The following is a 72,089-nucleotide window of genomic DNA, read 5'->3' on the forward strand; positions in this document are numbered from 1 at the left end:
GCCTCAAATTCAAAAAGGTTAAAATTAAATCGTTTTTGTTCATCATCATACAAGAAATACTCAAACTCTTACGACTCAGAGCGTCCACAACTACGTTCACCTTTTCTGGATGATAACTCAGCTTGAAATTGTAATTCTTCAGAAATTTCATCCATCGCCACTATCTCATTCCTCCATCCTTCTTCTTTACTAGTAATACTGGGGCTCTCCAAAATGACACACTCAGACAAAAAAATGATTCTCTAATAGTTCTTCCAACTGCTTCTTCAGTTCTGCTAGTTCCAATGGAGACATATGGTAGGGTGCTACCGAAATCGGTCCATCGCCAGGTACCAAGTCGATGTCAAACTCAATCTCTCTTCGAGAAGGAATATCAGGTATGTCTTCCGAAAATACGTCGGAAAAATCTTGCACCACTCAAATTTGCTCCAGGTTTACTTTGCTGATACTCGAGCTAGCTGCTAATAAAATCACATTCACTCACGTTATAGATAACTCTCACAAAATCTAAGTATAAAGCATGAGAAACTACTGATCCAGTACGCATATTATTAAAAGAAAAGATAACAGTTTTATAAAAACAGTCAAGAAGAATGTGATTCTTAGATAACCAATCAAGCCCTAAGATAATGTCTAAACTAATCAAAGGTAAATAGATTAGGTCATGCAAGAAAGATGTACCTTTAATACTGAAGGCTACCCATCGACAAACAAGGTTGGTCAATGCTTTATGTGAGGTGGGTGTATTGACAACTAGGTCAAAATTCAATTTAGAGAAAACTAATCCCAACTCATGCGCAATAGTTAACGAAATAAAAGAATACGACGCGCCAGAATCATACAGTACAGTTAAGGAACGAGTCTTGACATAACACTAACCTTGGAGCAAGGGGTCAGAACCAGTAGGATTATCGGCCGACATAGCAAACACTCGCCCTTGTTGTAATGCTCTAGCAAGATCTCGATTAGGCTTCTTTGGACAATCTTTCGCAATGTGCCCTGTTTCTCTGCAAACAAAAAAAGTGTATGCTCTGAACTGGCACAGCCTGCCGAGGTGAACCGTTCCACACTGCCTACATAATTGATCCATGCGGCTTTGCTAGGGTTGCTTGCCATGATTCTACCTCGGTCGGCCTCCGTTTCCAAAAGCAGATCTACCAGAGGCATTCCCAACTCGTTAATTACCGCGTTGGGGTGCTCTAGGATCGTTGAAAGGCACCCTCTATTGAAATGCAGGTTAGTGAAAGTTGCTAGCATTCCTTTGTCGTAAGTTTTGATGACCCATCTTCGTTGCCGCTATCTTTTTCTCACAGTCTTCCATAAACTGACTCTAATTGACGAGTTCTGCGAAATTCTGAAGCTTCAAAGGCTTTAAAGAGTGCATTAGCTCATCGTGAAGTCCTCCTTCATATTGCAGACATTTCCATTCTTCAAAACTATAAGATCTCCTTGGCAAATCTTTAAAAAACGACACAAATTTTCGAACTTTCTAGTATACTCAGCTACTGATATATTTTTCACCATATTTCTGTTTTAGTATCTATGTCTATCTAACTAAATGCAGCCTAAAAATTTTTTAAATTCTCATATTATTCCTCCTATATAGACAAATAATCTAATGCAAAAATTGATTTGTCAAACAAATTTAATTTGGTGATTTAAATTTATTGAGAACTAATGTATTCGACTAAAAATTTTTTAAGATCTAATTTGAGTTTTTATTGTATTAGACAAATTTAACAAATTTTATTATAAAACAAATTGATCCTTAAAAAATATAATATAAATTTGTCTGAAGAAATAATTCTGAAAGATTTTAAAAAATAAAAATTTGTTGAAATATAATATAAATTTTTAAAAAAATTAATTTGAGTGTTTATTCTTAACAATATTAAGCACGCTAAATTACACGTGTTGACAAATTCGAGCCGAAAGAGAAAGTCTTTCCGTATGCCCTTCAACAAACAAACAAAATACCAGCAAAATTGAAGGGTAATTGCCTAATTGGTGAAGACTTGAAATGGAAGCGTCCAGTGTAGATTTGTCATCATAAAAAAAATATTTGTTTAATAAAAAATTAAATTATAAATTTCTTAACATTATAATTTATAAATTATAAATAGTTACCTATGTTTTTGTTTCCCGTTGTCATCAGTCAAAAAATAGTTTTTTGAAATAATTTCTAATATTATTTTTGTTAACGTAGAAAATATTCGATGAGCTCTTTGGTAATTAAAACTATTGAAGAAAATATCGATCTTGTGTTTCAAAAATAAAAGTATGAAAAAATAATTTTAATTTGTGATTAGTGATTTATAGTTGAATATAAATAATAAATCATAAAAAATTTGATATTTTTACCAGAACAAAAAATAATTAGTAAACATATAAATTAATATTATCTTCATAAAAATACAATTACAAAAGTATCTTTTTTAATTTATAAAACAAGTGTAATTACCTGTGTTATACACGTAATAAGATTGAAATTATAATTTTAAATTATTTTTTAAAATTAATTTAAATTATAATAATTTGATTAATAAAAAATTAATATGTTATGCATTGTTTGTTTTTTTTTTTAATTTAGTATTAATTGGATTAACTCTAAAATAGTTATTAATCGATTTTAATAATCTACTTTCTTTAATAAATCGACATATATACTGAATGTGATCATAAATAATATAGTAATAGTTAAATCTACCCATAAATATATTGGCTATTATCACAATCTAAAACAAATTAAATATAAAGGCTATTAGCACGCACTTATAAATCTATAAAATCGCACTGTCTTTAATTCGTGCAAGGGTTTATTTATCAAATAAACTTAAAATATAAACAAAAAATATTTATAAAATGGACCTAGCATCAGTTGAAAGAATCATGGAAAATAATCAACTTACCTTATCATCCATAAGAACCATTTCTATGTAAGTCGTGTTGTTCTTGTCAAATTTGGATGAAACTTTTCATAACCTTATAATTCTTGTCTTTATTTTTCAAACTTTTTCATTACATAATCTATCATAGGTAATACTATTGATAGAATCGTAGTTAGCATCCTTTAGGTATAAAAAATAATAAATAGAAGTCTATGTTTGAGGTACGAATTTTCTAGATGATAAATAATTGTAACAATTTATTATTAATCCTTATATATATATATATATATACACACACTAATTATACACGGTAATAGTTAACAAATATTTTCAATGGAGATACTTACTCAATATATATGTTATCGACATTAATTATATGCCAATATTTTTAGGAAAGAGCTAAAAGAGGAGATATATAAATATATATATATATATATATATATATATATATATATATATATATATATAATATTATTGCTATATAGGAAGCATATATAAATTGCTACATTTTTTATTATGTTATACAACTTAAAATTATACTATCATGTTATTATTAATCCTAGATACTTGCTATAATTATATCAAATTTAATTATGAATCTAAATAAATAAAATAGATAACATTCAATATTATTTTTTTTACATTCAATATTACTGTAAATATAAAAAATAAAATAATTAGTGAAAAAATATGAGCAGAAAATAAAACATATTAATTAAAATTCAATTTGTTATCTAATTAATCTTGTGTCCATACGATATAACTTTACAAAAATGTTATGAATTACAACCTTTTTTATTCTACAAAAAAGAAAAACATTATATGTAGCCTTTAGTAGTACAAAAAATAATTATAAAAATTAATTATTGATATTGATATTAATCATAATTGATTATTAATACTCTAATTTTTTAAAATATATTTTACCTTTTTAAAATATAATGCATGTAACGTATAGATTTTATTATTATTATTATTATTATTATTATTATTATTATTATTATTATTATTATTATTATTATCATTATTATTATTATTATTATTATTATTATTATTATTATTATTATTATTATTATCCACTAATTATATCAAATTAAATGAGTCACTATTAATGTGTGCATCAATTATCTCCTAATAAAATTATTGCACTTAAATGAGAATTAGAACTATATCAATTGATAAAATTAGAATGATTAAAAATATTGACGATTTATAAGTAGTTTAATAACGCATTAAACATTAATTTGATATAATTATAATGAAAATATTTTCTTAAATTAATATAATCATGCATTATTCATGAGCTAATTGTAATATAACTAAAATAAATTTATTTGAGAAAAAAATTCATGTATAATTTTCAGAAATTATAATAATTTTTTTATTTATATATACGTATATATTAATTTTGTTAAATAATTCTATATATATATATATATTAATTATATACATATACATAAATAAAAAAATATATGAATTATATTTTGTTAAACTCTATGTTACCAACTATTAAAAACATTTAAATCACATGTATTAATTTTTTTGTTATAATTATTTCGTTTTATATATATGATTATTTTTTATTCTACAATCGTGTAATAATATTTTTTTATAATATTATTGCTATATATGAAGCAGCTTTATATTACTATAATTATATTAAATTTAATTATGACTGTAAATAAATAAAATAAGAAACAATCAAAACTATTTTTTTATAGTCAAAATTTACTGTAAATATAAAAAATAAAATCACTAATGATTAAAAATTTGAGTAGAAAATAAAATTTCATAAACTAAATTCAATTTGTTAACTAATTAATTTTATGTCCATATAATATTATTATTATTATTATTATTATATATTGATTAAAATTGTGAATACATACTAATAAAATTATTACATACAAATGAGAATTAGAACTATATCAATTATATTAATTATAAAAATTCAAAATTATTATTATTATTATTATTATTATTATTATTATTATTATTGAGTAATGATGATAATTCATGTGATAATGAATATTACCTATAAAATATCTAAAATTAAATAATATTTAAGTATAATTATGTGACAATTATAATTCAAATATTATTGTATATAAAGTCACGTGAATTATTATTATAATTGATATAATAATTGCTATAATTGCTACATATTTTCAATCTTATCGATTGTATCAATTTAACTATATCAATTATATTCAAATTAGTAGTCAATTATTTTTATGAAAATTCTTGTTATAATTAGGTTATACTTATGAGATTATCTTATATTAATTGTTATAATTAATTTAATAAAGATATTTATTAAGTATATATGTTATCTATATTAATTATATGCCAATATTTGAAAGAATGAGTTTAAAAAGTGATATATAAATATATATAATATTATTGTTATATAAAAAATAGATTTAAATAATATATTAAATATTAATTTGATATAATTATAATAAAAATATTTTTCTAAAATAATATAATCATACATTATTCATAAATTAATTATAATGCAATTAAATGTATAATATTATTCTATATTATTTATTTACCGTCATGATTTGATTTGATTGTTTTCTAGTTTATTTACTTACATAAATGATTAAAATATAAAACATAGCTATCGTAATTATTATAACTTTATGATATAATTATAATTATCATATTTTATCATAATTAAATATTGATTTGATATAATTATAATGAAAAATGTTTTCTAAAATAATATAATCATATTATTTATGAGCTAATTATAATACAATTAAAGATATTATATCATAATGTCTACTTACTATATTAATATAATATCAAAAGATACATGTTTCATTATTTTTTATAGATAAAATCGGTTTTTATTGGCAACTAAATTGTGTTTAGGTCAACAAAAACTATATGTTTAGGTAGAGATTTTTTGTCAAATATAATGAAAATACAAATAAAGAAATAAAGGATAAAAATAAACTTAAATAATATATCTGACACCACTTCATTTTATTAATTATTAAATTATTTAAAAATAGTACATCTATGAAAAATACTCATAATATATAAATTGAGGCAATAATTTAAAATTTTCTAATTATAATTTAATCAAATACTAATAAAAACCAAATTACTTAAACAATATTGAATCTATTCTAGTTCTTAGTCACGTATAATATAAAGTCATTCTTGTAACGATAACCAACTGAAATAACATCGTAAATATCAACATTTAGAATTCGTGCAAATTCAAATCATCCTCTTGTTAAATAAGCTTCATCATCCGCTATCCATGCAATGCGACAAGGTATAAAATTGCCACACCGAGAAACCAAACTAACCCTTATTCCTCTCAATGGCATTGCATGCATGCAAAAGAAAGCCGGTAATTTCTGAAAAAAATCATAATATGTTATAAAATTATTCTAATAATGAACAACTTAAAATAAGAAAATTTAAATATATTATCAATCGTTGAAATTGCATATCTGAGTTTGTCACGAATTTAGCAAAACTGAACTTAAACTGAGAGAATTCAATCTCATTATGTGCTCCACTTTGAAGATTTTCGGACAGACGTAAAAAGCATGGAGGGGATGGAACTTGAACTTGTCCTATAAAATTCTGTGGATGCAATTCCTCAATCAAAAATCAAGCTCCTCCCAAGAAAGCTAACTTTAACCACATTTCATTAGGTTGGTCATAATAGGTGAGTAGATCCAACCATCCTTCGGTAAAGTAGAGATTATTGCCCCTTCTTTGAACGCTTACATTCATGTAGTTGGAACCTGAATCAGTGAAGACAACTCGATGAGGTATTTCATGGATATGATGCATTGTAAACGATTGTGGTAAAAGACAATCGAACTGGAACATTAGATGATAAGAATATCTTAGAGTAACAACAATTAATAAATTATTAAAAGAATAATATAATAGAATGAGTATATGAAAAATATTATAAAAAATTATAAATTGTACTTTAAAAGGATCAACTTCAATAAAAAACGAAGAATACATTATTATTCTATGAAGTAGTAAAAAAAACACTAAATATAAAATTATGAGCTGACTCTCAAATTTAGATTCATGTACCACAGAAAAATACTATTTATAGATCTTAGTAAAACAAAAATAAATATGTAAATTACTTATTATTAAAGAAATTTTTTATTATGTACAGTAATTACTCATTATAATTGATAAGTAGTTTAATAGTGTATTAAATATTGATTTGATATAATTATAATGAAGATATGTTCCTAAATTAGTATAATTATATATTATTTATTAAATATTAATTATAATATAATAATATAATTATAATAAAGGTATTTTTTATAAAATAATTTAGAATAGATGAAAAATTTCATTCGTTTTGGAGGGAAAACGGACTCACGAGAGATCGACACATCACCCTTATTAGTTGGGAAAAAACCCAGTTTTAATATATTAAGTAGATATCTAAGTAAAATTATCAGAGTAAAAATATAATAAATAGACAAAAGTACACATGAATAAAATTAACTTGTCATTAGAAGAGTTTAGTCTCTATTTAGTTTAGTGTATATATGGCCTAAAAAAAAGGGTGACTTAGCAATCTTTATCATTAATTTTTGGAATATTGAGGTGAAAATTCATAAATTTCTTCTTTTTTTATTATACTCAATGTGGTCCCTTTCTTTATATTTAACCCTAAATTTCCAAATATTCAGTAAGTTAATTTTTCTTTTTCTTCATTGTTGTTTTCCTATTCTTGTTGTTGCTGTTGTTTCTGGAGTTGGAAGTGAATATCCATGATGGGTGGTGGAAGCACTAGAGCTGGAAGCTCTATTAGTTCACTGTGCAGTGGCCATCGGATGAGAACGCAAAGTAGAAGCAGAAGATCTGGGGTGCCAGAATGGTGCGGTTGCGGTTGTCGGCCAGTTCTCAAGTGGTTTGGGACAGATTTAAACCTAAATAAACCATTTTTTGGTTGTCCCAATTATAATGTAAGTTATCAGTATTGCTTGTGTTGTTATGATTACTCCTACCTACCTGACTGTTCATCTTCCCTGAAGTTTGAGCATGTTATATGTTTGCTTGATTATAGACAAGTGGAAAGAGATGGTGTGAACTTTTTGTGTGGACAGATACTGGGCAGGATGAACCAGTTGAGAAACCAGAATCTTATGGAGATAATCATGAAGTGAAGATGAACTTTGATTGGAGGCTTGGGAGATTAGAAGAAGATGTCTGGAATCAAAAATTGGTTAACCAATTGTTGGTATTAGTTGTGTTTGTATTGATTGTATTAATTGTTATCCTGTATTGTAAAGCCTGAGTTAAAAGAGTTGGTGGTGTATACCCTGTATTTATTAAATGAACAATATGTAAAAAATAATAACATGATTATGGTATTAGAAGCTGTTGAATGGTGTTTGTTGATGGAATGTAAACTTGAATAACTCAATTAATTAAAACAGTAATATGCTAAAGAAGGCAGCATAATTGATTGAAAACCAGCCAGCACTGAATTAAGATAATGGTTCAAACTTAAAAGGTCTCTTAGATATACTATTTTTGTTGGGCTGCTTGGACTTGTCGGTTTTATCTGTTTTGGTGTTTTGGGTGGTCTTGATGGGCTTTGTGGGCTGGATGCTACCAGTGGATTTGTTTGGCTTGGCTCCACTGATTTTTTAATGGGTTTTTTGGTCTAATTTTGATTTTTTGAAACTGTTGATGGTGGTTGTGTACCTTTGGTGTTTCAGGCAACTTTGGTGTTTGGGGGTAATGGTGGTATTAATCTTGGAGAATTCTTTTTCTATTGTGTATTTTCCTCCAAAACCTTTGTCAGTGATGCTCCATGATCGAAATATACATCAATAACTCCGTTATTGATCTTAGCACACTTCACCATCTCTCTTATCTCATTGTCATTATTCAAGCTTCTTAGTCCGTTCTCCAAACCTTTCCCAGGAACTTGCCACCAGCATTGCTTTATCTCATCATAACCAAGCTTTTTATAGTAGTTCCTTAGATAGAAGACATCTAACGTATCCACATCTAGGTCACCTAAACAAGCCTTATTATCCGGATAATATACCATTGTTCCTTCTTGATCTTCTTTAAAATTACCCCCGTGATGAAACATAATATCCAACATCTCTTCCATCTAAAAAAAAAATTCAAAACCCATTACTTGACAATCACTATAAACACAAATAGATTTTTCTGTCCTATTTACTCTAACTATTCAATAAAAAAATAAAAAGAATAATACATGTACACAAACAGATTTTAGTGTCTTACTAACATAATTATTTGCAAGATATAGTCACTTTATTTAGTACAAGACAAGTATAATATTGACTCATAGACACGAAATTTTTATTTGAATATGTATGTTTCAAGTTCCATAACATCACATCTTCTACAAACTTAATAAAGAGAATACTTTTGTGATAACATGTTGCTGTTTATTTCCAAAATTCTAATAAAATTAAAATGGCTTAAGTAAAATAGATCTTTTAAATATTCTCATCATTATACATAAGAACTGAATTAGACAAATTATATATTATACAGGGCAACTATAGCATAAGTATTTATAGTATTGTCTACATTACAAGTCATTGCAGTATTCACTCATATAACATACATCAACAGATAAGAGTTTTATCAAACAGAACACTTATGACCATGAAACAGAGCATTATTTTCAAACATAGCATGACCGTAATCAAACAGAGCTTCTCATGAAACCCCAACCTAATCAAACCATAGAACCATAGTAACAAAAAAAAAACCCAAATTCCAACCACACTCACAACACAAACATATACAAAAATCATCATGCATTGCAAAAAAAGAATAAAAAAATTTACCTTTACAAATGGCAAAACCTCTTGTTTCTGATGCAGAAGGAAAAAATGATGAAGTGAAACTTGATTTTGATGTCTTATGAGTGCAAGAATTTCAACCTCACCAATGGAGCCCTAAGGAAGTAACATAGCATTATTTTAAAACAGAGCATGACCATAATCAAATAGAGCATCTCATGAAACCCCAACCTAATCAAACCCTAGAACCATAGTAACAGAACAAAAAAAAATCATAATTTCAACCACACACACAACACAAGCATATACAAAAATCATCATGCATTGCAAAAAAAGAATAAAAAAATTACCTTTACAAATGGCAGAACCTCTTATTTCTGACGCAGGAGGAAATGAACGATGAAGTAAAACTTGATTTTGATATCTTCTTAGTGTAAAAATTTCAACCTCACCAATGGAACCCTAAGGTAGTGGCATTCATGAAGAGGGGAGGAAGAAGAAGAAGAAAAGAAGAAGACAGAGGGTAGAAGTGAAGAAGACAAGTGAAGATATGGTGTATTTTTGATGAAGCGCATTTCATATTTTTATTTGGGCCAAATGACAACGTTTTTGCCAAATTGGGGCGCCAACCCAAAACGCCAACGTTTTGGCTCTCCAATGTGGCATCTTCGTGACACATCAGATCGACAGTCATGACTCATCGCCGAAAACAGTCCAGGGACTACTATGGTGCCCGGAGCCGTATCTAGAGGATTACAATGGTGCAATTGGGATCTCAGGGATCACATTGGGTAACGACCCGAATCTCAGGGACTATTATGGGGATTTACTCGGATAGAATGATAGTAAGTGCTTACCTTCGTTATTGTCGAGTTGTAAATGAAGCGCTCTCACAAAGACCACACGAACCGTATCACTAGGATCACACATCCACAATAGTGCCTCACTAACCATGTTCGATGACACGTTGGTGGACGAAATTGTGATTCAATTGCTATTCCATTTTGCAAAATTCATTGCTTTTCGTTCCCTGGTAATGGCGCCAAGAACATGATGCCAATACCATAGTTCACAACTCCGTTCAACTTAACCAGCAAGTGTACTGGGTCATCCAAGTAATACCTTACGTGAGTAAGGGTCGATCCCACAGAGATTGTTGGTATGAAGCAAGCTATGGTTACCTTGTAAATCTCAGTTAGGCAGATTAAAATGGTTTATGGGTTTTCGGAAATTAATAATAAAAAGGAAATAAAAGGGATAGAAATACTTATGTAAATTAATAGTGGAAATTTCAGATAAGTGTATGGAGATGCTGTGCTCCTCTTGAATCTTTACTTTCCTATTACAGTCATCCAATCCTTCCTACTCCTTTCCATGGCAAGCTGTATGTAGGGCATCACCGTTGTCAATGGCTACATCCCATCCTCTCAGTGAAAACGTTCCTATGCTCTGTCACAGCACGGCTAATCATCTGTCGGTTCTCAATCAGGTTGGAATAGAATCCCTTGATTCTTTTGCGCTTGTCATCACGCCCAGCCTTCAGGAGTTTGAAGCTCGTCACAGTCATTCAATCCCAGAATCCTACTCGGAATACCACAGACAAGGTTTAGACTTTCCGGATCCTCATGAATGCCGCCATCTATCTAGCTTATACCACGAAGATTCTGTTGAGGAATCTAAGAGATATGCGCCCGGCCTAAGGTAGAACGGAAGTGGTTGTCAGTCACGCGCGTTCATAGGTGAGAATGATGATGAGTGTTACGGATCATCACATTCATCAAAGTTAAGTGTAACGTATATCTTGGAATAAGAATAGAAGAGAATTGAATAGAAAGTAATAATAATTGTATTGAAACTTGAGGTACAGCAGAGCTCCACACCCTTAATCTATGGTGTGCAGAAACTCCACTGTTGAAAATACATAAGTAAAAGGTTCAGGCATGGCCGAATGGCCAGCCCCCTAAAACGTACTCAATGGCCTCCTAAGATGAAGAATAAAACAAAACTGAGACCAAAGATGAAACGTGGTCAAAAGACGACTAATACATTAGTAAAAAGTCTTATTTATACTAAACTAGCTACTAGGGTTTACATGAGTAAGTAATTGATGCATAAATCCACTTCCGGGGCCCACTTGGTGTATGCTTGGGCTGAGCTTGATCTATCCACGAGCTGAGGCTTTTCTTGGAGTTGAACTCCAAGTTATGACGTGTTTTGGGCGTTCAACTCCGGATCATGACGTTTTTCTGGCGTTTAACTCCAGACAGCAGCATGTACTTCGCGTTCAACGCCAAGTTACGTCGTCAATTTCCAAATAAAGAATGGACTATTATATATTGCTGGAAAGCTCTGGATGTCTACTTTCCAACTCCTTTGAGAGCGCGCCATTTGGAGTTTTGTAGCTCCAGAAAATCTATTTCGAGTGCAGGGAGGTCAGATTCCAACAGCATCAGCAGTCCTTTTGTCAGCCTTTTTCAGAGTTTTGCTCAAGTCCCTCAATTTCAGCCAGAATTTACCTGAAATCACAGAAAAACACACAAACTCATAGTAAAGTCCAGAAATGTGAATTTAACATAAAAACTAATGAAAACATCCCTAAAAGTAGCTCAAACTTACTAAAAACTACCTAAAAACAATGCCAAAAAGCGTATAAATTATCCGCTCATCACAACACCAAACTTAAATTGTTGCTTGTCCCCAAGCAACTGAAAATCAATTAGGATAAAAAGAAGAGAATATACTATAAATTCCAGAATATCAATGAATATTAATTATAATTAGATGAGCGGGACTTGTAGCTTTTTGCTTCTGAACAGTTTTGGCATCTCACTTTTTCCTTTGAAGTTCAGAGTGATTGGCGTCTCTGGGAACTTAGAATTTTGGATAGTGTTATTGACTTTCCTAGTTAAGCATGTTGATTCTTGAACACAGCTACGTATGAGTCTTGGCCGTGGCCCTAAGCATTTTATTTTCCAGTATTACCACCGGATACATAAATGCCACAGACACACAACTGGGTGAACCTTTTCAGATTGTGACTTAGCTTTGCTAAAGTCCCCAGTTAGTGGTGTCCAGAGCTCTTAAGCACACTCTTTTGCTTTGGATCACGACTTTAACCACTCAGTCTCAAGCTTTTCACTTGGACCTTCATGACACAAGCACATGGTTAGGGACAGCTTGATTTAGCCGCTTAGGCCTGGATTTTATTTCCTTGGGCCCTCCTATCCATTGATGCTCAAAGCCTTGGATCCTTTTTTTACCCTTGCCTTTTGGTTTTAAGGGCTATTGGCTTTTTCTGCTTGCTTTTTCTTTTTCTTTCTATTTTTTTTTCGCCATTTTTTTTGTAAGCTTTTGCTTTTTCACTGCTTTTCCTTGCTTCAAGGATCAATTTCATGATTTTTCAGATCCTCAATAACATTTCTCTTTGTTCCTCATTCTTTCAAGAGCCAACAATTTTAACACTCATAAACAACAATATCAAAAGACATATGCACTGTTCAATCATTCATTCAGAAAACAAAAAGTATTGTCACCACATCAATATAATTAAATTAAATTCAAGGATAAATTCGAAATTCATGTACTTCTTGTTCTTTTGAATTAAAACATTTTTTATTTAAGAGAGGTGAAGGATTAATGGATTTTATTCATAGCTTTAAGGCATGGTTACATACTAATGATCATGAAATAAAGACACAAAACATAGATAAACACAACATTAAAAATCGAAAAGCAGAAAGAAATAAGAACAAGGAATGAATCCACCTGAGTGAGAGTGGCGCCTTCTTGAAGGTCCAATGGTGCTCTTTGAGCTCCTCTATGTCTCTTCCTTGCTTCTGTTGAATGATTCCTAGTAATTTTGGTGTTTCTACCCTTAGTTGCTTCCAATATTTGTGTGGAGGACAACTTATCTCCTGAGGTATCTCAGGAATCTCTTGATTTGCAGCCACATGTTCTACCACTGAGCTATGACGGCTTTATATGAGTCTTTCCATCTCCCAAGACTCAGAGGTGGAAGCTTTTGTCTTCCCTTTGAGGTTTTTCTGGCCTTAGGTGCCATTAATGGTAATGGAAAAGCAAAAAAAGCTATGCTTTTACCACACCAAACTTAAAATATTGCTCGCCCTCGAGCAAGAGAAGAAAGAAGAGAGGAAGAAGAAGAAGAAGAAAATGGAGGTGAGTGAGGGGAGATGGATTCAGCTATAAGGGTGGGATTGGGTGGGAAAGAGAAGTTGAATTGTAAAGGTAGGTGGGGTGTATGGGGAAGAGTGGATAGATGTAGGTGGTGAATGAAAAACAGAAGGGATGACCATGGAAAGAGAGAGGGCGAGTTAGGTGGGGATCCTGTGAGGTCCACAGATCCTGAGGTGTCAAGGAATTCCATCCCTGCACCAAATAGGCATGTAAAATGCCTTTGCACACCATTCTGGCGTTTAAACGCCCATTGGTGCACATTTTGGGCGTTCAACGCCCATGTAAAGCATGTTTCTGGCGTTGAACGCCAGTTTCATGCTTGTTACTGGCGTTCAGCGCCAGTTTTTCCTCTCTGGGCACATTCCTGGTGTTCAGCGCCAGAATGGTGCTCTGTTCTGGCGTTGAACGCCGGCCAGATGCACCTTACTGGCGTTGAACGCCAGCCTGTGCGTCCTCCAGGGTGAAAAATTTTTTCTTCTGTTTTTGACTCTATTTTTTATTTTTTTTATTTTTTCGTGACTCCTCATGATCATGTACCTAATAAAACACAAAATAACAATAAAATAAAAATTAGATAATTAAAATTGGGTTGCCTCCCAACAAGCGCTTCTTTAATGTCAATAGCTTGACAGTGGCTCTCATGGAGCCACAAGGTGATCAGGTCAATGTTAGTGTAGTCCCAACACCAAACTTAGAGTTTGGATATGGGGTCTTAACACCAAACTTAGAGTTTGGTTGTAGCCTCACAACACCAAACTTAGAGTTTGACTGTGTGGGCTCTTCTTGACTCTGAACTGAGAGAAGCTCTCCATGCTTACTCTCTTTTGTCACAGAGGGATGGCCATGTGCCTTAAACACAAGGTAGTCCCCATTCAATTGAAGGACTAACTCACCTCTGTTGACATCTATCACAGCTCCTGCTGTGGCTAGGAAAGGTCTTCCAAGGATGATGCAATCATCCTCTTCCTTCCTAGTGTCTAAGATTATGAAATCAGCAGGGATGTAAAGGCCTTCAACCTTTACTAACACGTCCTCTACTATTCCATAAGCTTGTCTCAATGACTTATCTGCCAATTGTAATGAGAACAAGGCAGGTTGTACCTCAATGATCCCTAGCTTCTCCATTACAGATAGTGGCATAAGATTTATCCCTGACCCTAGATCACACAGAGCTTTTTCAAAGGTCATGGTGCCTATGGTACAAGGTATTAGGAACTTGCCAGGATCTTGTTTCTTTTGAGGTAGAGTTTTCTGAATCCAAGTATCTTAGTTCACTAATAAGCAAGGGAGGTTCACTTTCCCAAGTCTCATTACCAAACAACTTGGCATTCAGCTTCATGATAGCTCCTAAATATTGAGCAATTTGCTCTCCAGTCACATCTTCATCCTCTTCAGAGGAAGAATAGTCTTCAGAGCTCATGAATGGCAGAAGGAGATTTAATGGAATCTCTATGGTCTCTATATGAGCCTCAGATTCCTTTGGATCCTTAATAGGAAACTCCTTCTTGCTTGAGGGACGTCCCAGGAGGTCTTCCTCACTAGGATTTTCGTCCTCCTCCCCCCTTGTGCATTCGGCCATATTGACTAAATCAATGGCCTTGCACTCTCCTTTTGGATTCTCTTCTGTATTGCTTGGGAGAATACTGGGAGGAGTTTCAATGACTTTCTTACTCAGCTGGCCCACTTGTGCCTCCAGATTTCTGATGGAGGATCTTGTTTTATTCATGAAACTGAAAGTGGCCTTTGACAGATCAGAGACTAGATTGGCTAAATCATAAGTGTTTTGTTCAGAATTCTCTGTCTGTTGCTGAGAAGATGATGGATATGGCTTGCTATTGCTCAGCCTATTGCGTCCACCATTGTTAAAGCCTTGTTGAGGCTTTTGTTGATCCTTCCAGGAGAAATTTGGATGATTTCTCCATGATGGGTTATAGGTGTTTCCATATGGTTCACCCATGTAATTAACTTCTGCCATGGCAGGGTTCTCAGGATCATAAGCTTCTTCAGAAGCTGCCTCTCTAGTACTGTTGGATGCATGTTGCCATCCATTCAGATTTTGAGAGATCATGTTGACCTGTTGAGTCAACACTTTGTTCTGAGCCAATATGGCATTCAGAGTATCAATTTCAAGAACTCCTTTCTTCTGAGGTATCCCATTATTCACGGAATTCCTCTCAGAGGTATACATGAACTGGTTGTTTGCAACCATGTCAATGAGTTCTTGAGCCTCTTCAGCGTTTTCTTCAGGTGAATAGATCCACCTGCAGAATGGTCCAATGACATTTTCGAAAATTCAGAAAGACCATAATAGAATATATCTAATAGGGTCCATTCTGAAAACATGTCAGATGGACATCTTTTGGTCAGCTGCTTGTATCTTTTCCAAGCTTCATAGAGGGATTCACCATCTTTTTGTTTGAAGGTTTGAACATCCACTCTCAGCTTGCTCAGCTTTTGAGGAGGGAAGAATTTATCCAAGAAGGCAGTGACCAGCTTATCCCAGGAGTCCAGGCTATCCTTAGGTTGTGAATCCAACCATATTCTAGCTCTGTCTCTTACAGTAAAAGGGAAAAGCATGAGTCTGTAGACTTCAGGATCAACTCCATTCGTCTTTACAGTCTCACAGATCTGCAAGAACTCAGTTAAAAACTGATAAGGATCTTCAGATGGAAGTCCATAAAACTTGCAGTTTTGTTGCATTAAAGCAACTAGCTGAGGTTTCAGCTCAAAGTTATTGGCTCCAATGGCAGGAATGGAGATGCTTCTTCCATCAAACTTGGACGTTGGCTTTGTGAAGTCACCAAGCATTCTCCTTGCATTATTATTATTATTATTTTCGGCTGCCATTTCCTTCTCTTGTTCGAAAATTTCTGAAAGGTTGTTTCTGAATTGTTGTAATTTAGCTTCTCTTAATTTTCTCTTCAGAGTCCTTTCAGGTTCTGGATCAATTTCAACAAGAGTGCCTTTTTCCCTGTTCCTGCTCATATGAAAGAGAAGAAAATAAGAAAAGAAAGAGGAATCCTCTATGTCACAGTATAGAGATTCTTTTATGTTAGTAGAAGGAGAAAGGGGGGAAGAATCCAAATACAAGGGATATAAGAAGTTTGGATTCTTAGATGAAGAGAGGTGAAGAGAAGTGTTAGTAATTAATTAATTAAATAGAATAAGAGAAGAGAAGAGAAATTTTCGAAAATATTTTTGAAAAGGAGTTAGTAATTTCGAAAATTAAAGATGAATTAAAATAAAAATTAAAACTTGAAACAATTAGTTAATTAAAAAGAATTTTTGAAAAAGAGGGAGGTATTTTCGAAAATTAGAGATGGATAGGAAGTTAGTTGGTTTTGAAAAAGATAAGAAACAAACAAAAAGTTAGTTAGTTGATTGAAAAAGATTTTGAAATTAAAATTTAAAAAGATAAGAAGATAGGAGGTTAGATAAGATATTTTGAAATCAAATTTTGAAAAAGATAAAATAAAAAGATAAGATTAAAAAGATAAGATTTTTAAGAAAAAGATATTTTTAAAAAGATTTAATTTTTAAAATTACTTAACTAACAAGAAACTACAAGATAAGATTCTAGAACTTAAAGATTGAACCTTTCTTAACAAGAAAGTAACAAACTTCAAATTTTTGAATCAATCACATTAATTGTTAGCTAATTTTCGAAACTTTGATTTAAAGATAAGAAAAAGATTTTGAAAATAATTAAAAAAAATATTTTTGAATTTTTCGAAAAATTAAAAAAATGAAAAAGATATAATTTTTGAAAAAGATTTTGAAAAGATAAGATTTTAAAAATTGAAATTTTGACTTGACTTGTAAGAAACAACTAATTTTAAAAATTTTTGACCAAGTCAACCCAAAATTTCGAAAATTTGGACCATAGGGAAAAGATATTTTTTTGATTTTTTTGAATTTTTTTTATTAAAAACACAAAAATGACCCAAAACATGAAAATTTTGGATCAAAACACAAGATGCATGCAAGAATGCTATGAATGTCAAGATGAACACCAAGAACTCTTTGAAGATCATGATGAACATCAAGAACATAATTTTGAAAGATTTTTGATGCAAAGAAAACATGCAAGACACCAAACTTAGAAATCTTTAATGCATGGAAAATATGAATGCAAAGATGCACATGAAAAAACAAGAAAAGACACAAAACAAGAAAACATCAAGATCAAACAAGAAGACTTATCAAAAACAACTTGAAGATCATAAAGAACACTATGAATGCATGGGATTTTCGAAAAATGCAAGAAAAAATTTTTAAAGGCATGCAATTGACACCAAACTTAAAAATTGACTCAAGACTCAAACAAGAAACACAAAATATTTTTTTGATTTTTATGATTTTCTAATTTTTTTGAATTTTTATTGATTTTCTTTCGAAAAAGAAAAGAAAAATTTTGAAAAAGATTTTTGAAAAGAAAATTACCTAATCTGAGCAACAAGATGAACCGTCAGTTGTCCATACTCGAACAATCCCCGGCAACGGCGCCAAAAACTTGGTGGACGAAATTGTGATTCAATTGTTATTCCATTTTGCAAAATTCATTGCTTTTTGTTCCCTGGTAATGGCGCCAAGGACATGATGCCAATACCATAGTTCACAACTCCGTTCAACTTAACCAGCAAGTGTACTGGGTCATCCAAGTAATACCTTACGTGAGTAAGGGTCGATCCCACAGAGATTGTTGGTATGAAGCAAGCTATGGTTACCTTGTAAATCTCAGTTAGGCAGATTAAAATGGTTTATGGGTTTTCGAAAATTAATAATAAAAAGGAAATAAAAGGGATAGAAATACTTATGTAAATTAATAGTGGGAATTTCAGATAAGTGTATGGAGATGCTGTGCTCCTTTTGAATCTTTACTTTCCTATTACAGTCATCCAATCCTTCCTACTCCTTTCCATGGCAAGCTGTATGTAGGGCATCACCGTTGTCAATGGCTACATCCCATCCTCTCAGTGAAAACATTCCTATGCTCTGCCACAGCACGGCTAATCATCTGTCGGTTCTCAATCAGGTTGGAATAGAATCCCTTGATTCTTTTGCGCTTGTCATCACGCCCAGCCTTCAGGAGTTTGAAGCTCGTCACAGTCATTCAATCCCAGAATCCTACTCAGAATACCACAGACAAGGTTTAGACTTTCCGGATCCTCATGAATGCCGCCATCTATCTAGCTTATACCACGAAGATTCTGTTGGGGAATCTAAGAGATATGCGCCCGGCCTAAGGTAGAACGGAAGTGGTTGTCAGTCACGCGCGTTCATAGGTGAGAATGATGATGAGTGTCACGGATCATCACATTCATCAAAGTTAAGTGTAACGTATATCTTGGAATAAGAATAGAAGAGAATTGAATAGAAAGTAATAATAATTGTATTGAAACTTGAGGTACAGCAGAGCTCCACACCCTTAATCTATGGTGTGCAGAAACTCCACTGTTGAAAATACATAAGTAAAAGGTTCAGGCATGGCCGAATGGCCAGCCCCCTAAAACGTACTCAATGGCCTCCTAAGATGAAGAATAAAACAAAACTGAGACCAAAGATGAAACGTGGTCAAAAGACGACTAATACATTAGTAAAAAGTCTTATTTATACTAAACTAGCTACTAGGGTTTACATGAGTAAGTAATTGATGCATAAATCCACTTCCGGGGCCCACTTGGTGTATGCTTGGGCTGAGCTTGATCTATCCACGAGCTGAGGCTTTTCTTGGAGTTGAACTCCAAGTTATGACGTGTTTTGGGCGTTCAACTCCGGATCATGACGTTTTTTTGGCGTTTAACTCCAGACAGCAGCATGTACTTGGCGTTCAACGCCAAGTTACGTCGTCAATTTCCGAATAAAGTATAGACTATTATATATTTCTGGAAAGCTCTGGATGTCTACTTTCCAACGCCGTTGAGAGCGCGCCATTTTGGAGTTCTGTAGCTCCAGAAAATCTATTTTGAGTGCAGGGAGGTCAGATTCCAACAGCATCAGCAGTCCTTTTGTCAGCCTTTTTCAGAGTTTTGCTCAAGTCCCTCAATTTCAGCCAGAATTTACCTGAAATCACAGAAAAACACACAAACTCATAGTAAAGTCCAGAAATGTGAATTTAACATAAAAACTAATGAAAACATCCCTAAAAGTAGCTCAAACTTACTAAAAACTACCTAAAAACAATGCCAAAAAGCGTATAAATTATCCGCTCATCACACGTACAGACTCCAAATGATGAATGCTTTGATGGAAAGATGAAGGAAGACAATAATAGTTATGGATAAGGATAAATCAATTCTTCTAAGATTTTTTATTTATTTTTTTGGGACTTATACTTAATAAAGACACTTTACTCTTTAATAATATTTTTTAATTCATTTTAAAAAAGCTTAAGTTAACATGATAAGTTTACTATTAGTAAAAAATTTGAAATGTTGTCAACGAGTTATAGTTCAAATAGCATAATCTTCTATCCTCATCTAGAGGTCTCACTTCGAATTTTGGAGAAAATTTTTTTAAATATTTTTATGTAATAAATTGTTCGTTAGACCGGATCTAGAACGGGTCGAGTTCTGCGTGTGAGTGGAATGTTGGGAGGACTCGCTGGGAGTGAGGTCCGAACGGGGTTCTTCCGAGCTGACGATGTGTGAAGAAGGGGAGTGCCACCTGCAAAAAGAACTCCGACGCTCAAGTCAGTGTTCGTACAAGGGATGGCGATTAGGTATAGGGTAGGTGACGTAACTAGGGGAGCCCTCCCCTTATATAGTCTGTACCTAAGGCGGGTCCCACATGAGCAGACCCTCTTTCCTGGAAACTTCCTATGCCAGCTATCGAGGTTCACGCAAAGGGGGATGTGGTTCGGGTCACCTCCTGACTCGGACTCGATAACCCATCAAGTTGGGTGGTCATCCGGGCCCAGGTCTTAGGTTTGATGGGCTGGGCCAGAACAGTGCCCCAACGCGTCGACTATAGGTGCGTGTCGTAGTTGGCCCGTTCTCTCCAATTCCCTTCTTGGTGGGATTCTCAACAGGTCGGTCGTCCGTGATTAGGGTGTGCACCTTACGCACAAGTAATCCTTATCCATTCCTAGGGACGTCAATCATCGCCTTGATTTCCGCACGGGGCATTTAATGCCTATCATGGCTGATTTGAATGGCCAGGGGAAAAGATTATTATGCCCCTGCCTTTTCGCGCTTTCACTTTTGACAGTTACCATTCCTATTCTCCAAAAACCCCTTTTTCTTTCCTTTTTTTTCTCATCTGAACTTATCTATGTGCTTGTTACCGTTTATTGCTTTGGATTACTCTCGAGGAAATTCTTGCTTACAGTCCTTCATCTTATGACTATCTCCCATTTTACGTATTTCTTGGTAAGTGTCTCACACTTTCGATCACTATTTTGCTGTTTCTGTTTTGTGATTGTTGTTCCCTCAATGCATGCTACTTCCATTCTCGCTCTAGTTTAGTTTTTGCTTGAACCAAGGCAGTTTATGCTAGATAGTTGCTAGAGGGGGTACCATTTTAGGTGTTTGTTTCTTGATCCCAGGCTCTGGTTATTGATATAAGCATCGTGGATTAATGGCATACTTAATTATAGATCCGTCTTGCTTACTGATAAACCCATATTTTATGATATATTTTATGCTTAATCTGAGTGATTTATTCAATCCTTCACCCACTTATTCATATTAATTGTATGGTTTTACTTCTCCTTCCTTAGTATGTGATGTATGTGAAAAACATGTTTTCTATGCTTTTAAATTAATTATTTTAATCACCTTTAATTCCATTCGATGCCGTGATTAGTGTGTTGAGTAGTTTTAGATCTTCTAAGGCAGGTATAACTTAAAGGATGGAAAAGGAAACATACAAAAATGGAAGGAAAGTGCAAAATGGAGTTTCTGAAGGAACTGGCATCCACGCGATCGCATGGACGACGCGATCGCATGCCAGAAGTGAAGAGGCAACGACGCGGCCGCATGACTGACGCAACCGCGCGACTTGAGCAAATCGCATACGACGCGGACGCTTGACCGACGCAACTGCGCGACTTGAGCAAATCACATACGACGCGGACACGTGACCAACGCGACCGCGCGACAAGAAGAACTCCGAATGACGCGACCGCGTGACCCACGCGGACGTGTGACAGAGGCCACACACCAGAAATTGCAGAAAACGCTCATAGTGGATTCTGAAGCCTTTTTGGCCCAAATCCAAGTCCAGAAGTCATAAACCAGAGGAGGAATGCATCCATGGGGAGAGACTCCGAATTTTCGGTTAGTTTTCCATGATTTAGATCTAGTTTTGAGGGAGGTTCTCTCCTCTCTCTCTTAGGATTAGGATTTAGGATTTCTCTTAGTTTTACGAGTGACTCTCAATCATAGGTTCTTTATTTTTATTGAATTTATGAACTCTTCCATGTTACAGATTACTCTTTTAAATTAATGTTATTTGAGGTATTTCAGTTTAATATTGCTTTCTTTTATTTACATGATTATTACTTCCCATCTAAAAGCATTTTTATTCCAACAGCTTCAATTTCCTTTCCTTTTGGTCTTGGTTAAATAATTGGTAACTCTATAGTTATCAAACTCATTATTGATTGAAAATTGGATTTCTTCATTTTATTAATTCATATTCCAATAACTCTAGCCTTTCCCAAGGAAAGACTAGAACTTGAGGATTTGAATTAATTCATCCATTTAACTTACCTTCATAGTTAGAGGTTAACAAGGTGGGAGAAGAATCCAATTCTCTTCATAATTCATAAGGATAACTAGGATAGGACCTCCAGTCTTTATACCTTGCCAAGAGTTTATTTTACTGTTAATTTATTTTACTTGTTATTTAAATATGCTTGTACCCATTGCCCAAATTCCAAAAACCCCAATTTTACCTTTTTCATAGCCAATAATAAGAACATACCTCCCTGCAATTCCTTGAGAAGACGACCCGAGGTTTAAATACTCGGTTATCAATTTTAAAGGGGTTTGTTACTTGTGACAACCAAAACGTTTGTATGAAGGGATTTCTGTTGGTTTAGAAACTATATCTACAACGCGACTAGTTTTGTAAAATTCTTTACTAGCAAAAATCCCAACGTCAAAATGGTGCCGTTGCCGGAAAATTGCAAACGTGTGCCTTATTATTGGTTATTGTAAATATTTTTCAAAAAAAAATTTCAGATTTTTATTTTTAAATTTTTTTTAGCTTATCTTATCTTTTTCAAAAATCATATCTTTTTCAAAAATATTTTCATATCTTTTTCAAAAATTATATCTTTTTCAAAATATTTTCTTTTTATTAATTTTTGTTTTTATTTTCTCTTACTACCACGAACTCTCACCCCTTTGGCTGTGAGTTTGGTTACAATTATGTTGCAGGAAGAGGAGATTATAATGATAACATGCACCATGGTTGGAACAATCAAAGATGGGAGGAGCCACAAGGATTTGATCAACCCTCATGGCAACAACCACCTCCAATGGACTATCAACAACCATTCTGTGATGCATATCAAGGCAATGGCTATGATGAGCACTCTTTTGATTATCAACAACCACCACCATATGCCTATGAACCCCCTCCTCAACATGACTTTAGACCACCATACTCACAAGCCCCTTTCCGCCATTCACCTCCATATAACCCTAACCCTCAACCACCATACCAACCACCTTATGAGCCATATGAGCCATATATAGAACCACCCCAATTCCAACCCAATTAATCACAAGAACCACCACCTCAATATTCCCCATCTCCATATAATTATCAAGATGAACCACCTTCCTATTGTGAACCCTCTCTCCCAACCAATGAATCCTCATATCCATCCCAACCTCCAATGGATGACAGACTTCATGTTTTTCTTCAAAATTCTTCAGAAAGGCAAGAAAGGAAATAAGAGTGTGCAAGATTTTGTGGACACCTTAGGCGAGTTAGTAAATATAATAGCTTCCCAATATCTGAGCACTCAAAGAACTCCCATGGCTACATGTGGAGAATCAACAGAAGAGCAAAGCATGAAGGAGATACTCGAAACTCCAGTGGATAGTGAGCAGCACGATTTGATATTGGAACAAGTGGAGGAAGCCAAAATTATTAAAGAAGAAGAGGAGGCAGTGGTTGAAGACTTAGGAGATGCTGAACCTCCATGGAAAAGTCAAGACATAGAGCCTCCGTCCAAGACAGTTGGTCAAGACATAGAGCCTCCGTCCAAGACAGTTGCATTTGATGTTGAGGATGGTGTACAACCTCCAAGGTATATCACAGTTAAAGACTTGGAAGAGGTTGATCAAGAGATGGAGATTCAAGAAGAAGAAGCACAACCTCCCATGCCCTTGGTGAGCAATGAAGAAAAGATTGAATTGGAAGAAAGCTACCAAGAGAAAGAGGTTGAAATTGAAAAAACTTGGAAAGAGGTAGTAATTATCAGAGAAGAGCACAAGGGAGTGGAGCTTGCAATTTCATTAAAAACACCTCCCCCTAAGTTGCCATCATCCTTCACAACATTCAAGTGGGTAAAATTCATATCCCTTAGCTTTCTAATTCCACTTGAATATGGGCTACTGAAGACGGATGGTCAACTTAGAGCTCTTTGTGGCATTAAGGGTAAGAGGAAGATGGTCAATGGTAAGAATTGTCCTGCAAGGTTCATTATGGTTGGAAGCTCAAGGTTTAAACGCAAAGGTTGGTGCAAAGCTCAACTGAATGGGTCTAGGAAGTTGTTTGGCCACTTTAGTGAGAATTCAGATTGCCTGCCACCCGGTTGGAACACTAATGATCAACAAGAAGATGGGTGTAAAGGCAAGATTTGGGATCCTGGAATCTGCTCTGACCTTTGTCACCCCGGGAGCCTAAGAATCTGTTTGAAGCTTCTTAAGGGCTTTACATGCCTAGTTTGGGATCCCGGAGGACACTGGAATTACAAACATTGATGGAGATTTCTGGATGAGTTCAAGCACAAGCCACCATAACAGGAAGCTCACCAAATGTCTAACTTAAGGACTTTAACTAAAAGTGCTAGGTGGGAGACAACCCACCATGGTATGATCATTCCTTTTTCAATTTTATTTAGTTTTATTTATTTTCTAGTTTTATTTTATTTTATTATATTGAACCTGAAGTTTTGCATCACATTCATATTAACACTGCATTCTTCATTTTTCAGATGAAAAAAAAAGAAAGAGAGCACGCGATGCGACCGTGTCGCGAGGAGAGGGGAGAAAATAAAAAACGAATAGAGAGTCACGCGAGAGCGTGGCTGGAGGCGTGCCAATGGCACAAATCATCCCACGCGACCGCGTCATGTGGAACTTTGGCCTCCCACGCGACCGCGTCACCCACGCGGCCGCGTGCCCTGAAAATCGACGTCAAAAAGGTGCATGGCCGAAAGTTGTGCTGGAATTGGGCCGGACTCGTGCTAGAAGCCCGAGCCTTCCCACGCGAACGCATGCCCTACGCGGCCGCGTCATTTTTCAAAAAATGGCTATCCACGCGATCGCGTCACCCACGCGATCGCGTCACCCAAATTTGGCAAAATAAGATTTTGAACAGAGAGTTGTGCGAGCGTGAGGCTGCCCTCGCGCCAGTAGCATAAATTGAGTCACGCGACCGCGTCGATTAACTTACAGCGCAAGTCGCACGACCACATGCCCCACGCGTCCACGTCGCTTGCGCCGCACAGCTTATCCTAATTTGCCAAATATCTTATCTTTTCTTTCCCAATTTTAATTTCTTCTATCTTTTCTTCTTTCTTCTTTCCTTCTTACTTACATCTTCTTCCTTTCTTTCACTTCTCATTCTTCTTTTCTTTCATTTTCATTTATTTGCATACTTTCATTCATTGTATTATTTTCATTGGTGTTGGAATTTTATTTGGGTCATTATTTTTATGTTGCTTATGGATTGTTTGGGATTTGTTTAAAAAATTACATATTATTATAAGGGTTAATTACATGTTCTAATCAATATTTTTCATACCTTATTTAACATGCATGCTATGTGTTTGTGAAAACGCCCATATGGCATTTTGCACTATTTTTAGATTTCTTCTAAATCTACTACTCTATATGCCTGCTTTTCACAAAACCCCTTTTCTATTTTATTACTTAGATATAATTATTTTTACAAACATCTTATTAATTTGAGCGACTTGGTAATCTAATTTGGACATTGAATGCTTGACCTATGCTTCTCATGCCCTTTGTCGGCATGCCAATAAACACCTTGCATTCAATTTTCCTCACATGCACTTGCTATATTTCCACTGTTGATTTGCCACATGTAGTCATGACCATGTATTCACATCATTATCCATACCTGTGCATTGATTACCACCTTTCCTATTCTTCTCCTTGCTATAAACCTTGAATGCTAATGTCTCTTCTTGTTTCCTTTCAGGATGGCCACCAAGAAAGGTAAAGAGAACGCTACTCTTATACCACTGGCAAGGAAAGGAACACAAAGAGCACAAGCTACGGAGCCACCCGCCCACCTGTACATCTCAGCATGCACCGAGGACGGTGCAATCTTTAAGTGTGGGGAGGTGGATACCGATCTCCATGGGTTAGTACTTTCTTGTCTCAAACACCAATGTTTAAATTTTCTTTGTAGATTAGTTGTTGCATTTGCATATTTGTTTGATTTTTGCATATTTTACCACTTGGTTAAAGTAATATTTTCTTTTTCAAGAAACCTTTTAGAGCATTTCACTAATTTGAATAAAATTTAATGTTACACTTGTTTGAAGAAATATTATTTTGGAACATGGTTTAAAGCTTGAACACACAAAACCAGTGAGATTCTGAGCATATTTGATTGGTTGCATTCTATCAACCAATATTTTTATTTTTGGTGTGTGTTTTTCTCTCTAAAATTATGATCTTTGTCTTGCTTGATTCTATATTTCCATTATTTAATGTATGCATACACTTATATGATTGAGGCCTTGTTTCACTGAGCTTACATACCCATATGGCCTTAACCTTTTCATTATCTATTGCAAACCAATTTTGAGCCTATTTTACCCCTTTGTTCTTTATTTTAGCACATCATTAACTCTAAGTGAAAAACAATAATGTCCTTAATTTGAATCCTTGGTTAGCTTAGACTAGTGAGAATGCTTATGAATTAAGTGTGGGAAAAATGGGTTTGGAAACATTTGGTTTGAGAATTGAGTATGTTAGAATTTTCTAAAAATGTGAAAGAAATGTTTAGGACATGTTCATGCATTCAATAAATTAATCATATGCATTGAGAAAAAAATATATACAAAAAAAAAGAGCAAAATAAGTGAAAGGGGACAAAATACCCCAAAGTAAGTGGTGAAAGCAATGCATATGAATTGTACTTGAAATTAGAATGCATGAATATGTGGAAAACATAGTTAATGGGAAGTCAGATTTTATATTATGATTACATGGATTGTCCTAAGTTAGCTGGAATAGTTTATGTTAATTAAGGATTCAAATTTTAGTCCACTTGGCCAAATACAATCCTACCTTGACCCTAACCCTATTACAACCCTTAAAAGACCTCTTGATTTGTGTATTGGTGCATTAATTTTTTTTGTTGATTGGTAGATGAAGAGCAAGTCTTAGAAAGCAAGATTATTAGAGAATTGAGAGAATCGAACCTCAAACACCTGAGCGATTAGAGTGATATACACTACTAGTGAGGGTTCGATGCTTGATTCTTTGTTCCCGACTTTCATGAGCTATTTTCTTCTACAAGTCTATTTGTACTTCATTTTTATAATTTGAATTAGTGAAATCCAGTTCATATTTATTCTTGGAGATTTATTTACTTTTAACCAAGTAGGTAGAAACATTTCGCATGTAGTTGCATTCATAGGTTGCATTTCATGCATTCTACCATTCATCTTCATTCCTTTATAGTTTCTCTTGAGCTTAGCATGAGGACATGCTTTTGTTTAAGTGTGGGGAGGTTGATAAACCACTATTTTATGGTTTATCTTATGCTCAATTGAGTGGATTTTATCAATTCTTTACCCACTTATTCATACTATTTGCATGTTTTACATTTGCGTCCTAATTATGTGCTTTGATTGAAAACATGCTTCTTTGATTTTATATTTGCTTATTATTAATCCTCTCTTATTACCATTAGATGCCTTGATATGTGTGTTAAGTGTTTTCAAAGATCACAGGGCAGGAATGGCTCAGAGGATGGAAAGGAAGCATGCAAAAGTGGAAGGAATACAAGAAGTTGGAGAAACTGCTAAGCTGTCTAGCCTGACCTCTTCGCACTCAAACGGCTATAACTTTAGCTACATAGGTCCAAACGACGCGGTTCCAGTTGCGTTGGAAAGCTAACGTCCGGGGCTTCGATTTGATATATAATATGTCATAGTGGCCCTAACGCTAGGTGACGCGACCGCGTGCTCCATGCGGCCGCGTCGCAGTGACGAAAAACCAGCATGGCAGATTTCCTCTCTAGCGATTTCTGGGCAGTTTTCGACCCAGTTTTCGACCCAGAAAACTCAGATTAGAGGCTATAAAGTGGGGGAATGTATCCATTCATCAAAATACTCTCATAATTCTCTTTTTATTATTTTAGATGTAGTTTTCAGAGAGAGAGGTTCTCTCCTCCCTCTTAGGATTAGGATTAGAAATTAGGATTTTTAGAAATAGGATTTAGGACTTCTCTTGGTTTTTAAGAGTGACTCTCGATTCAGGTTCAATGTTCCTTTTTATTTATTTTTCCATTTAAATTTATGAACTTTCCCATGTTATGATTTGAATATTTTATTTAATATAATTGAGGTATTTCAGAATTGTGTTTGCTTTCTTTTTATTATCCCCAATCTGAAGATATTGTTACTCTAGTAGAAACAATTTTCTTTCCTTTTGGTCTTGGTTAAATAATTGGTGACTCTTGAGTTATCAAACTCATTGTTAGTTGAGAATTAGAATTAATTCATCCATTTAACTTACCTTCATAGTTAGAGGTTAACAAAGTGGGAGAAAAATCCAATTCTCATTACAATTGATAAGGGTAACCAGGATAGGACCTCCAGTTCCCATACCTTGCCAAGAGTTTATTTTATAGTTATTTATTTATTTTTCTTATTATTTTTTGTGCAACATACTGCCCCCTTACTTTCAAAACCCCAATTTTACCTTTTTCATAGCCAATAATAAGAACATACCTCCCTGCAATTCCTTGAGAAGATGACCCGAGGTTTAAATACTCGGTTAACAATTTTTAAAGGGGTTTGTTACTTGTGACAACCAAAACGTTTGTACAAAGGGATTTCTGTCAGTTTAGAGACTATATCTACAACGCGACTGTTTTTATGAAATTCTTTACTGGCAAAAATTCCAACGTCAGCTTTTCCCCCAATATGGTGTCCACAGCATCCTTCACGAACTTCGCCTAAGACGTAACCTGTCTGGTCGGGCCGCAAGCACTTTAGTAGGGGTTGATTGAGTCCCCGTTTGTATAGTTGGCCTTGTATGGCCATGTACTTGGCTGCTTCCCTTCTTATCTTCTTCTCTTCCTCCTCATATCTAGGGAAGTTACCATCTTTCAAGAAGGCGAGAATTGAGTCCATCCACGAGGGGGAGTTCGTTGCTTGCACCACGTATAAGGTCACCGTTGGTTCCTTAATCAATCCTTGGATTAGGGATCGATTTCCCGACCCTAGCTTCGTTCTTGCCAACCTCGATAAGAGGTCGGCTTGGACGTTCCTTTTCCTGGGGACATGCTAGATCGTGAGTTCGTCGAAACCTTCGATCAACCTCCTCACCCTCTTTAAGTATTTCTGAAGCAAAAAATCTCTGGTCTGGTAAGTTCCATTGATCTGGGAGGTAACAATTTGGGAGTCACTGTTGACCTCTACTCGCGAAGCCTGGACCTCTTTCGCTAAGAGTAGGCCACCAATCAAGGCTTCGTACTCCGCCTGGTTATTTGAGACCAGAAAGTCGAATTTGATTGACTGCTCGTAAATCATTTCGATCAAGCTTTCGAGTATTATTCTTGCCCCTCCGAACGTCTGGTTGGAGTCCCAGTCGACATGGAGATTCCACCGTGTGTCCGGGTTCTCGTGGGGTCCCCCACTACCTCTACCAGGAAATCTACCATTGCCTGAGCCTTAACCGCATGCTTGGGTTCATAGTTCAAATCATACTGCGATAGCTCGACCGCCCATGTCATCATCCTGCCCGCCAGATCAGGCTTTTGTAAGATATGATGGAGAGCTTGGTCAGTTCTTATGAGGATCTGATGCCCCTGGAAGTACTGCCTTAATCTCCGAGAGGAGGTTAGGAGTGCATAGGCCAGCTTTTTCAGCTTGGTGTACCTTAGTTCTGTGCCCTATAGCGCTTTACTGACGAAGTAGACCGGCTATTGTGTTTTGCCCTCTTCACGGACGAGGACGGCTGCTAAGACCTCATCTGAAACTGCTAGGTACAGGAACAGGACTTCACTGTTTCTGGGCTTGCCCAAGACTCGTAGGGTTGACAATATCTGCTTGAAATGATTGAAGGCTTCTTCGTATGCTGGCGTCTATTCGAAGGCTATTCCCTTCTTCATGAGATTGAAAAAGGGGAGAGCCTTGGCGGCCGAGGCTCCGAGGAAGTGGGATAAAGCCGTAAGTCTTCCGGCCAACCTCTGCACGTCTTTGATACATCCTGGGCTTGTCATCTGTACAACAGCTTTGCACTTGTCTGGGTTGGCCTCGACCCACCTCTAGGTTATCATGAAGCCCAAAAACTTTCCGGCTTCCATGGCAAAGGCGTATTTGAGAGGGTTGAGTCTCATGTTGTGCTTACGAAGGGACGCAAACACGGTCTCTAGATCACCGACAAGGTCTCCTGATTGGCTGGTTTTTACCAAGATATAATCGACATAAACCTCCCCCGACCTGCCGATGAGGTCACCGAAGACTTTGTTTATTAGCTTTTGATAGGTTGCTCCTGCATTCTTCAGACCAAACGGCATCACCCTGTAGCAGTATGTGCCTGCTGATGTTATGAACACCGTCTTTTCTTCGTCGGGTTGGTGCATTGGTATTTGATTATACCCAGAATACACGTCCATGAAGCTCAAATATCGATACCCAGCTGCTGCATCGACCAAGGCATCGATGTTTAGGAGAGGGAAGGAATCCTTGGGACATGCCTTGTTGAGGTCCGAATAGTCAACACACATCCTCCATTTCCCGTTGGCTTTTTTGACGAGGACTACATTTGATAACCAAGTCGAGTACTCGAGCTCTCTAATGAACCCAGCTTCTAACAGTCTGGCCGTCTGCTTGGCCACCTCGTTGGCCCTCTCTTGGGACATCTTTCTTGGCCTTTGGGTGATGGGCTTGGCGCCTGGGTTTACAACAAGCCAGTAGGACATGAAATCAGGATCGACCCCAGGCATGTCAGCTAGAGTCTAGGCAAATAGATCACCATTTGCCCTGATGGCCTCTATGAGGGGCTCTTTTAAGTTATGGGGGAGGTTTTTATTCACGAAAGTGAATTTATCCTCCGTACTTCCTACTCGAAACTTTTCAAGGTCTTCCTGGGGTTCCAGCCTCGGCTTGTCGTCTATCCTTGTGTCGAGATTAGCTAGGAAAACCCCAGATGCCTCTTTCGACTTCCTCCCCAACGACAAACTGGCATTGTCGCAAGCGACAGCCGTCTCCAGATCTCCCTTGAGAGATCCGACTGATCCGTTGTCGGTAACAAACTTCATGACCAAGAATTTGGTGCATATCACCGGGGAGAGCTCGTTTATCGTCTTCCTTCCTAGGATGACGTTGTAGGCCGTGGAGTCCATCAAGACAGCGAACTCTGCCATTACCAATTTCTTTCCTTCGTCCGACCCCACGTAGACTGGGAGCGTGACTATTCCATCAGGCTTTATATAGTTGTCCCCAAGGCCGATGACTCCGTCTTGGTGGGTCTTGAAGTCGGCTTTCCTAAGTCCCAAGGCATCGAAGACGTTCCCGAACATGATGTTCGAGTCTGCGCCCGTGTCGATGAGAATTCGCTTGACAATGCCAATCCCGACCCTTGCCGTGATCACCATAGGGGGTTCTCTGGGAAGTCACGAATCCACTGGTCCTCTTGGCCAAAGGATATCCTAGGTAGTTCTCTGGATTGCGTCCCGGGTCTACACGACGACAACGCCAAGACTTTGGCGTCCTTCCTTGTTGCCGACTTCGACTTGGGGACCATGTCTCGCCCCACTATCACATTGACAACTACTGTGGGGGTGTTATCAGCATTCTCCATCGGTGCTGGCCTCGGTTTCACGGCCTGGCTTTGGTTTTCCTCGGATCTTTAGTGTTCCCTTCTCCTCAGCTCCCTGATAAATTGGGAGAATTCGGAGAACTTACCTTCGCAAATAGCTTGCTCTAAGGCGTCCTTCAGATCGAAAAAACCCTGAGTCTTGTGGCCAAAACCCTTGTGGTAGTCATAATACAGGCTCTTGTTTTTGCCCGTCTTATCCTTTAGCTGGCGGGGTTTCGACAGAATCCCAATGTCCACTATCTACTGGTATATCTCCGTTATTGGGCTGTGAGGGGGTATAATTTGTAAATTTTCCCACCCGGGGAAACGGTTTGGGCTGTTTGTCGATGCTCCTTCCTTGGCGACCTCTCGTGGCTTATCCGAATAAATGGGTTGGCGCGGGAAGACGGGGGGAGGGGGAGGTTAGCCGGCTGCCGTTTATTGGCCGCGACCACCTGGCTAACCTCCTCGTCGTTGATGTATTATTTGGCCACGCTTTGAATTTCGTGCATCGTCCAGATGGTTGTTTGGTGGTGAGGTGCTTCCTAAAGTCCTCGTTTGATAGGCTGTTCGTTAAGCACAGGCTGGCCACTGAATCTGTCAAGCCATCTATTTTTAGGCACTCATCGTTGAACTTATCCAGGAACCTCCTGGTTAGTTCTCCAGGTTTCTGAGTGATCCCCAGCAAGTTGATGGGGAGCTTTGCTTTGGCTATGTGTGTGGTGAATTGGGCTAAGAAGCTGCACGATATGTCCATGAAAGCTGTAATGGACTCTTGCAGAAGCGTGTTGAACGCACCGACCCAATAAGTCTGTTGTACAACCAGGGCAACACATTGGCCTAATAATTTACAAAATATGAACAAAATACAAGCAAGACAAAGCAATAAAGGTGCAGCTACTAAGGGGCTCCCGCCTTCTTCAGGATGTCCACAATCTTGCCATCTTGGACCTTCTTAAAAGCCCCAACCAAAGAAGTGTCAATGTCGGGAGCAAGGACGGCGATTTGAACTTTGATCCTTTCCTCGGTAGCCCGGACAACTTTCTTCGCATCCCTCACAATTTCCTTGTTCCTTTTTTTCATGGCAACGACCTCCTGTTGGGTAGCCTGGGCCGACCTCTTGATCTCGCTCTGTTTCTTGCCCAATTCCTTCAGCTGGCGGGGTTTCGACAAAATCCCCTTGTTCGCTATCTGTTGGTATACCTCCATTATGGGGATGTGAGGGGGGTATAATTTGTAAATTTCCCCACCTGGGGGAAATGGTTTGGGTTGTTTTGTCGATGCTCCTTCCTTGGGGACCTCTCGCGGCTTATCTGAATAAATGGGTTGGGGGGTTAGCCGGCTGCCATTTATTGGCCGTGACTACCTGGCTAACCTCTTCGTTGTTGATGTATTCTTTGGTCAAGCTTTGAATTTTCTGAATCGTCCAGACGGGTTTGGTGGTGAGGTGCTTCCTAAAGTCCTCGTTTGACAGGCTGTTCGTCAAGCCATCTATTTTCAGGCACTCATCGTTGACCCTATCCAAGAACCTCCTGGTCGGTTCTCCGGGTTTCTGAGTGATCCCCAGCAAGTTGATGGGTTGCTTTGCTTTGGCTATGCGTGTGGTGAACCGAGCTAAGAAGCTACGCGATATGTCCACGAAGGTCGTAATGGACTCTTGCAGAAGTGCGTTGAACCATCGGATCGCCGACCTTGCCAACGTTACCGGGAATGCGCGGCATCTTACTACTTCATATCCGTTGGTTTGTCGAAGTGCTTGGGTAGGCAAATCTTGAGGATGGAGGGATATAAAGGGGTCGCACCCATGATGACGGGGTCCTATTTTTTCCTTCCTCCATTTCCACGTATTTCCCCGTGGCCCTCGGTTCTTTCGGGTGTGCAGGAGCGGGCACGAGTGTTGGTCTCGACCCATCTGCCATCCTCTTCTCGACTCCTCTCGCCACCATCAGCCCTCCTGAGCGGGGATCGGGTGTGGGACATGCTGGGCCGAGTGTCCCTGCTACGGGAGGGACGATAACGGTCTCGTGCCGCTAGCTCGCGTTCGAGATTCTGCACCGTGCCTAAGCTCCTGCATGATTCTCACATGGTCGTCTCCTATCCCCCTGAAAGGGCGCCTTTCGAAAGATCAGGAGCGTTGTTTTTCTCTTTGTGTCACGGGTCTCGACTGCTCACGAGAAGTGCCCACAGAGCTCATCCTGCTCCTCAGGCGGGCTCCTCCTTCTTCGTAAAGCTCATTAGAGTGTGGGAACAACGGCGCCATTCAATCGACGTCCCCACAGACAGCGACAAAGTTCGTTAGACTGGGTCTAGAACGAGTCAGGTTCTGCGTGTGAGTGGAAGGTTGGGAGGACTCGCTGGGAGTGAGGTGCGACGGGGTTCTTTCGAGCTGACGATGTGGGAAGAGGGGGAGTGCCACCTACAAAAAGAACTTCGACGCTCAAGTCAGTGTCCGTACAAGGGGTGGCGATTAGGTATAGGGTAGGTGACGTACCTGGGGGAAGGGTAGGCCCCTCCCCTTATATAGTCTGTACTTAGGGCGGGTCCCACATGGACAGACCCTCTTTCCTAAAAACTTCCTACGCCAGCTGTCCAAGTTCACGGAAAAGGGGATGTGGTTCGGGTCACCTCCTGATTTGGACTCGGTAACCTGTCGGGTCAGGCGGTCATCCGGGCCCAGATCTTAGGTTTGATGGGCTGGGCCAGAACATAAATGTAAAATAGATACATTGAAAATTTAAATCTTTTATATTCTAATAAAAATCTTTTATAAAAAATAAATAAATATTTTTAAAAAAATTGAGAAAATACTCAATTTGGTCTTTGAAATTACACTCGAACTTCAATTTAGTCCCTGAAGTTTCAATTGCCTCAATTTAGTTCATAAACTTTTCAATTGATTTTGTGACGGAAACCACCGCAGGCACTTATATGATTAAAGTTTAAAAAATTTAGGGACTAAATTGAGGCAATTAAAACTTCAAAAACTAAATTAAGACTTGAGTGTAATTTGAGAGACCAAACTGAATATTTTTTAAAAAGAAATTGTTAATTTTCATCTCAACTATTGAAAATAATGATAATAATAATAATAATAAGGACTAAAGAGTGTCAAATAGACCACATATACACTAAACTAAATAAAAATAGAACTCCTCAAATAATAGATTAATTTTGTCTATTATTAACCATTTTTGATGTATACATTAAAATTTTGATTCTATTATATGTATTTTTATGATCTTAAAAATATTTTTTTGTATACTTTTGTCTATCTCATCGTAGAAGTATTAGAAGTGAAAAAGGGGTGATGGGTTGAGAAAGAAAGTTGGAGTTGTGATCCGATAGTTCATCCAAAATTGTAGGTGAAAGATGGTTGCTGATTCTGACACTTGTCATCACCCGACCCGAAACGGGTTGCATTTGGACCGCAATTTGCCCGAAATTTGGCGTTCATTTGCGTTTGTTTTGATCGTTTTTTTGGTTTTGTCCGTACTCTCTTTCCAAGTGCAGTGTCCACCATCACAGTCCGGTTTTTCTATAAATACTCCACGCTTTGTGCTTCATTCCTCGCTTTCTTTTTCCTTTTCTTCTAGTTTCAATTAGAGAGAGAGTGACTTTCCTAGAGAGAGAGAGAGTTAGGTTTTTTTGTTTTTCATCAATTTTTGTTGTTTGTTTTTGTGGTTTTGGTTTGTGTTTTCTATCCTTGTTTTGTAGGTACTGAGGAGGAAGAAAACTCGGAAGATTGATTTTGGTTGAACAGCGTGTGAGTTTATTTTTTTGACTTTTTTTTTCTCTCTTTTCTTTTTTTTTCTTTTTTATTTTTTTTGGCTTTTCTTTGTGTTTGGTTCACTTGTGATCCTAAATAGCATAAATTTATACTTGTAATGCTTATGTGTTTTTTGAATTTTGCCATGAATTGTTGTGGGAATTGTTATCCTGGGATTGTGGACAAAAACGGTAGTGTTGGTTAGGTTTTCACTAATGGATAATTACTATTTTATTGTTTATTTATTTATTATTGCAGTGGCTGTGTCAATTTTCATATCGTATTGTTTTTGAAATTTGAATTCTCCATGGTTTAGGTCTGATGGATGTGGCTATTTGTGTGACCCTATTTGTATGGTTTGTCAAAAGCTTGTTAATGTTTTGTATAGGTTGCATTCAATGATTAAAGTCGAATTTATTGAAGCAGTTTTTAATATTCCATGTGATATAACCCTTATTTTCTTTTTCCTGAAAGGGAATGAATAGTTACATAAGAGTGTGAAATTAGTTCATTGTTTGCGAGAAAGGTTAAGCAAAATTAGTTTGTGAATCAAGAAGAATGCAGTCGTTGTTATATTCTTTAAAGACAGGAAGGGCAGTTTATGTTGAGTTTGACTCCATTCTGTTTTGTTGTGGTGGGGCTGCAGACGATTTGGGAAAGGCCTTGAAGTTGGAGTGTATTAGATTGGAATCTTAGAAGTTGCTGTTTGGATTTTTGATCAAAAGAATGGAGGTATATGGCAAATCTATGGTTGCAGCTCCTGCAAATGTTATTTATCTGTCAAGTATTTTGGGCCAAGATGGTCCTGTTCCTGTTCACAAATGTGACTGGAAATGTCAAAATGAAAATGTTTGCGGGAACATGTACCGCTGCAAGCTAACAGGGCTGACTCACATCTGTGATAAAAACTGTAACCAGAGAATTCTGTATGATAATCATAGCTCTCTTTGCCTAGCAAGTGGCAAAATTTTCCCCCTTTCGCAAGAAGAGGAACAAGCTGTGAGAGGTGTTCGCAGAAAGCTTGATGCAGAGAATTCGCTCGCTGATAGCTGTGGTTGTAAGCGGAGGCGTGATGCACAATTCCACCCGTCTCCTTTCGAGAGATCCTTCTCTGCTGTCAGTCCTATCTGCAGCCAAGTTGGAGATGGCATGGATATGAGCTAGATATCTATTATTCAACTAAGAAGACTCTGTCATTTGACTCATTTTCTCTTATCCTTTTGAAATTGCTTTTTTACTTTTTCTATCGATAACAGAACTTGATCGTATTTGGTGGACTTGATGTGTCCCCATGTGCTGTAGGAAGTACTTACTTATATTTCTAGCATTAATGTAATGCAGTATTTGAGGTAGTTTTGCTTGACTGTTGAATGGGGATTTGAGCAGTATCTATGCACTAGTTTATGGCACATGAATTGACTTTGGTTTCAGTTTTGGGTTAACCTTATTGAGAGTCAGACTTTGAAAACTGACAAAAGGATGTGTTCTGGCATTTTAGAATGCTTGAATTTGATTATTGACCCGAATGATGTATACTCGGGAAATGTATTCAAGTTTCTACTTTATCTGTATTCTCAAGGCAGCCATATTATGGTATTAGTGTACTCATTAATAATGCTACTGTGCTGAATTGTATTATTTAACTTCTAGGGTTATGATAGACACCGAGTTTTGTAAGTTCAGGTTCCCTCCAGTTCCTCATATGAACAAGGTTGTCGGTAGGTTATCTGGTGAAATCTGATATAGTTTTTCACATGTTTATTTGTTTTAATTCTCTTTTGATTTTCTTTTCAGCTTGATGTCTGTGGTTAGATGTAACCCATGCAGGTTTTTGAAGCTTGTGCTGCAAAGGAACACTCGAAACATGCGTTGCATACTGACTACTAACTAAATTCTTTTGATATAGAATCCCTATACATTATAACCTGAAATGTTAAGGAATATCATTTTCTTGATGCAGGTACAGGGGCTTGCAAATTCTGCTTGAGTCTGTCTTGGAATATGGAGGAAGAGGACAGTTATGTGATGAGCTCAGGCAAATAATCATGATCTTGATATGCTAAGTGGAAACAAAAGGATTGAGTTGAGAGCAGTTATGATGTGGGTGAGTGATATTAAGTTATTAACAATTTAGAAAGCTGAAACTATAGGCATGATCAATCTTAATTTAATTGGAATTATCTGCCATTATTAGAGATATTGTAGTGTGTGTGTTATATCTTGTAAAGTAGTTACTAGTAGGTGGCATAACCATCTTAATGGTAAACTACTTCCCTTGTTTAATCATCCTTTCACTATTTTAATATGTTTTCTGATTCTCAGTATTCCTATCAGCTGTATCTTTATTCTCTGATAACCATGATTAACAAACATTAGGCATTTGACTTTCGTTTATATTATCTATTTATCTTCTTTTATTTCCTTTTTCTTTCTTAGATTGTGGCATTGAGCAAATAATTGGGACCTTAGCGGGATACTTATCATCATCATCATCATCGCCATTTATCTATCAAAAACTGATAATTAGACCTCTATATAGAAAGCAATACAGCTGGTTTCTTCTCAATATTTTCTGGTATGTTTTTTAAGCTGATGTAAATTTTTTTGGTACATAAGCAGGTGGATAATTTAATGTCTTCGAATTCAGAGGTTTTGTGATGTATGTCTTATTCTGGGTTATGGTATTCTTCAACCAATGAAATTTGGAGGATTATTATTCGAAGTGGTTTTTCTGTTCTGTGTCGGGAGAAATAGGCTTAAAAAATTTCTTGATAATGATGATTTTATAGAAATAGATGGATGATATTTTATAGTTTGCTTTAAATTATGAAGTATTCTTTTAAAATTTGGCATATGTGATGTACCTAAATCATAATATTGTTGTTTCACACACAAATCACGTTAATATATTATCATGTAAAATTATGCTTAGGCAGATACATGAATCTACCTCTGACTTGACACACACTAACCTTTTCCACCGAAGTTTTGGCTTTTACGATGAGGGTTGTCTTGGTGGAGTCTGTTATACTTTATATAGCAGCTATAGTATTCAACAATTTTTGTCAACAGTAATTATCACTAGCATATATATACCTGAAGTGAGATCTTGGTCAATGTAAAACTATTCCTTTGCTTCGCATGAAAGGTCAATAGTTGTTACATGTCAATGTCCCGAAGTCATTGCTCTCCGAGGTCAAGGAGTGTGTTAGGTGTGCTACCGAAGAAACAATTAAATACTCTAAAATATATTTATGTGACGTGATTCAAAAGTGTATTCAATATATGATCTAAAAATATCAATAATGATTTCTTTTTCATTTATAGTTCTTAAATGAAATGAGATTTAGAGTAAACTACAAAAAATGTATGGTATTATTTTGTCATTTAAGAAAATATTTTCAAATTTTGTTATTAACAAAAATATTTTTAAATAATTTAATAATCTGTCAAAAACATCCAACTGTAATTAGAGACTTCTTCTGATAACGGAAAATCATTTTTCAATGTGATAATCTAATTTGTCATATAAGACGTTTACACTTTATAGAAGGTGTATTTTTGTCACTTTTTTTAAATAATTTGGTGGTTTTTTATAACAAAATTTACAGATATTTTTGTTGGCAAAAAAATAATTTAGGAATATTTTTAGTAGTTTACCTGAGATTAAATTAAAAAAATTGAATATATCACATTAAAGTATAAATATACTACCAACGCAAGTTGGCAGGTCTGTGGAGGATGGGAATAGAGCTTGCTTGGGAAGGTCGCTCACTTTGTGTGCCTTTATAGTATCCGAGAAATTAGTCATTGGGTTATCGGCTTGATAGATACCTGCTGCAAACTAAACAAAAAAAATTATAAATATACTAATATTTTATGCTACGAAGGGAAAATATCACAGAAGTTTGCATCCGAGGTATTACCTAGTCAACATGCTTTCATGTATGAGGAATCCTATGTACATCCTTTTAGGATCATCCTATGTCAACATCCTAGAGCAAGATCAGAATCTGAGTCCTGACGCCGATTCTCCAATCATATGGGTTTCATAATATAAATTTTCTTTTTCCATTTTTTGTACAATTCCCATGAAACTGCAAAGAATAGCTTCTAGATTAGGCCATCCACAATATTAAGAAATACTAAACCCATAAAGTACATCTTGCGGCTGAGAATTTCATCAAAGTAAAGTAACGTTTTGTTGGTTTTTGTAATGCATGAATCATAAGTCATACATAGCATATAATGAGGTTTGGCCATTCCTTGGCTTATCAATCTAATTTCTATCCGTTCTAATTTTCTACAAAGGGTACCATACAAATTACAATAATTAAAAATGTCAATATGGAAATTCCCAACTTTCTTTCTTGTTATGTTTACGTTCTTCTCTTGTTCTTTCTCTAGCATTTTCACAATAACCAACAACTGTCCCTATACTATATGGCCCGGTACCCTCTCCGGCGCAGGCTCGCCGTCACTTGCAACAACCGGATTCCGTCTAGACCCCGGCCTAAGTGTGAAACTCACAAGTGTTCCTGGGTGGTCCGGCCGGATATGGGCAAGGACTGGTTGCACTTTTGATGCAACCGGAACTGGCAAATGCCAAACCGGCGATTGCGGAGGAAGGCTTGAGTGTGATGGAAATGGTGCTGCTCCTCCTACCTCCTTGTTTGAGATAACGCTTGGTAAAGGCACTGATCAAGACTATTATGACGTGAGTATGGTAGATGGTTACAATTTACCATTGCTTGCTCAACCACGAGGTGTATATGGGGGTGCTGCTTGTAATGCCACAGGTTGTGTTACTGATATTAATAGAGGTAAGAATGTTAATTTAGAGTTCAAGAAATAATTTTACACCATGGTTCATTCGCATAAAAACACGTATATATTTATCTAAAAGGAGTCAAGAGAAATAAGAAAAATAATCATTTCTGAATTTTATCTTTCAACGATCAATGAAACAAATCTATCTTTGACCAACTATCCCTCCTCCCACAAAATAAATAGAGAATTTGATATAAATTAATTAATTCATATTTTATTACAATTGTTAAATTATAGTTAATTTAAATCTAAAATGACAGTTAATATGGAATAGAAGGATGATATAAATTATCAAAAATATCATGTACATACTAAAATTCAACTACATTATATTTGTGTATAAATATTAACTAATTTTTAATGAATATTTTATACTTCAATATATATTTTATATGAATAACTAATTTGTTGACTAAATTTTGATATACAGTTGATAACTTATATCATGCATTCAAGCTTCCTTAATCCTTAAGTACTACCCTATATTTCAAATATTAAGCAATCATGCTAAAAAAAAATTGACACCGTTCTTTAATTTTAATAATTTTGAATTATCTAACCATGATCCCTTAATCTTAGCAAAGTTTTTCAAGTAATTTTAACTTTGAATCACATTCTAATTAAAAAAAAGGGACTAGTAGCTTTTATCTTTTTTGACACAAAATAAATGAAACTTATGTAGGTTGTCCAAAAGAACTTCAAGTGGTTGGTGGAGATGGATACCAAGATGAAGGTGGTGTAGTAGGCTGTAGGAGTGCTTGTGAGGCATTTGGGTCAGACCAATACTGCTGCAGTGGAGCATTTGCAAACCCAACAACATGCCAGCCCTCTTATTATTCCACCATTTTCAAGAGGGCTTGTCCAAGAGCCTATAGCTATGCATTTGATGATGGAACAAGCACCTTCACTTGCAAAGCTTATGAATATGACATTGTTTTTTGTCCTAGCAGCTATAGGTATGCACAAAAACACTTTTCTCTCCCTTCAATTCAATTCCTGATTAGTAGTCTTGTATGCTCTTAGCCACTTTAGAACGATGTTTCATAATAAAATATAAATACTTTAAATTAAAATATCATAAGTAGTTAAAAGTATATCTGACACGATGAGAATAGATCCTCTCATATTGATTTTTCTGATGACTTTTGTCATGTGTGATATCTCACAATTCATTTAAAATATGAGACCCAAGTGAAATGTCATACATGATAGAATCATGTGAAAAATTATCGAGACGATCTATTCTCCTAAACATGATTATTTTTGCATTCTCTTTTAAGTTATTTCCATACACGTGCAAGCAATTCAACTAATCAACTAATATCTTACAACGACACAGGAACAAAAAACCAAAGGGTACAGTTCTTCCTCCACCAATTACAGTTCCTCCTCAACCACAATCTATAACAGAGCCCTACGAGAAATTTCAGCAGGACAATTCTTCTTCAAATGCTCCCTTGTCCTTTGGAGTTCCAACCTTTCTCTTGGTCACCAGGCTCTTGGCAATTCTGGCAATGACACAGCCATTGATGTAAAAAGAATGCTAGATGGTGTAATAGGTGTTTTTGAAGGGAATGGAGAAAAAGAAAGACCAAGTGAAGAAGCAAAAAAGTAAGGAACCAAATTAATGTGGAAGCTGCTTCTAATGCTCTTTTCATATGCTTGGAGATTATTAAGAACCACTGATTCTCTGCTAACAGCACTTACTGCTAATTTTATATTTACTTTACTCCTGTCCTCTCAAGATAAGTTTTAAATGCTTTGATCAGAAGAAGAAAAAAAAATGTTTCCATAAGCACACTTGGTCATTAGCAATGTAACATGGAGAAGTATTAAAACACTCATTATTTGAAATGTAATATCCTCAGCATGTGATGTACAAATTTGGATATCCAGAATTAAATGTTTATGGAACAGAGATGCAACCACTTGTGTATAGTAAGGCACTAAACCTAATATTAGATATTTTAATTGTATTGCAGTTGTAATCGACATAATTCAAGTGACCAATATCTCACTCAGCATTAGCAATTTAGTTTCTTAGCACAAGGTAATTCAGTAAATAAAAACATCTGATGAATTGTTCAACAATTTTGTTGATTTTCCTTTCAACAACTAAATTTTACCATATCCATTTAGATGCAGAAGATAGCAACTCAATTAATCTGCAAACAGAAATAAGTTCCCTAAACCTGATTTTAAAATTTACCAGATATTTGATTTTGCCTTGATAGAATTTCCTGCAAAAAGCTTAGTATGCTACAGCAGCATCTCTCAAGAAAAACTTGGGCACATAAAAACCAATACAATTCATTGAAATCACAAAAGGGAAATATATTTCACATTGTTAACATACAAAGCTAAACTACACTAAGGTCATCTCAGAATAATTGTCATCAAACTAGTGGCACAGAAAACCTATATTCTATATCAAGTTCTTTACAAAATCAACAATTAGAGAATTATGGTTACTCTCTCAACTCAAAGTTCACTGGGCTCGAAGGCAGTTCCAAGTGTTCTTCATTGTTGCAGTGTTCTGGAGAGCTGATCCCACTCCAATGCCACATCCGGGACTGCCCTTCAGGAATCGACAGCTCAGGTTCCTCGTCAGATTCCCAGTGCTCGCTCTCAGACTAGAAACGACAGAGAGTTAGATAGAAACATGACAAGGAGAGAAAGACCAAGACCAGGATAAAAGTTAAGGATCTACAATCGAACCTCAATTTTGATATTCAAAGGTGGTTCAGCTGAAACCTTCAAGTCCCTAAAACAATCTGATCAAATCAAGAAAATTAAAGAATAAATATGTAAACTATGTTCCAACCTGAACTTCACAATAAAAAATAAAATTTAATTTTGATGTGATGTGAATATAACGCAGCTTTACACGTGTATCCAATTACCTAAAGTCACCTAGCAAAAATAACTTCTTTTCACATTGACAAAAGAACGGAAGCGATTGGACCACTTGCTTAAGTGTTAAGTGCATCAAAATTCATGTAATAGAAAAACTAGCATTCCCTTAGTCAAGCAACAACAAAACACAATAACCGAACACGAACTTGTAATCATTACCATTCATTATGAAGCGAAAATCCAGAGCCTTAGATTGTGCTTCGACACACCTCCGATGATCGTGCCGGCACATCTCTTCACCAATTGCAGAAGGAAAAAGAGGTTCCTCCTCTCTCAATGACTTCAGGGTTTTCTTTTCCTTTATCTCCAGAAGAGGCAACTTCCCTGTGTTTGAAATGTCAGAAAGAACCTTCCTACTGCCACCACCACCGGTCTTCGATTTCCCAGAAGCCGTGTTATTCGCTGTCCTGATGTTACTGGATTCAAGATTCTTTGCCTTTGCAGAAGAAGAAACAAAAACGGCTCCATCGTTCATAATAACAGAGATGTTATTATTATTATTATTATTATCGAGATTAGACTTAATAATCTGTTTGGATGGACGAGTAACCGAAACAGAGGGTTTGGCTGAGGCATCGAGGGGTTTGTTCCCTGCATTATTGGATACATCAGAAAGAGGCTTTCTTCCCGAAACTTTCCTGGGAGCTGCATAATCAAGAATCAGAAAGAAACAGTTAACACACCAAGAAATTTGTAGTTTTTGATTTTGCGAGAAAAAAAAGTGGAATCGGCCAAGAGTCAAGTTTTCGATAATATGATTCGAATTTTCAGGAGTTCAATATGATAAAAATAACTTAGATTATTGGTAGAAAACTCGGTTGAAAAAAAAAAAGAAACGAGAAAGAGTACCGTAGGCGTTGGTGTCTTGAAACAAGCGCCCAGTTCGTGGTGGCGCTGCCATTTGTGTTGTGCTCAGGAGGTTGGAGGTCAGGCAACCAGCACAGTGTGGAAGTGAGACTGGGTGGCGGAAGTGGCGGAGGTATGGCGGTGCCGGCGGTCAAAGTAAGATTGTGAGAAACCGAAAGTGTTAATACTTAATACACACTCATCTTCCCCGTTTTTAAATCGAGGGATTATGAGTTTATGACCGTTGTGGCAGTGAGAATGTCATAACTGCCCTCTACGCATAGTTGGGTCAAGTTACAAATTTATTAACTTATTGGTTTAAATGAGAAATTATTGGTTGAATAAGTAAAATTGATCTTACGTATAATTGATTTTACGTAAATAAAAAATATAAAATAATAAAAAAAATTAAAATTAAAATTTAAAATATATATTTTTACTAATATTTTATAAAAAATTAAGTCTTAAATTTTAAAAATAATTAATATAAAATTTATCTATACTATTATAATAGTATTTTAGTTTGACACAATAAAAATAACAAATTTTATAATATCAATAGATTTTAATACTAGTATCAAAACAAATAACTTTAATCATAATACTAGCATTGAAATAGATCAAGTAAATTAATAAATTTTTAGTGAAATTTATATTTATATTAATAATGATACATCGTTAAAATATCATTAATTTGAAAAATAGAAAATACAAAATTAAATTAAATTAGATATCTATAAAATTATGTAACTATATAATTATTATTTGTCATATTTAATTATAAGGAGCATGATGACCGAGTAGCAACGGAAAGATACTACAACACTAAGGTTCTTGGTTTGAACCTTGGCAACAGTGTTTTAATTCATGCTTCTTTGCTTTTTCAAGATCAGATTTTGTTCTTCATCAATAATGGTTAGACCAGTTTGCACCAATTTTGATCGATTTTTTCCAGTTCTTACTAGTTCACACCAGTTTTCTTCCTTGAACGGTCCAAGGAGCAAACCGAACCGGCTTAGGATTTGGTTCACCAATTTTTCGATCGAACCGGCCAGTCCACTTCGGTTTTAATTCATGCTTCTTTGCTTTTTCAAGATCGAATTTTGTTCTTCACCAATAATGGTTAGAACTATTGGAAAATACTCTAATTCTGTCTTGGATTCTGATTTTATATTTGGAAAATTAATTTCAAAATTAGCTTAAAACTCATCTCACAATCTTCAATTATCTAGATCTAGTTTGAATAAGTGACATATAATTCAGCTATTGATAATTCTTGAAGATTGTATGGCTTAAAATTGAAACCATTCTTCACCTTTTCTCTTGATTAGTTGTCCAAGGAATTGGCAATTACATGGGTTGAGAGAAATTAAATCACCAAGGGATTGAGGTTTGGTTATAAATGACTTGTTGTGAAAAGTTTTTTGCATGAAGTAAATAAGAAAGTATAAGCATTGTTCTTCCAAGAATTAAACATCTTCGAGACCTTCAACATTCTCATCTATTGATTTTCTTCCAACTTCAAAATATTCTCTCATTCTCTTCCTCTCTGTTTCTTCTTTTCTTTAAGATCTACAATCCAAAATCTAAGGTTTGATCAATCTAATTAGAGATTTAATTAGATGTTGCTTGCCTCAATCCATTAATCCTCGTGGAAACGATATCCACTCATCGTAGTATTACTTCAACGATCTTGTGTACTTGCCAGCATTCGTGAGCATTAGTTTTCGCTCATCATCCTGTCTATTATTCATTCCTATTGTGCAGATAGCATGTGCACGATCGCGTTGTTAGTCTATTTTGCATTCCATGCCTACGACATAGGATAGGTTGAAAAATAATGAGATAATGCTTAAAATGGTAAAAAAAGTTGAAAATGATGTAAAAGTGTTGCTAATTTTTTTTACATTGGAATGTTATTAGTGATAACTCCACCTATGCTACACCTACGGTACATAGCCAGTCCTAAACCCGGATAAAGAAGGAGGGTTGTGTTAGGCCTTCGATAGCCAACATAAAAATTTAGTCGAATCTTCATGACATGGATCAAAGGCATTATTGCGCTAAAGCTAGATCGTTGTCCGAAAGTAACGCGCTGTATAGCTCGCGTACAGTGTCAAATGAGCGAGAGCTGCTGCATCGGTACCCTGGTGTAGTGTTAAATGAGCAAGGATTTCCGTGTTTTCGTAAACGGATGAAAGTAAATAAGCTAGTTCACAAAGAAAATGGTAAAAGTAAATGTCAGAGTGACATAAGGTTGAGATTTAGGACATGGAACATAAGCACTCTAACAGGAAAATCCATGGAGGTGGTGGATACCATGATGATGAGTTTGGAAAAGTCTAAGTTAATATTAGTGATGACTAAACATTATTAATATAATTAATTGCAAAATTATTAATTTGATTCCAATTCAAATATGTTAATTGAAATAATTTTGCTATGCAGGTTTTTGTAATTGGGCCGAAAAGAAAAAAAAATTATAACAAGCCCAATTATGTCAAAAATATATTCAGCCTTGGTATTAAATTGATGTGATTATGGTGGCTGAAATTTTGGTTATGTTACTTGGTCCGAAAAGAAAAGAAAAATTCCAAGCCCAATATAAATCAACCATGGAAGCTTTTGCAAGCTATCAAGAAGAAGCTAGAAGCAAACTAAAGACCATTGTAATGATGGCAAGAAAAAGAAAATAAAAAGTATACTGTGGCTGAGATTTTCATCACAAATAGTAAGATTTGGTGAAGGTATCTCAGCTTCTCCATACCAAAAATGGAAGAAGAAGATTTCGGTCAGAGGAAGAAGATCTTGAGGGATGGCTCGTCTCTGCTTTTGGATTCACTCATCACAGAAGGTAGCTAGGGAGGCTACATGAAGGAGGAAGCAAAAGTGGAGCAAGAGGAGCTGTCATGCATCAGAAAACTCATCAAGGGCTAAGGATCCTTCTTGGTGTGCAAGACAAGATGGAGGGCTCGGATTGGTGGAGTTTGGTGCAAAAGAAAGACACAGAGGTATTTGCATGTTGGTTTAAGCATTCAGTTATCTCTCCTCTCTCTCTGGCCGAACCGGATTGCATGAAGAAGAAGAAGTTTAGCTTGGTTTATTTGATTTCAACCGTGGAGGCTTCCCCTTATATATAAGGGAGAATAGCCAGGGTTTGAAGCAAGGAGCAAGGAGTGAGAGTGCAAGGCACAGTGTTCACATAGCTACCTAAGCTAAACAGAAGTTCTTCTCCTTCAATGTTCTCTATTTTGTAATTTTCTATTTAATTTTGTCTATTTTGAGTCTCATGGAAAAAAAGGCAAACATTGAGGTTTGTGTGAAAAAGCCATAGAGCGGAAAAAGGCAGAGCGTGCAAAATTAAAAGAAAAAAATCCATAGATGTCCTTAGAGTTCCTTTGTACATTTGTGCTGTGTTTCATGATTCTGTGGGAATCTCCTTGCAAGTTAGGTTAGCACTTAGTAGTTGAAAGCTTGGCAGTAACTAAGTCAAGTTCAGGGTTGGGATTTAGATTCTGGACTTGTCCCAGATAGGAAGGATAGTGAAATTTCATCATTGTTGTGATGGAGACTGGATGTAGGCTGCACTGCACTTAGCAGCTGAACCAGGATATATCTGGATGTAATTTTTTCTCTCTTCTACTCCATTTCTGTTTCTGCTGTACAGGAGATAAAACTGAAAAATATCTCGTGCTGGGTAACGAGATAAAAAGAAAAAGTCTTGTGGCTGGGTACGAGACAAAAATAAAAAAGTCTCCAGAAGTTGTTTCAAAGACCAGCAAGTGTTATTAAGTGAAAAAGGGGCTAAGATTCAACCCCCCTTCTCTTAGCCACTGAAAACTATCAATTGGTATCAGAGCTTGGTCTCAAAGAGATCAAGCTTTGCAGCTTGAAGAGAAAATCCAGATGGTAGAAAATAGTGGCTCAAATATGGTTTCCTACAACCTGACAGAGGGATAGTCAAGCAACAGACCTCCTCTTTTCAATGGGAAAAACTACACCTATTGAAAGGAGAGAATGAAGATTTTGTGCAAGCAGTAGACTATAGACTTTGGAAGATCATCCTGGAGGGTCCCCAATTCCCAACCACCACAACTGCTGAAGGAGTAATCTCTCTTAAACCCGAAGCAAGCTGGACCGAGGAAGATAGAAAGAAAGTGGAGCTCAATGCCAAGGCTGTCAATTTGCTCAACTGTGCTATCATCTTCGAGGAATATCGACGAGTATCACGATGCACTTGCAAAGAAAATCTGGGACAAACTTCAAATCACCCATGAAGGAACCACCATAGTGAAGAAGACCCGGATAGATATGTTGAACAGAGAATATGAAATGTTTGCAATGAAGGAAGGAGAATCTATTGATGAACTGTTCGAGAGATTCAACATCATCATTGTTGGCTTAGATGCTATGAGAATTATGTATCCTGATTCTGTGCTTGTGAGAAGAGTTTTGACATGTCTCGCAAAAGGGTGGTGTTCCGAGGGTTACCTGAAACTGTAGGTCGATCTCGGACGAGATCTTCTGTGTTGTTGGAGCCGACGTGTCCGGCAGGTGTACAGCGGCCGGAGCTGGTGTGTCTGACTTGTTGGACTTGGTGATGGTGCTGATCCTTCGTCCCCGGAGGGTGGGGGGTACCTGCAAGGGACTCCGATGCTTAAATTAGCAAGGGTATTAAGCAGGTATTGAGTAGAATCAGAGTATGAGTTATACCTGGGTGCTCCAATGTATGTATAGTGTTGAGACGTGACCTTTGTTGGATAAGATAAGTTAGTTATCTTATCTTATCTTTATCTTTAGGGTTGAGGTCAGCGTGTCTTCAGCGGAACCGCCCTTATCTCTATAGGCTTAGGCCGCCTTAGGATTTGGGTCGTGTTCCTCTATTTGGGCCCTTTACTGGGCTCTCTTGTCGATTTGGCCGAGCTCTCTGAGAAGAGGTCGGATAGTCTAACCTGAAGAGGTCGGTCGCTTTATCTTCAATCACCCCAGGTCGGATAGCTCGACCCAGGGTATGAACAGTGCCCCTGCTTGAGCTCGGTCTTCTTTCCTGAGGTCGAGTCCTAGAATTCGGTCCTTCTTGAGGCCGAACTCAAGCATTTTTGTCGATTCCCTTTGTAGAAGTTTTTGAATGTAGAACGTTTTCTTCTAAAAGCGCGCACTTTTATATCGGCGCTTTGGAAACGTGTGAGGGTTTAATTGCCTTTTATTTAACATTAATTGCCCCGTTTCTCCTAGGCCCTTTTATTTTGATTTTGAAAACCCAGAAATGGTTTTTCTTCTTCACGCATTTCGTAACTTCTTCGCATTTCTCTCTTCTCCCGTTTTTAACTTTTTCCTCTGTGTTTGCTCTGTTTTACCTTACTCTTTCTCTACGCCGTTTCGTTTTGGTACTCCGTTGGTGCTTCCTTTGAGAGACGTTTTTCCTGCCCCAGCTTTCCCTTTTCTTCAGAACTTTCCAGGTTTGGTTTCTACTTTCCGTTTCCTTACTTCTTTTACTTTTTGACCTTCGGTTTATGATATAGTTGGCCCTATGTCTTCTCGCCATAACATCGTAGAGATGTCTTCCAGAGTTCCCGAGGGGATGTCCGACTGGCTGGACTCCCTTGTCTTGTTGTGTGTTTCTATTGTGGATGCCGAGTTCTGTGCCGAACAGAGGAAGCGCCATAGGATTTGTGGTAACAACGCTCGTGAGGAGGATTATGAGCTTGTTGCCCCTGACTCTGACGAGAGAGTCTGTTTTCCGACTTCTGTCGAGGGAGAGCGTCCCTTCTTTTATGCTTACGAGTACTTTTTCAGTCAGTTGAACGTTTCTTTTCCTTTTACCGCTTTTGAGACCGACCTGCTGTGGTCGTGTAATATTGCTCCTTCCCAGCTTCACCCTAATTCCTGGGGTTTTATTAAGATTTTTCAACTTCTCTGCCGTGAACTAGATGTAGCTCCTTCCCAGACTTTGTTCCTTTATTTGTTTGTTTCCGCCAAGCCTGGTGGTTCCTCAAAAAAGAAAGCTTCTTGGGTTTCTTTTCGGTCCGCTCAGGGGCACAAAGTGTTTGCTATGTATGATGAGTCCTTTAAAGACTTTAAGAACTACTTTTTCAAAGTTCGAGCTGTTGAGGGGGTCCACCCCTTTTTTCTTGATGAAAACGACGAGCCCTCCTTCCCCCTAGAGTGGCAAAAAGATGTTCGAGTATCTCGCTACACTTGGGAGATGCTAGATGACATTGAACGCGCTTTTGTGGTTGTTCTCGAGGATCTTTGGGGGAAACCACCTCATCTTGATACGAAGAGATTCTTGAATGATCCTTCCTTGGTTCGAACTGTTCTGGGTATTTTGTTTGGCTTTGCTTTTGTACTTGTTTTTCCTTTCTCTTCATTACATTTGTAACTCTTGGCTGTTGCTATGTTTGCAGAGATGTCGAAAAATACTGATTCTTTGAAGGCCTTTAAGAAGGCGAAGAAGGCCACTGCTGCTTTGAACATCTCGGCCAAGGTGGCCGGAGAGGGATCTTTTCAGATTCCTTTGAAGCTTCCTGTACCGAGGAAAGCAATTCCTGTTCCTCGGGTCCGCCTAGTTGATCCTCCCCAATCATCTACTGCAGCTTCTGGTCCCCCTCCTAGTAAAAAGCAAAAAACCATTGAACCCTTCAATCTAGATGCCCCCGACTTTAATGCCGTTGAATTTATTGATCAGCAAATTGCTCCCTATGGTGGACTTTCCATGGACGATGTGTCTCTCCTTCAGCACCTATATTTTATGGCCAAGAATAGTGTGAAGATGGCTCATATGAGTGCGGCTATTTTCCGAACAGTTCAGGGGATTCCGATTCATGCCACCAAGTCTTTTATGGAGGAGGCCAAGTCGGAGTTTAATCGGATCAAGGGCCTGAAAGAGGAGTTGGAGGTGAAGTTGGCAAAGGTGGAGAAGGAGCTGGAGGGTGAAAAGGCTAGTTCTATTGCCCTTGCTGTTTCTTTGAGGCTGGCTGAAGATATGGCCCTGAAGCATAAGAACAACTATATCTCAGCTTATAGGGAAATCATGCGCCTTCGGAGTGAGTTGGAGACTGCTCGGGCTGATTATGGTGAGCTTCAGGGCCATCTTGTGGGTAGCGTAACTGCTGCCTCCGAGAATCTGATGGAGCAATTTCGCGTTGTTGCCCCTGATGCCGACCTGTCTCTTATCAGCTTGGATAATTTGGTGAGGGATGGTAAGATTGTCCCTGACGACCAAGATGATGATGATGCTGACCCTCCTCCAGTTCCTTCTCTCAAAGTGTCAACCTCCTCGGTTTCTCCTGTTACAGTTGATCCGGATTGCCAAATCTTGAACCGGGATGATGGAACTGTTGACGCTGTGCCTATTCAAGCTCGCCCTCCTTCTCCTGATTCTGATGCCACCAAGAAAGCTCCCGATGCTGCCGAGAAAACTTCTGTTGATTTGTAGTTGGCCCGACTTGTGGGCGTTTTGTGGAAACTTTTTTTTATAACTTTTTTGTGTAGCTGGCCCAATGTGTGGGCTTTTTGAACTCTTTATTTTTCTATTTCTCGTTTGACATTTTTAAGTTGCCTGCCTGGTAGCTTCATTTTGAAAAACAAAAGGCCGCTTTCTGAGGTTGATTATGGTGGTTTTTCGAAGCTTCGTATTTATGCTCTCTTTGGCGTGATATCCCTTTTCGGATTTTTGCATTTTGTTTCTTGGCTTCTTTGGATTGCTTTGTACTTATTGCTTGTAGCTCGGATCCTTTGAGACTGTAGTTGCGTGGGTCCAACGTGCTTCCTAGTTTTTTTTCGCCATTGCTTTGTATTTTAGTACTTTATAGCCAGCTTCTTCGCGTTGGTCCCTTTATGAGTTTTTTTTTGTAATCCTCTTTCTTGGACCTCTGTTAGGTCTCTTTCAGGGATTACTTTGATAACTTTTTAATGGTAGGAGTCCGACTTGGTTATGTCGGTCTCCTTTAAGTTATTCTTCGTAGTCCTCTTTCTTGGATCTTTTGTCAGATCTCTTTCAGGGACTACTTGATAACTTTTTTTTAATGGTAGGAGTCCGACTTGGTTATATCGGTCTCCTTTAAGTTATTCTTCGTAGTCGTCTTTCTTGGATCTTTTGTCAGATCTCTTTCAAGGACTACTTGATAACTTTTTTTAATGGTAGGAGTCCGACTTGGTTATATCGGTCTCCTTTAAGTTATTCTTCGTAGTCCTCTTTCTTGGATCTTTTGTCAGATCTCTTTCAGGGACTACTTGTATAACTTTTCGTTTTGGGCAGACTTTTATTATGCCGGGCCCTTCTAAGTTAAAGTAATCCTCTTTAATAGGGTTGGCCATTCCTCTTTCCAGGGTTTACTTATAACTTGGGTTGACTTGGTCCGACTTCCGCACGTCGGCCAGTCTTTAAGTTATTATTTTAGCTATCCATAAGACCTCGTCAGGTTCTTTTTTGGATTGCTTTCGATAACTTCTTACATTATTCTGTGTTCATCTTTGCCAATTTGTAGAAAACGGTTGGCATCTTTAGATCGTCCTTTGGGTGAATCGCGTTTTCACCTTTATCGGACGATTATCTTTATCGTGGTCGGGCAGTGAATTTGTTTTTCACTTTCTGCCGACCTATTGTTTTATAATCGGACGATGAATACTTCAGATTAATGCGTCTTGGACTCTTGTAGAATATCTAAAATATATATTTTATTTAAAGGAAAATGTGAATATATACATGTAGGATTTTTCTGGTCTAGGTCTCGACCTGGTGCCTCATTAAAAAACCTTTTCAGGAAAAAGAGTGCATCCATTTAGTGAGACCTTTTACCTTTTCTAACTGTAGTACCTTCGTAGGTTGCAGGCGTGCCATGATCGGTGAAGCTCTCGTCCATCAAGCTCGGACAGTCTGTAGTAGCCCTTCCCCAGTACTTCAATGACTCGGTAGGGTCCTTTCCAGTTTGCTGCCAGCTTTCCTTCTTCGGGTCGAGCTGTTCCAATGTCATTTCTGATTAGGATGAGAGCATTCTCTGCGAAGCTTCTCGGCACTACCTTTAGATTATATCTGGAAGCCATTCGTCATTTTAGAGCTTCTTTCCTGATCCGAGCTCTTTCTTGGATTTCGGGTAACAAGTCGAGTTCTTCTCTCTGAAGTTGAGAGTTTGCTCGTTCATTGTAGTGGACTACTCGGGGGGATCCTTCTTCGATTTCTATTGGAATCATTGCCTCCGCTTCGTATGCCAGTCGGAATGGTGATTCATTTGTAGTAGAATGGGGGGTTGTTCGATACGCCCATAGGACTTGTGGGAGTTCCTCGGCCCAGGCTCCTTTTGATTCTTGTAGCCTCCGCTTTAGTCCGGCCAATATGACTTTGTTGGCAGCTTCGGCTTGCCCATTGGCTTGGGGATGTTTGACGGAGGTGAACTGGTGTTTTATGTTCAAGTCGGCCACCAGTTTTCTGAAGCATGCCTCTGTAAATTGGGTACCGTTGTCTGTAGTGATGGAGTATGGTACCCCGAACCTCGTAATAATGTTCCTATATAGGAATTTTCAACTTCTTTGAGTGGTGGCTTTGGCTAGGGGTTCTGCCTCGATCCATTTTGTGAAATAGTATACTCCTACTATGAGGAATTTTACTTGTCCCGATCCCTGTGGGAAGGGTCCGAGAAGGTCGAGTCCCCATTTTGCAAATGGCCAGGGCGAGGTCACGCTGATGAGCTTTTCTGGTGGGGCGATGTGAAAGTTGGCATGCTTCTGGCATGGTGGGCATGTCCTCACAAATTCTATAGCATCCTTTTATAGAGTTGGCCAATAGAATCATGCCCGGAGTATCTTTTTGGTGAGAGCTTGCGCTCCGAGATGATTACCACAAATGTCGCTGTGTACTTCCTCCAAGACTTCTTTTGTGTTAGAAGTCGGTACGCATTTTAGTAAAGGTGTTGATATCCCTCTTTTGTATAGTGTGTTGTTTATGATAGTATAATACTGTGCCTCCCTTTTCAGCCTCTTCGCTTCCTTTTCATCTGTAGGGAGTGCTTCTGTTTTGAGGTAATTTATTATGGGGGTCATCCATCCTTGATCCCGACCTATTATGGCTAGGACTTCTTCTTCTGATATTGACAGGTTCTGTAGTATCTCCTGGATGAGGCTTCTGTTGTTGCCCCCTGGTTTGGTGCTGGCTAATTTTGAAAGTGCATCAGCTCGGGCATTTTGCTTTCGGGGAATGTGGTAGATCCTGTATTCTCCGAGTTGTCCGAGCTGTTCTTTGGTTCTATCCAAATATTTTTTCATGGTCGGGTCTTTAGCTTGGTAGCTTCCTGTTATTTGTGAGGTAACGACTTGTGAGTCACTGTAGATGTTGAGTTTCCGAGCTCCAACCTCCCTAGCCAGCTTCAAACCGGCTAGTAGCGCTTCGTATTCCGCTTGATTGTTCGAGGTCGGGAATCCGAATTTAAGGGAGAGCTCAAGTTGAGTTCCTTGGTTGCTTTCGATTATCACCCCCGCACCGCTTCCTGTTTTATTTGAGGATCTGTCGACGTATATGTTCCACTCTATGGGGATTTCCGGGATGTCTGTGAATTCTGCGATGAAATCGGCCAGGTGTTGTGATTTGATGGCTGTTCGTGCCTCATATTGGAGGTCGAACTCGGACAACTCGATTGCCCATTGTAGGATTCTTCTTGCCAGATCTGTTTTCTGTAATATCCCTTTTATGGGCTGGTTGGTCCGAACTTTGATGGTATGTGCTTGGAAGTATGGGCGAAGTCGCCGGGATGTGAGTATCAGAGCGTATGCAAATTTTTCTATTTTCTGGTAGTTCAGCTCTGATCCCTGTAGTGCTTTACTAATGAAGTAGACGGGTTGTTGGCCTCTTTCGTCTTCTCGAATCAGCACTGAGGCTATTGCCCGACTTCCTACCGCGAGGTATAGTATGAGCGATTCTCCCTCTTGTGGTCGAGATAGGATATGTGGTTGCCCCAAGAATTCTTTGAAGTTTTTGAAGGCTTGTTCACATTCCGCTGTCCATTCGAAGTTCTTTCCCTTCTTCAAGGTAGCGTAGAAAGGGAGGGATCTTATCGCTGATCCTGCGAGGAATCTGGACAAGGCTGCCAACCTTCCATTTAGTTGTTGTACCTCTTTGACGCAGGTTGGGCTCTTCATGTTGAGTATGGCCTGGCATTTATCTGGATTTGCCTCGATTCCCCTTTGTGTGAGCATAAATCCTAAAAATTTACCTGCTTCAACTGTGAAGGTGCATTTAGCCGGGTTGAGTCGCATACCGTGCTTCCTTATGGTATCGAAAACTTGAATCAAATCGGTTAATAATGTCTCTTCGCTTTGTGTCTTTATCAACATGTCATCCATGTAGACCTCCATGATTTTTCCGATGTGATCTGAGAAGATTTTATTCATTAGCCTTTGATAAGTAGGTCCTGCGTTCTTGAGACCAAAAGGCATCACTATGTAACAGTAGTTTGCTTTCGGTGTTAGGAACGAGGTTTTTTCTTGATCTGGTGGATACATAGGGATTTGATTGTACCCTGAATATGCGTCCATGAATGAGAGATACTGATATCCTGATGAAGCATCCACTAGAGCGTCGATGCTTGGGAGTGGATAGGGGTCTTTTGGGCAGGCTTTGTTGAGGTCGGTGTAGTCGGTACACATTCGCCACTTCCCATTTGACTTTTTCACCAAGACGATGTTTGCTAGCCATAGTGGATACTTGACTTCCCTTATGAACCCGGCCTCAAGTAGCGCTTGTACTTGCTCCTCTACAGCCTGAGCTCATTCTGGTCCAAGTTTTCTTCGTCTTTGTTGTACCGGCCGGGATCCCGGATAGACTGCCAACTTGTGGCTCATTAGTTCGGGATCAATACCTGGCATGTCGGCGGCTTTCCATGCGAAGAGATCAACATTATCTCGTAGGAACCGTATTAGTGATTCTTTTATGTCTCCTTTTAGGATCGTACCAATGTTAGTTGTTTTATCTGAGGTGTCTCCGATATGGATTCTTTCTACTTCTCCTTCGGGTTGTGGTCGAAGTTCTTCTCGCCTCTGAACTCCACTGAGCTCGATTGTGTGGAACTCTCCTCCTTCACCTCGGAGGTTTAGGCTTTCGTTGTAACAGCGACGTGCCATCTTTTGATCTGCCTTTATTGTAGCTATCCCTTCCGCAGTTGGGAATTTCATACATAGATGTGGGGTTGAAACTATTGCACCGAGTTGATTTAACATTGTCCGACCTATTAAGGCATTGTAGGCCGAGCTTACGTCGACCACAATGTAGTCTATCTTGAGTGTTCTGGATTGGTTCCTGATGAGCGGATAATTTATACGCTTTTTGGCATTGTTTTTAGGTAGTTTTTAGTAAGTTTGAGCTACTTTTAGGGATGTTTTCATTAGTTTTTATGTTAAATTCACATTTATGGACTTTACTATGAGTTTGTGTGTTTTTCTGTGATTTCAGGTAAATTCTGGCTAAAATTGAGGGACTTGAGCAAAACTCTGAAAAAGGCTGACAAAAGGACTGCTGATGCTGTTGGAATCTGACCTCCCTGCACTCGAAATGGATTTTCTGGAGCTACAGAACTCCAAATGGCGCGCTCTCAACGGCGTTGGAAAGTAGACATCCAGAGCTTTCCAGCAATATATAATAGTCCATAATTTATTCGGAAATTGATGACATAACATGGCGTTGAACGCCAAGTACATGCTGCTGTCTGGAGTTAAACGCCAGAAAAACGTCATGATCCGGAGTTGAACGCCCAAAACACGTCATAACTTGGAGTTCAACTCCAAGAAAAGCCTCAGCTCGTGGATAGATCAAGCTCAGCCCAAACATACACCAAGTGGGCCCCGGAAGTGGATTTAAGCATCAATTACTTACTCATGTAAACCCTAGGAGCTAGTTTATTATAAATAGAACATTTAACTATTGTATGAGATATCTTTTGACAGTTTAATCTCTTGACTGTTTAGCCTTTGATTATTCGATCTCTTGATCACTCAGGGGGCTGGCCATTCGGCCATGCCTGAACCTTTTACTTATGTATTTTCAACGGTGGAGTTTCTACACACCATAGATTAAGGGTGTGGAGCTCTGCTGTACCTCAAGTTTCAATACAATCACTATTACTTTTTATTCAATTCTCTTTTATTCTTATTCCAAGATATACGTTATACTTAACCTGATGAATGTGATGATCCGTGACACTCATCATCATTCTCACTTATGAACGCGCGTGATTGACAACCACTTCCGTTCTACCTTAGGCCGGGCGCATATCTCTTAGATTCCCCAACATAATCTTCGTGGTATAAGCTAGATAGATGGCGGCATTCATGAGGATCCGGAAAGTCTAACCTTGTCTGTGGTATTCTGAGTAGGATCCTGGGAATCCGGAAAGTCTAACCTTGTCTGTGGTATTCTGAGTAGGATTCCGGTATTGAATGACTGTGACGAGCTTCAAACTCCTGAAGGCTGGGTGTGATGACAAACGCAAAAGAATCAATGGATTCTATTCCAACCTGATTGAGAACCGACAGATGATTAGCCGTGCTGTGACAGAGCATTTGGACCATTTTCACTGAGAGGATGGGATGTAGCCATCAACCAAGGGTGATGCCTCCAAACGATTAGCCGTGCAGTGACAGCGCATAGGACCATTTTCCCGAGAGGATTGAAAGTAGCCACCGATGATGGTGATGCCCTACATACAGCTTGCCATGGAAAGGAGTAAGAAGGATTGAAGGAAGAGTGAGTAGTGAAGTAGAGTTTCAAGAGGAGCACAGCATCTCCATACACCTATCTGAAATTCTCACTATTGATTTACATAAGTATTTCTATCCCTTTTTATTTTCTTTTTACTATTAATTTTCGAAACTATAAACCAATTTAATCTGCCTAACTGAGATTTACAAGGTGACCATAGCTTGCTTCATACCAACAATCTCTGTGGGATCGACCCTTACTCGCGTAAGGTTTATTACTTGGACGACCCAGTACACTTGCTGGTTAGTTGAACGGAGTTGTGAATTCAAATAGAGCCAATTATTAAATTTCATGCAAGTACAAAGAACATGGATCACAATTTCGTCCACCAGTTCCCCTTTCCGAAGGTTGTGTGCAGCGATACGTATCCCAGCGGTTGAACTGGGGTATCTCCTAGTCCGAACAGACTGTTCGGGTATGCTCTTAGCTCTTTTTCTTCTAAATCGAGTTTGTCGAAGGCAGTTTTGAATAAGATGTCGACAGAGCTTCCCTGGTCAATTAGTGTACGGTGAAGGTTGGCGTTTGCCAGTATGATTGTAATGACCATGGGGTCGTCATGTCTCGAGATGATTCCGGATGCGTCTTCCTTGGTAAACGTGATTGCTGGGATGTTTGGGGTTTCCTTTTTTCTTTCGACGTGATATACCTCTTTGAGGTGTCGCTTGCAAGATGATTTGGAAATTCCTCCTCCAGCAAATCCGCCGTGTATTATGTGAACGTGTCTTTCCAGTGTGCGAGGTGATCGTTCAGATCGTCCAGCATCTTCATCCCTTCTTCTTTTTCTTGGTTCGCCATCCCGATTAGCCAAAAACCGATCTAGTTTTCCTTCTCTTACTAGTTTTTCTATGATGTTTTTCAAATCAAAGCATTCATTGGTGGAGTGCCCTCGAAGTCGGTGGTATTCATAGTATTCATTCCGATTTCCTCCTCCTCTTTTACCTTTAAGTGTCCGAGCTGGAGGGATTTTCTCTGTATGGCAGACTTCTTTGTAAACATCTACCAAGGATACCCTAAGAGGGGTATAGTTATGATAATTTTTGATTTTCTCTCCGGAGCGATCTTCCTTTTTCTTGGATTCTTTATCTCGGTAGGCAGAACCGAACCTTGAGATTTCGCTAAGTCGAGAGTTCTCTTCCATGTTGATGTATTTTTGTGCCCGCTCTTGTACTTCGTCTAAGGAGGTCGGGTATCTCTTCGATATAGATTGGCTAAATGGTCCTTCTCGCAGGCCATTTATGAGGCCCATAATGGCAGCTTCTGTTGGAAGATTTTGTATGTCCATGCATGTTTTGTTGAATCTTTCCATGTAGTTACGAAGGCTCTCCCGATCTCCTTGCTTGATCCCTAGTAGGCTAGGCGCGTGTTTGGCTTTATCCTTTTGTATGGAGAATCGGGCCAGGAACTTCTTGGCCAGGTCGTCGAAACTCGAGATGGATTTCGGAGGTAGGTTGTCGAACCATTTGATGGCTGTCTTGGTTAGAGTTGTTGGAAAGGCTTTGCAGCGGACTGCATCTGAAGCATCAGTGAGGTACATTCTACTTCTGAAGTTGCTGAGATGATGGTTGGGGTCCGAGGTGCCGTCGTATAGAGTCATCTCCGGAAGCTTGAAATCTTTTGGAATTTTGGTTTTCATTATTTCTCTGGTGGATGGATCTTGATCTTTCTGAGAGCTATCCTCTGTGGATGGTCGAGTAGCTTTAGTTTTGAGATCAGCTTCGAGTCTTATAAGTTTATCTTCTAATTCTCGGCGCCGCCCTATTTCCCGGCGTAGATCTTCTTCTTTTTCTCGTCGATGTTGGGCTTCTTTCTCAAGTTGCTCCAATCGGTTTTGAAGTGCTTCTATTACTCCTGGATTTGATGAACTTTTGTCTCCGTTGGTTTCTGGAGTATTTTTGAGTATCGTGTCCACGTTTTTATGCGGCGTTCTGTCTTCCAAACCTGAATCGTGGTCGTTGTCATGGTCATCCGCCATGTTGATGGGATGACTTCCAGGTTCCCCGGCAACGGCGCCAATGTTTCGAGGGTTACCTGAAACTGTAGGTCGATCTCGGACGAGATCTTCTGTGTTGTCGGAGCCGACGTGTCCGGCAGGTGTACAGCGGCCGGAGCTGGTGTGTCCGACTTGTTGGACTTGGTGATGGTGCTGATCCTTCGTCCCCGGAGGGTGGGGGGTACCTGCAAGGGACTCCGATGCTTAAGTTAGCAAGGGTATTAAGCAGGTATTGAGTAGAATCAGAGTATGAGTTATACCTGGGTGCTCCAGTGTATTTATAGTGTTGAGACGTGACCTTTGTTGGATAAGATAAGTTAGTTATCTTATCTTATCTTTATCTTTAGGGTTGAGGTCAGCGTGTCTTCAGCGAAACCGCCCTTATCTCTATAGGCTTAGGCCGCCTTAGGATTTGGGTCGTGTTCCTCCATTTGGGCCCTTTACTGGGCTCTCTTGTCGATTTGGCCGAGCTCTCTGACAAGAGGTCAGATAGTCTGACCTGAAGAGGTCGGTCGCTTTATCTTCAATCACCCCAGGTCGGATAGCTCGACCCAGGATATGAACAAGTGGAAAACAAAAGCTTTGATCATATCTGAGAGCAGTAGTTTAGATTCCATGACATGTGATGACTTGAGAAAAAACTTACTTGCTTTTGAAAACACTTATTTGAAAAAGGATTCAAAAAAGAAAGGAATTGCTTTTACATCTGTTACTAATCCCCTAGATGATAAATACAGTGATAATTCCTCTGAAAATAAATTTGTGTTGTTTGCCAAAAAATTCAGGAAAATTATGAAGCTCAAGGAAAGAGGCAAGGGAAGCAGCTCAAGAAAGCAAAAGAAAGACTTCAGTAAGGTAACATGTTACAACTGCAAAGATATTGAACATTTCTAGTCCGATTGTCCCAAGTTGAAGAAGGAAGAGAAGCCAAAGAATGGAAAGAAAAAGGGGACTGATGGCTTCCTGGGAGGACTTAGAAAATGACTCGGAAGATAATGAAGAATCTAAAACCAAGTCTCAACCATGTCTCATGGCAGACCACATTGAACATGTAGTCTTTCATAACCTTAACACCGAAGATCTCCATCTTATGATAGACCACCTTTCTAAAAAAATTAGATGTTTCCTACTTGATAACCAAGATCTTGAACAACAAATCACCATTCTTAAGGCATAAAATGGTTTTTTCAAAGATAAGCTAAGGGAGGCCAAAACTGCTTCGGATCTTGTTGAAGAAAATAAGCAGTTAAAAGCCCAACTTAGAAGCTGTGAAAGTGACCATTCTGTTATTGCATATGTAAATTGTTTTAAGGAAAATGAAGAGTTGCTGAAAAAGATTAAAAATCTTGAAAATGACTTAGCCAAGTTTACTCAAAGTTCTGAAAATTTAAATCAAATCTTGGCTAGTCAAAAACTATTGTATGATAAAGCTGGCTTGGGGTTTCACAAGAATTTCAAATCTGTTGAAAAACCTTATTTTGAAAAAATAGCCTCATCTTCAAATGATACAAGGTTTCAAAACCCAACAAGCTTTAACAAAACAGCAACTCCAAGATTTTGTAGACTATGCAACCGAAATGACCACTTTCTCATTCAATGCTTTTTTGGTGAAAGAATGATTGGTGACAAAATTTACAAAGTTGTTTTTTACTACAATGGCTTGGGACATAGGAGATGGTTTAACGTGAAAGGATCCAAGAAGATTTGGATACCTAAGGTCACTTGAGCTCATTTTGTAGGTTTGCCTAGCATCCAAGCGGAAAGACAATATGTGGTATATGGACAGCAGATGTTCTAGGCATATGACCGGAAAGGCAACCTTCTTCATAAAGCTTGATGAATATGATGGAGGGTTTGTCACTTTTGGTGATGATGGTAAAGGAAAAATAGTGGCCATTGGAGAAGTTGGTAAAAGTTTTTCTTCTTGTATAAATGATGTTCTTCTTGTTGATGGTTTGAAATATAATTTACTTAGTGTTAGCAAATTGTGTGATCTTGGCTTTGAAGTTGTTTTCAAAAGGTTTGTGTGTTTGGTTGTATGTGAAAAATCTGGGGATATTTTGTTTGAGGCTAAAAGGTGTAATAACGTGTATGGATTAACTCTTGAGGACTTGAAGGATTAAAAAGTAATATGTTTTACCTCTCTTGAATCTGAAAAATAGCTATGGCGTAATAAATTGGGTCATGCTAGCATGTACCAAATTTCTAAGCTAGTTAAGAAAAACTTGGTAAGAGGAATTCCAAATATTAAATTTGATAAGGATCTTACTTGTGATGCTTGTCAATTAGGCAAACAAGTAAAATCCTCTTTAAAAACAAAAGATAGAATTTTAACCAAGAGGTCATTAGAGATGTTACACATAGATCTTTTTGGACCAACAAGAACTCAAAGTTTAGGAGGTAAACACTATGGCTTAATGGTGGTGGATGATTACTCTAGATTCGGTTGGATACTTTTTCTTACTCATAAAAATGATGCTTTTTGATGAGCGGATATTTTATACGCTTTTGGGGGTAATTTCATGTAGTTTTTAGTATATTTTAGTTAGTTTTCAGTATATTTTTATTAGTTTTTAGGAAAAATTCATATTTCTGGACTTTACTATGAGTTTTCTGTGATTTTAGGTATTTTCTGACTGAAATTGAGGGAGCTGAGCAAAAATCTGATTCAGGCTGAAAAAGGACTGCTGATGCTGTTGGATTCTGACCTCCCTGCACACGGAATAGATTTTTTGGAGCTACAGGAGTCCAATTGGCGCGCTCTCAATTGGGTTGGAAAGTAGACATCTAGGCTTTCCAGCAATATATAATAGTCCATACTTTGCTCGAAGATAAATGACGTAAACTGGCGTTTAACGCCAGTTCCATGTTGCATTCTGGCGTTGAACGCCAGAAACAGGTTGCAAGTTGGAGTTAAATGCCAGAAACAGGTTACAACCTGACGTTTAACTCCAGAAACAGCCCAGGCACGTGAGAAGCTCAAGTCTCAGCCCCAGCACATACCAAGTGGGCCCCAGAAGTGTATTTCTGCACTATCTATCTTAGTTTACTCATTTTCTGTAAACCTAGGTTATTAGTTTAGTATTTAAACAACTTTTAGAGACTTATTTTGTACCTCACAACATTTTAGATCTGAACTTTGTATACTATGACGGCATGAGTCTCTAAACTCCATTGTTGGGGGTGAGGAGCTCTGCAGCGTCTCGATGAATTAATACAATTATTTCTGTTTTCTATTCGAACACGCTTGTTTCTATCTAAGATATTCATTCGCACTTCAATATGAAGAAGGTGATGATCCATGACACTCATCACCATTCTCAACCTATGAACGTGTGCCTTACAACCACCTCCGTTCTACATTAGATTGAATGAGTATCTCTTAGATTCCTTAATCAGAGTCTTCGTGGTATAAGCTAGAATCTATTGGTAGCATCCTTGAGAATCCGGAAAGTCTAAACCTTGTCTGTGGTATTCCGAGTAGGATTCAGGGATTGGATGATTGTGACGAGCTTCAAACTCGCGAGTGTTGGGCGTAGTGACAGACGCAAAAGGATCAATGGATCCTATTTCGACATGATCGAGAACCGACAGATGATTAGCCGTGTGGTGACAGCGCATTTGGACCATTTTCACTGAGAGGACGGATGGTAGCCATTGACAACGGTGATCTACCAACACACAGCTTGCTATAGAAGGAACCTTGCATGCGTAAAGAAGATGACAGTAGGAAAGTAGAGATTCAGAAGACAAAGCATCTCCAAAACTTCAACACATTCTCCATTACTGCGTAACAATTACTCATTTCATGCTCTTTCACTTTTTACAATTGAAACTAAAGAACCCTATTGGTATCCTGACTAAGAATAATAAGATAACCATAGCTTGCTTCAAGCCAACAATCTCCGTAGGATCGACCCTTACTTGCGTAAGGTATTACTTGGACGACCCAGTGCACTTGCTGTTTAGTTGTGCGGAATTACATAGTGTGAGTGTAATTTTCGTGCACCAAGTTTTTGGCGCCGTTGCCGGGGAATGTTTGAGTTTGAACAACTAACGGTGAATCTTGTTGCTTAGATTAGGAAAATTTTGTCTTTTGGGTCAGAGCCTTTTATCTTCTTTTCAAAAATTTTTTAAAAATATTATTTTTCTTTATTAATTTTTAGTTTTTCTGTGAGTTTAGTATCATGTTTTAAGTTTGATGTCAATTGCATGCTTTTCTTTGTCTTTCAATTTTCGAATTGTATGTTCTTTGTTCTTCCTTAATCTTCAAATTGTTCTTGTCAATTTTTCTTGTTTGATCTTTGGTTTGTCGTGTTTTGTGTCTTTTCTTGTTTTTCTTGTGCATTTTCAAATTTTTAATTTTCAAAAAATATTTTCTTTTTATTTATTAAATACCTTATTAAAATACGTTAAATTTATAGCTCAGTTGGCTAGAGCGTGGGCTTGTGTTCTTGGTAATTGGGTATCTTTCTTTTAAAACTTTTTTAAAAATAAATTTTCTTTGATTAAATCTTGTACCAAACTTTAAGTTTGGTGTTCTCTTGTTAATTTTTCTTAAGTTTTTGAAAATTTTAATTTGGTTTTCTAAAAATTTTAAGTTTGGTGTTCTTTCTTTTGTTCTTGGTGTTCTTGTGAGTCTTCAAGGTGTTCTTGAGTCTTCTTTGTGTTTTGATCTTAAAATTTTTAAATTTGGTATGCCTTGGTGTTTTCCCTCCAAAATTTTCGAAAACAAGGAACATTTTAATTTAAAAATTTTAAGTCTTGTGTCTTTTGTGTGTTTTTCTCTTTCATAATAAAATTCAAAAATAAAAAAATATATTTTCTAACTATTTTTAAGCAATTATTTCGAATTTTTTTTTTATAAAAATTCAGATTTCAATTTCAAAATTTTTCAAATCTTATCCTTTTAAGATTTTAAAAAATCACATCTTTTTCAAAAATATCCTAACCATTTTCTCTCTCCTCACTTTTTCGAAAATCTTCATAAAACATTTTCAAATTTTTTATTTTAGTTTTTATTTTATTTTATTTTATTTTTTTATTTTATTATTTCGAAATTTTTCTTATATAATAAAATAAATAAAATAAATCCACGTCATCTCCCTTTCTCCATCATGGATCTAAGTGGAAATGAACAGTCCAGAAGGACTCTGGGGTCGTATGCTAACCCCACTACTGCTTCATATAGGAGTAGTATCTGTATACCCTCCATTGGAGTAAGTAGTTTTTAGTTGAATCCTCAGCTCATTATCATGGTGCAGCAAAGTTGCCAGTATTTCGGTCTTTCACAGGAAGAACCTACAGAGTTTCTGGCACAGTTTTTACAAATTGCTGACACAGTACATGATAAGAAAGTAGATCAGGATGTCTACAGATTATTACTGTTTTCATTTGCTATAAAAGACCAAGCTAAGAGATGGTTAAATAACCAACCTAAGGCTAGCATAAGGACATGGAAACAGCTGTCAGAAAAATTCCTGAATCAATATTTCCCTCTAAAACGGATGACACAGCTAAGGTTGAACATCCAAGGCTTTAAACAAGGAGATAATGAATCTCTTTATGATGCCTGGGAGAGATACAGAGAGATGCTAAGAAAATGCCCCTCTGAAATATTTTCAGAGTGGGTGCAGCTAGACATCTTCTATTATGGGCTTACAGAGAAAGCTTAGATGTCTTTGGACCACTCAACTGGTGGATCTATACACATGAGAAAGACAATTGAAGAAGCTCAAAAGCTCATTGATACAGTTGCCAGAAATCAGCATCTGTACCTAAGTAGTGAACCCTCCATGAAAGAAGAGGCTAAAACAATAACTGTTGAACTCAGTCCTGCAGAACAAGTTACTGAATTCAATAAGCAATTAGATTTTCTAACAAAATAGCTAGCCGAATTCAAGGAGATACTACAAGACACAAGAATGGCTAATATGAACATGGAAGTACAGTTGAAGCAAACAGAACAGCAGTTATCAAAACAAATAACAGAAGAGTGCCAAGTAATTCAATTAAGAAGTGGAAAGACATTAAATACCTCACTTCAAGGCAGTAGGAAGCCAAGAAATAAACAAACTGCTACCCAAAATCCCTCTGAAGACACTAAGAGCCCAGAGAGGAACAATTTTGGCGTTCAAACACCAAAAAAGGGTGAAGGGCTGGCATTAAACGCCCAACCCATGCTCAATTCTGGCGTTCAAACGCCACAAACAGGCAAGGAAGTGGCGTTAAACGCCCAAAAGAAGCTCAGTTCTGGCGTTCAAACGCCAGAAACAGGGAAGGAATTGGCATCCAACGCCAATTCAGCTTCCAACTCTGGCATTCAAACGCCAGTGAGGGATCAGACACATACAAGTGCTGATAGCAATCCCTCTAAGAAGGCTTTCCCAACCACCTCTGTAGGAAATAAACCTGCAGCAACTAAGGTTGAGGAATACAAAGCCAAGATGCCTTATCCTCAGAAACTCCGCCAAGCAGAACAGGATAAGCAATTTGTCCGCTTGACAGACTATCTCAGGACTCTTAAAATAAAGATTCTGTTTGCAGAGGCACTTGAGCAAATACCCTCTTATGCTAAGTTCATGAAAGAGATCTTAAGTGATAAGAAGGATTAGAGAGAAACTGAAAAAGTTTACCTCACTAAGGAATGCAGTGCAGTTATTCTGAAAAGCTTACCAGAAAAGCTTAAAGATCCCGGAAGCTTTATGATACAATTTATCTTTGATAAGGAGTGTCTGCAGGCGTTTGAGACTCTGAAAGCTAAGCTGGTCACAGCTCCAGTCATCTCTACACCAGACTGGATATTACAATTTGAACTAATGTGTGATGCCAGTGACCATGCCTTTGGTGCAGTGTTGGGACAAAGGCATGACAAGCTTCTGCACGTCATTTATTATGCCAGTCGTGTTTTAAATGACGCACAGAAGAACTATACAACTACAAAAAAAGAGTTACTTGCAGTGGTTTACGCCATTGACAAGTTCAGATCTTATTTAGTAGAATCAAAAGTGATTGTATACACTGACCATGCTACTCTTAATTATCTACTCACAAAACAGGATTCAAAACCTAGACTCATAAGGGTGTTGCTTCTGCAAGAGTTTGATATAGAAATAAGAGACAGAAAAGGGACAGAGAACCAAGTAGCAGATCACCTATCCCTCTTACTGAGATATCTGAAAACTTTCCGGATGAGCAACTCTTTGCCATCCAGAAATACCATGGTTTGCAGACATTGCAAACTACAAGGCTGTGAGATTTATACCCAAAGAGTATAGTAGGCAGCAATCAAAGAAATTGATCACGGATGCAAAGTACTATCTTTGGGATGAACCATATCTCTTCAAGAGATGTATAGACGGAGTAATCCGTAGATGTGTGCCTAAAGAAGAAGCACAGAAGATCCTCTGGCATTGCCATGGATCACAATATGGAGGATATTTTGGAAGTGAGCGAACAGCCACAAGAGTCCTCTAATGTGGCTTCTATTGGCCTACTCTCTATAAAGACTCCCGAGAGTTTGTACTTAATTGTGACAGTTGCCAAAGATCTGGCAATCTGCCTCACAGTTATGCCATGCCTCAACAAGGGATCTTGGAGATTGAGTTATTTGATGTATGGGGTATTGACTTCATGGGGCCTTTTCCACCATCATACTCAAACACTTATATTCTGGTGGCAGTGGATTATGTATCCAAATGGGTGGAAGCTATTGCAACACCCACTAATGATACTAAGACAGTACTGAAATTCCTCCAGAAATATATCTTCAGCAGATTTGGTGTCCCTAGAGTACTAATCAGTGATGGGGTGCTCATTTCTGTAATAAACAGCTTTACTCTGCTATGGTTCGATATGGAGTTAGCCACAGGGTGGCAACTCCATATCATCCACAGACAAATGGGCAAGCTGAAGTCTCTAATAGAGAACTTAAAAGAATCCTGGAACGGACTGTGATTAACCGTAGAAGGGATTGGACAAGAAGCTTGGATGATGCTCTGTGGGCATACAGAACAGCTTTCAAGACTCCTATAGGGATCTCTCCATACCAGCTTGTGTATGGAAAAGCCTGTTACTTGCTAGTGGAACTGGAACATAAGGCCTACTGGGCAACCAAATTCCTAAACCTTGATGCCAAGTTAGCTGGAGAAAAATGATTGCTCCAGTTAAATGAGCTAGAGGAATTCAGACTCAATGCTTTTGAAAATGTAAAATTTACAAAGAGAAAGCAAAAAGATGGCATGATAAGAAGCTATCATCCAGAGTCTTTGAGCCAGGGCAGAAAGTTCTGCTGTTTAATTCTAGGCTCAGATTATTTCCCGGGAAATTAAAATCCCGGTGGAGAGGACCATATGTGATTACAGGTGTGTCACCATATGGATACGTAGAGCTTCAGGATAATGATTCTAACAAAAAGTTCATTGTTAATGGACAGAGAGTCAAACATTATCTTGAAAGTAATTTTGAGCAAGAATGCTCAAAACTGAGACTTGATTAAAGCTCACTAATAGTCCAGCTAAAGACAATAAAGAAGCGCTTGCTGGGAGGCAACCCAGCCATTAACAAAGCTTATTTGTTAATTAATTGAATTTTACAGGTTCATATTAATTATCTTCAAGGTAAAATAGCAATTTCATGAGTTCACAGAGTTACAGAAGGATTCAGAGGATAAAACAACAAAAGAAGCTCACTGGTGCAAAAAAGCCAGTAAGAGCTGTTTTGGGCGTTAAACGCCCAAAAGAAGCATCTACTGGGCGTTAAACGCCAGAAAGAAGCAACTTCTGGGTGTTTAATGCCAGATTTACAGCATCCTGGGCGTTCAGAAAAAACCCCAATGATAAAGGAGTTTCTGGCGTTTAACGCCAGCTAGAAGCAACAGCTGGGCGTTAAATGCCCTGACCAAGCACCAACTGGGCGTTAAACACCCAAAACATGCAGCAGTTGGGTGTTTAACGCCAGGATTGTGGAAGGGAGGAAGTTTTTGTTCCCAACTTGATTTTTTTCAAATTTTCATGTTTCCATCCATTATTTCTTGCATAAACATATTACAAATCATAATTTTTCAAATCCTTTTTCAAAAATATCAAATGTATCTTAATTCTAAACATAAATCTTTTTTTAATCCTCTTCAACTTCTTTTCAAATCTTTTTCAAAACTCAATTATCTTTTTGAATTCTTTTCAAATCTTTTCAAATTCTTCTCAAATCTTTTTAAACTCATCATATCTTCTTTTCAAAATTCAGATTTATCTTTTTCAAATATCTTTCATATCTTTTCAATTTTAAATTGCATCTTTTTCCTATCATACTTATCTTTTACAAATCATATCTTCTATCATATCCTCTTCAAAATTTTTGAAAACCCACCCCCTCCCTTTAAATCCACGTTCGGCTCCCTTTCCTCCTCCATCATTCGAACTTGGCTCTCCATTTATCCCTCTCCTTTCGTTTCTTTTGCTTGAGGACAAGAAAACCTCTAAGTTTGGTGTGTTTATCCGTGATCACTAAACCAATACCCACTAAGATCATGGCTCCTAAGGGAAAACAAACCACTCCAAGAGGCAAAAAAAGAGAATATTCCAAAGCCACTTTGGAATCAAGGGAAGTTCTTAACCAAAGAACATTCAGACCATTACCACAAAATAATGGGTCTAAGGTCAGTGATCCCGGAAGTTAAATTCGATCTGAAAGAAGACGAATATCCGGAGATCCAAGAGCAAATTCGAAACATGAGCTGGAAAATCCTAGCAAATCCTGAAACAAAGGTGGAAAGAAACATGGTTCAGAAATTCTACTCTAATTTGTGGCAAATAGACAGGCAGAGAATAGCTGGAACTGCCTTCTATGACTATCGGATGCTAGTCAGAGGGAAGATTGTTCACCTCCACCCTGACAAAATCAGGGAGATCTTCAAGCTACCTCAGCTGCAAGATGACCCAGATTCCTTTAATAGAAGAATGATGAGAATAGATAAGAGCTTGGACAAAATTCTATAGGACATATGCCTCCTTATAACCAAGTGCACAACTCAAGAGAGAAGATGTCAAACCAGTCGCCAGAGGCTGGCTGGACTTCATTAGGCATTCTATACTGCCCACTAGCAACCGCTCTGAAGTCACCATCAAAAGAACAGTAATGATCCATTGGATTATTTGGGAAAAGAAGTGGAAGTTCATCAGCTGATCTTTTGTGAACTTTACACAATTGCAAACAAGAACTCTAAAGATGCCAAATTGGCTTATCCAAGCTTAATCTCTATGCTATGTAAAGATGCTGGAGTGAAGATGGGAGTAACTGAATATATCTCAGTTGAGCGACCAATCACCAAAAAGTCAATGGAAGGACAACAAGTGCAGGACGACCCCATCAAGAGGAAAGCACAGGAGTTCCTCCAAGAAATCCCTCAAATTGAATACTGGGAGCATCTTGAAGCATCTATTACCAAGTTGCAAGAAGCTATGGACCAACTAAAGGAAGAACAGAAAAATCAAAATAGCATGCTTTGCAAACTACTTGGGGAACAAGAAGAGCAAAGGCGTGAACTGAGGGAACTGAAGTGTCAGAAGCTGTCTCTTGAAGGATCACACACTCCACAGACTAAGGGAGCATCCACCTCCCAAAATAAAGGTTGTTAAGTCCTAATCTTAGCCTTAACTCTGTGATAATTATTCTTATTAGGAATTTACCTCAGAAGTTATATATGAGTAGTAGTAATTAGTATATCTATTTTGATTTTATCTCCAATTAAGCTATAATTTATTTTTCTCATCATCATCAAACATAAATAAAATAGCAGATTTTTAGAATAAGGAGGCAATATTTTTTCAAATTTTTAATAAGAAAAATTCTAATTATTTATATGTGGTGGCAATACTTTTTGTCTTCTGAAGGAATGCCTGAACAGTGCATATTTTTTGATATTGAATTTTATGAATGTTAAAATTGTTGGCTCTTGAAAGAATGATGAACAAGAGAAATATTATTGTTGATATGAAAAATCATGAAATTGATTCTTGAAGTAAGAAAAAGCAGTGAAAAAAAAAAAGAGAAGGAGCAGTAGAAAAAGCCAATAGCCCCTTAAACCAAAAGGCAAGGGTCAAAAGGATCCAAGGCTTTGAGCATCAATGGATAGGAGGGCCCAAGGAAATAAATCAAGGCCTAAGCGGCTAAATCAAGCTGTCCCTAACCATGTGTGATAAACCACTATTTTATGGTTTATCTTATGCTCAATTGAGCGGTTTTTATCAACTCTTTACTCACTTATTCATACAATTCGCATGTTTTACATTTTCCTTCCTGATTTTGTGCTATGATTGAAAACATGCTTCTTTGATCTTATATTTACTTATTATTAATCCTCTCTTATTACCATTAGATGCCTTGATATGTGTGTTAAATGTTTTCAGATATTATAAGGCAGGAATGGCTTGGAGGATGGAAAGGAAGCATGCAAAAGTGGAAGAAATGCAAGAAGTTGGAGAAATTGCTAAGTTGTCCAGCCTGACCTCTTCACACTCAAATGGCTATCACTTTAGCTACAGAGGTTCAAACGACGCGGTTCCAGTTGTGTTAGAAAGCTAACGTCCGGGGCTTCGATTTGATATATAATTTGCCATAGCTGTTCCGATGCCAGGCGACGCAAACGCGTGGGTCACGCGGACGTGTGACCTGGCAGGAACGCAACTCGCGCGACCGCGTGGACGACGCGGCCGCGTCACTCCTCTGCGACCTGTACGGACCAGAAAGCGCTGGGAGTGACTTCTGAGCTACTTTTGACCCAGTTTTCAGCCTAGAACACACAGATTAGAGGCTATAAAGTGGGGGAATGCATGCATTCATAATTATGCACTCAT

At 37.6% G+C, this 72,089-nt stretch overlaps 3 protein-coding genes across 4 annotated transcripts; 2 read left to right on the forward strand and 1 right to left on the reverse strand.

Moving 5' to 3' along the window:
- The first annotated feature begins 35,472 nt into the window (after positions 1-35,472).
- LOC112702831 (uncharacterized) lies at positions 35,473-38,633 on the forward strand. 2 transcript variants are annotated; one of them, XR_011863830.1, is made up of 4 exons: positions 35,473-35,908; positions 36,558-36,643; positions 37,872-38,015; positions 38,348-38,633. XR_011863830.1 is itself a non-coding variant. In XM_072199316.1 (2 exons), exon 2 carries the CDS (start codon positions 36,638-36,640, stop codon positions 37,073-37,075), a length of 438 nt encoding a protein of 145 aa, XP_072055417.1. In that variant the 5' UTR covers positions 35,715-35,908; positions 36,558-36,637; the 3' UTR covers positions 37,076-37,320. The 2 variants fall into 2 exon arrangements, 1 of the variants encoding a protein (XP_072055417.1); XM_072199316.1 differs by lacking the exons at positions 37,872-38,015; positions 38,348-38,633 and having other exon boundaries at positions 35,715-35,908; positions 36,558-37,320.
- Positions 38,634-40,250: 1,617 nt separating this feature from the next.
- On the forward strand, positions 40,251-42,148 carry LOC112701298 (pathogenesis-related thaumatin-like protein 3.5). The gene is made up of 3 exons (XM_025752075.3): positions 40,251-40,734; positions 41,424-41,697; positions 42,022-42,148. The coding sequence occupies exons 1-3, from the start codon at positions 40,251-40,253 to the stop codon at positions 42,146-42,148; spliced, it is 885 nt and encodes a 294-aa protein (XP_025607860.2).
- LOC112702832 (uncharacterized) lies at positions 41,961-44,704 on the reverse strand. The gene is made up of 5 exons (XM_025754022.3): positions 44,507-44,704; positions 43,817-44,302; positions 43,460-43,515; positions 43,223-43,374; positions 41,961-42,249 (listed from the first exon to the last, which is right to left on the reverse strand). Exons 1-5 carry the CDS (start codon positions 44,556-44,558, stop codon positions 42,168-42,170), a joined length of 828 nt encoding a protein of 275 aa, XP_025609807.1. The 5' UTR covers positions 44,559-44,704; the 3' UTR covers positions 41,961-42,167.
- Between the last annotated feature and the right edge of the window lie 27,385 nt (positions 44,705-72,089).

Source organism: Arachis hypogaea, chromosome 7 (genome assembly GCF_003086295.3).
Source record: "Arachis hypogaea cultivar Tifrunner chromosome 7, arahy.Tifrunner.gnm2.J5K5, whole genome shotgun sequence".
NCBI lineage: Eukaryota > Viridiplantae > Streptophyta > Magnoliopsida > Fabales > Fabaceae > Arachis > Arachis hypogaea.

Bases quoted from the DNA above. Each gene is read 5' to 3' on its own strand.
- LOC112702831 (XM_072199316.1), top strand. From the start codon at position 36,638: ATGGAGGTATATGGCAAATCTATGGTTGCAGCTCCTGCAAATGTTATT.
- LOC112701298 (XM_025752075.3), top strand. From the start codon at position 40,251: ATGTCAATATGGAAATTCCCAACTTTCTTTCTTGTTATGTTTACGTTC. The intron at 40,735-41,423 runs GTAAGAATGTTA...AAACTTATGTAG, and splicing joins TGTTACTGATATTAATAGAG to GTTGTCCAAAAGAACTTCAA. The intron at 41,698-42,021 runs GTATGCACAAAA...TTCTCTTTTAAG, and splicing joins TTTTGTCCTAGCAGCTATAG to TTATTTCCATACACGTGCAA.
- LOC112702832 (XM_025754022.3), bottom strand. From the start codon at position 44,558: ATGGCAGCGCCACCACGAACTGGGCGCTTGTTTCAAGACACCAACGCC. The intron at 44,303-44,506 runs GTACTCTTTCTC...TTGATTATGCAG, and splicing joins TCAAGACACCAACGCCTACG to CTCCCAGGAAAGTTTCGGGA. The intron at 42,250-43,222 runs GTTGAGAGAGTA...TGTCATTGCCAG, and splicing joins TCGAGCCCAGTGAACTTTGA to AATTGCCAAGAGCCTGGTGA.